This window comes from Dermochelys coriacea, chromosome 8 (genome assembly GCF_009764565.3).
Source record: "Dermochelys coriacea isolate rDerCor1 chromosome 8, rDerCor1.pri.v4, whole genome shotgun sequence".
Classification (NCBI taxonomy): domain Eukaryota; kingdom Metazoa; phylum Chordata; order Testudines; family Dermochelyidae; genus Dermochelys; species Dermochelys coriacea.
Window position 1 is genome coordinate 6,069,802 of NC_050075.1, and position 71,438 is coordinate 6,141,239.

General features: G+C 48.9%; 1 protein-coding gene across 4 annotated transcripts; it reads left to right on the top strand.

The window, feature by feature from the left end:
* Nucleotides 1–10,787: 10,787 nt before the first annotated feature.
* Nucleotides 10,788–36,983, top strand: SPARC (secreted protein acidic and cysteine rich). Of its 4 annotated transcripts, none has more exons than XM_043491395.1 (10): nt 10,788–11,155; nt 23,818–23,887; nt 27,825–27,875; nt 28,621–28,705; nt 28,839–28,960; nt 29,266–29,386; nt 32,234–32,367; nt 32,773–32,921; nt 34,043–34,191; nt 35,745–36,983. In XM_043491395.1, exons 2-10 carry the CDS (start codon nt 23,831–23,833, stop codon nt 35,771–35,773), a joined length of 897 nt encoding a protein of 298 aa, XP_043347330.1. In that variant the 5' UTR covers nt 10,788–11,155; nt 23,818–23,830; the 3' UTR covers nt 35,774–36,983. The 4 variants fall into 4 exon arrangements, with proteins under 4 accessions (XP_043347330.1, XP_038270471.1, XP_043347331.1 ...); XM_038414543.2 differs by having other exon boundaries at nt 10,811–11,155; nt 23,809–23,887; XM_043491396.1 differs by having other exon boundaries at nt 10,965–11,155; nt 27,828–27,875.
* Nucleotides 36,984–71,438: the final 34,455 nt, after the last annotated feature.

Consider the following 71,438-nt stretch of genomic DNA (forward strand, 5'->3'; position numbering starts at 1 on the left):
TAGTCTCTTGGTTGATTATTCCATGCATGGAATAAAATATTTATGCATGGTCATAAATATCTGGGAGGCCGAAGACAAGGCAGGTGAGGTAATGTCAAGATTGTCTCTCTCGCCAACAGAAATTGGTCCAGTAAAATATATTATCTCTCACCTTGCCTTTCTAATATCCTGGGGCGGACACCACTACAACTACACTGCATACAACAATGGATTGCCAAAGGCATAAGAACTCTTATGCACATCAAATTCTTCGCCCTCTTCTCTCCCCACTAGAAAGTCTACGTTAATCACTGGCCTAGCCAGAGATTTTATCATGGCTCATAACAGTATTGAGAAGAGTCTGAGAGAGCTTGAAGATACATGTGACAGGGACGCTGGGGCTTTCCTGCTTACTCTATTGGTTTTTGGTCTGTTCCTGAGAGATACTGAGCATTCGCAATTCGATTGCAGCAATGAATATGCAACAGCTCTCTGCATCAACCCTATTGCTTTATGCCTGAGAGAAAACACTCAGTCAGGGGCTGATGGCTTTCCAAGGATGCCTGGGGTCCTTTTTAACCATTCCCCAGGATCAGCTTGTGCTGTGTTTACAATGTTCAGTCTCTTTCTTCTAAACAGGGATGCGGGGCCCTGCAACATATGCTGAGCTTGTTTGACCAAAATCAATCAGTTGCTGTCCACTTGTGGAGCCATTTAAGTTTGGAAGCAGGATGTTTTGCTCTGTACGTCTCATGTTTTTTTTCAGCACTTTTAAGTGGCCAAAGATGTTGGTGTGACAGCCCTAAAGATGGAAATTCTGCCTAGCCACAGAGAGGGTTAAGCACGTACTTGCCCAAACCGGTAACATAAGCAACACAAATGCTACTCACATAATGCACAGATATAAACACATTCTGCCAGTGTGCCTGTGGTATGTCTTGAAAAAACACACACACACACACGCCCAAATCTGTGTACCATGCTGCAGAGCCTGTGTCTGGGGATGAGCCAACGTTATTGCTCATGCACAGACTAGTTACCCTTCCACGCGCGAACTAATAACAGCTTGACTGTGAGTGATGCCAGTGGGGACGTGGCCTCCTGTGATCCCTTAAACTGTATCTCCCAACGTACACAACCACGTCTGCAGAACCACGCCCCTTGGGCAGAATATGGACATGCACCGTCCCCAGCTGCAGGGCAGCCATTTTGTACAGCTGGCAAACACAGGAAGGAGGGAGGATGGGGGACAATTCACACAGGAGACACACAGTGCAGTCCAGTCATTAAACTACTTACAGGCTGAGGCAAGAGCATTTAACAAGCGTTCACTGAAGCTGAGTGTTATTAAAAGGACAATAAAATCCCATCTTCCAGCCACCACAAGGGAATTATTATATTTTCCAGGCTTCTGTTTCATTTTCATGTAAAATCACACGCCCAACATCCCCCAAACAGCTGCCTCTAGTCTCATTTGTCTTCAGCAATGCACGGGCCCGAACACAGGTTTTTTCACTGTTCTGGTTCAAAGCAGCAAACTTCTCCATTAGCACCTCAAGAAACCAGAACTTCCAAGTCTAGGCCAAGATTTCCAAAAGTCTTGAGTGATTTGGGGTTGCTGCTGGTTTTCTGGGAGGTGGGTGGGTGGGTTTTTGTTTGTTTGTTTTGGGGGGGGCATACTGAGAGGCCTTAAATAGAGCCTGATCTTCAGTAAGTGCAGAGCACCTGCCCTCTGAGCATCAGGCCCCTTTAAGGGCTCTCAAGTGGCAGCCCCCAAAATGGAGGCACCCAAGCGTAACAGAAACTTTGGCAAATCTTGGCCTTTGGCTGTAAAGGTCACTGTGGAGTCTGCAACATGGAGACCTAAGTGAATCAAAGGGGGGTCGGTGTCATGGGCCCAGCCAACAGCCTTTGTCTGGAGGCCTTTGCTCTTTCACCAGCTCCTTCCTAAGCAGCTACATCCCTCGCTTCAGGACACTGCCCTCCCGGCAGGAGAGTTCACACAGGCACTTTTGGCCCCGTTCTTGTGATTAGCTGGACTCCTAAGGGGAAGCAACAAGAGGCCAACACATGTGCGGTGGCTCCCATAGGGACCAGTCCTGCAAGGTGCAGAGCAACCTCAGCTTCCATTGACTTCAATGGGAACTGAGAGCTCAGCACCACCTGGGAGCAGCATCTTTCAGAAGCAGGTACATACTGCGCCTTCTCTCCTGGGCTGGTCTTTTCAGATACTCGCCCTTCCCGACACAAAATTTGCAAGGTCCCAAAGCCGTTGGCTTGATTGTTTCTCCTGGACACCTCTCTCTCATCACCTCAACATTGCCCACCTTTCTCCCCATCCCGCAGGGCATCTCCTCTCATTACAGGCGGCACCTGCCATTTCTCACCCGTGAGGACTGGTCACAGCACACACCCGCTGTCCCTAGGACAAGCAATTAACTGTCAGGCACATGCCTGCCCAGCACATAAACAAGAGACCCTGTCACTCTGTAGCTTAAACTGTTCCTACTTGTTATTCCTGCCGCTTTGGCCTGCAGAGGCCGGGTGGCCAATGTTTGGCTGTTATGAGGATGCATGGCCCCCACCCTGGTGTGTACATCAACTCTCCCTTTTAGAAGGGCCAGGTCCTATTTATCCAGGCAGAGCAGCTATCATTATCCCCTCTCCATCCAGACACCTCTCCTAGTCCAATGCACAAGGGTGTTCGATGAGTATCCTGTTTATCTCCTCCAAGTCACAGCTTTCAAATGCTGGCCGTACGGTACGTGCTTCCACAGAGGAGCCTGGAAGGGCTCTCAGGCCAATCTGGGCCAGGTGAAGGGGCTGCCCAGGCATTGCCCTGTTTGTTGGGTCCCTCACATTGAGCCTTCATCACCCATTTTAAAGGCCAGCAGCGTGGAGGGGAGAGAGCGGAGCTAGCACAGCATCTGATCAGGGTTTTGCTCTGAGCAGGGAGTAGCAGCTGGTTGCGCGGCTCTGGGAGCATGCCAGGAAGCAGACTGTGACTCCCAGTTCCTGTCTCGGCTGGGATATGCCCTCCCCCAGCCCTATGCGTGGCTCAGCATGTATCTGTTGGCGCATCAGCACAGCTGCACTAGACAGTACATGGTGGGAGGGGGTGGAAACAGAATCAAGACTTCACCCGTTCCCTGCCTGAAGCATAGTTGGGGGGGGAGACTATAAAAATCCTCCCAGAGATGCTCCCCCCACCCCACACAAGGGTCTACAGTATGGCTAGCCTGTGCAGATGAATCAGGGGGCAGCACACAGCCATGATGTGGGCACTCAGGTCTATAGGCTGCACAGAAGAGTTTAGGGGTTTACAGTACATTTGCCTACCAGGAACAGGACCTGCGAAAGGCCTACAGGCCTGACTGCCCGCTGGGTGACTCCAGTGAAATAGTGGAGTTATGTCAGCAGACAGCTAGGTCCGTAACTGCCTGAAAAGGGAGGCTGATACCTCAGTCTCTACCCAATGGCACGGAGGTGTTTAATGGCTGGACGCTGGCTATACTTGAGACCCGGCTCTGGATGAAGCTGAGAGGAAGTTAGAGCTGAACATGTGGGCGCAGAGCGGGTCTTATGCCAGCGTCGCTCTGAGATCTGCTGTGTTCCAGAGGACATGGGTCCAACTTCCCCTCAAACTGCTGCTCCACAAAACTCCCAGCTGGGAGAGGAGGTGCAGTTGAAGGAGATGGTGGAGAAGGTGTGTGTGTGTGTTTGAGAGAGAGAGAAGAGACAGCCTTCTCATTCAAACATGTCCACGTTTCATGTCTGTGAGGAGAGGACAGGGGAAATGAGAGATCTGACCTGCTACAGGGTAGAATGCATAGCGAGGAATGTGGGCTGTGACTCTCCCCCCATGGAAAAAGTGAACTATCCCGCAGTAATGAGGAGCTGGTCTGAGCAGCAGAAACAAGTCTCTCCAAAGATCATGATTCACCACACAGTCATGCACCGCTGGATTCCTCCCTCCCATCTCCCAAGCCCCGGCACGCTGCTGGAAAATCTACAGTGTTGCAGTAACATCTGCTCATCTTGCTGCATCGCTCGCTATCCATGTTCTGATTAGAATTTAAAACCTAATGCTTGGCATGCCATCCCAAAGCTATTTGCAGAGAAATGGTTTCTCTCAGGCACTCACTAGACTGGACCGAGCACTAGAAAATATCTTGAAGTGGTAGCTGGATGGACTAAGTGGATTAGTAGCTCTGTTCCACCCCTTAATTTAATTGCTGTGATTATGCTGCAGTGCCTAGAGTGGCAGTTGCCCTTGTACCAGCCATACTAGGATCCAGCTGACTGGCTAGCATGGGTTCATCCGTCCCCATGATGACAGCTCATGCAATCGTGTGATATGAGCATTGGGCAGCCATGTGCTTTAACACAAGTCCAGCCAATCTCCTTGCCCAGCCCACTAAGTTTCTTATAAATGAGGCGAAGGGGGAAAAAAACCCGCAGCCAGGAGCTAATGACACACTCTTGCTGTGCAAAGATGCCTGGGCTGTGCAAACATTCCCTGGGATAAGCAAGAGTCCTGTCTGTTCTGCATTTACTATTTCTGGTCTCTTTCTTATCTACAGGATTATGGGTCCTCATCAGACAAGCATAAATCATTCTGAGCAGTGATGATTTACTCTGGGACAGTTGCATGGTGTATGAAAGACATCTAGTGTTCAGACTCATATCAATCAGAGGCTGATATATCCAATGACATTCCTAAAGTGGTCCCTAAGTGTTGTATTTATTTATATATGCCCTGCCTTATATACTGCCCACTCAAGCGCTGCCGAGTGAGACAGTCACTCCATTTGCTCTTGAACTAAGTCGCTAGGGAAATTCTTCCAAAGCTGAATGAAGGAAGCGCTCCTTGTACTAATGGATTTGTGAATGGGAGAGTCCGTCCTTTTTATTCTCTGTCCCGTGGCCCTTCCCACAATTGCCTCATGCACAGGACTGCGAGGTATCACTGCTGCTCTGAAGAACTGCAATGGGGCTGTGACGGAGAGGCCCACAGCCCCATAGGTGCTGGAACAATTTGTGCTGAAAGCCACTGAACAAAACTGTAAATCCTGTATATGATGGAAACCACTTCAAACCAGGGGGTGCTGCCACACCCCCAGCACCTCTAGTTCCAGCACCTATGGGCAGCCCTCTAAGGGTACATGGCAAGGATCCGACTGTCAGCTGGGTGAGTCGGCACAGCTTCATTGACCTTTATGGAGATAAACCAGTTTACATTGGCAAAGAATCTGCTCATGGGTTCCTCTGCATACAGGGGATCAATAGAAATTGTCTGTCAACAAGGCAAAAACATTTGTGGTCAAACCACAGACTGTTTCGCATGTTACAGATGGTGATTTATTGCCAGTGTTGTATGGCCTCATGGAGGGCTCCGAGCCAGCCCTTCAGACTGGAAGGATCCACAGCCTGACAGAGATCTTTCAGAATAACATAAGCTTTGAAAAGTCAAGGGCTGGCTGTATATTTCAGTCTGGTATCTGGATAGAAGAGGGATAGTAGGGGAAGTGAAGTCAGTAGCCAAGCCCTCTTTGATTGGATTGCTAGTGAAGCAGTAGTGAGTGGTGTAATCACCACGCTCAGGACTTATCCTCACCATCCATGTAAAGACAGAGCCATGTTATGCCATAGAGCTGGAGGTGTGATAATGCTGTGGGTTACTGTCATGTTTGGAGGCCTGAGTTCAAATCCTGACTCAGGTTATGAGTGAAAATGAGTTTAGATGAGTCTTCCATCTTAACCCCTAGCAGATATTTGGCCCGATCATGAATGTCTCAAAATGATTATCAGCCTGTGCACTGTCAAATGATTGACAGTCTCTGATCAGGAGAAACTGGGGCTATGACAGCAAGGAGTGATGCAAGTCAGGACTGAGGTACATTCAAACAGCTGTGTAGGGATCCAGGAGAGGAATAGCAGGGGGTGCTGCAGATTAAAAATGAAATGCATTGACAGTGCTGTTTGTAGGGGCTCAAGCCTGGAGCAGCAGAGAGTATTACACAGCAGAATGTGTTGCACTGTCAGAGATGTAGGAGGTCCAAAGATTGATATAATCCCTTCCTTTCTTCCTATGCCATTGAAGAATGCTTCTCAGCTTTATCCATTTCTTCCATCTTGTTCTCTGAGTGTTCGATCACCTTCTCATAAGATGCAACTTCTACCACATAGAAGATCTAATCTTTCTTCAGTGAGCCAGACACATCTTTCCAACATCTAAAATATTATTTTATGGCCTCAGGAAGCCTTACAATACCCATGAGAAGTTTCCATAGGAATGCTTTGCTAGTTCTGAGTTGTTCACAGATCTTCATAAAGCTGGTGAGCTTGGAGGGTTTAGCCAGTTCTGCCAGCTTCTCACTTCCTGGGCAAGGCAATCCCCCTCACCCAATACAATAAAATAAATCCAGGACTATCAATGTGCCTGTCAAGCATTATATCTGCTGGTTATCCTAAACTCTGCTCCTGCAATTTACACAGAGGATGGAGCTTCTTTCCTGCATTAGACAACCCCGACCAGATGGAAAGGGGCATGTGTGCTAAGACTCTGACTGCAAACATTGTGACATTATAGCCATGAGCCCATGTCATGTTTTCTGATGAAATGCATAGTCAGGGCAAGTTGATTTTTGCTTTTGTGCATGATCAGCATTTAGCCGCCACGTATATGAAGAAATCTCTATTATAATTATCTCACTGCCTCTGTCATTTGGTTCTCCTTAGAGGAGGTTTTAGCTTTAGGCCAGAGTACAGCGCACTGAGCAGTTGCCACGTTGTCAGAACGAAGAGGGGGTGGTGCCTTTCTTTCTTCTCTTTTTTCTTTGGTAAATTTTTTTCCAGATGTTTTTTATCTTAACAGGACAAGTATGAACAGCTGCATGATTTCAATGCTCGCTCATTGAGAGGCATGACCAATCCAGTGCAGAGAAGATTCAACTCTGCAGGGATAAAGATAATGAAGTGCAGGCTCAGAAAAAATGACTTCTAGAGCCAGCATGAAATCTCCTCATGGTATCTCACTCCCAGCTCCCCTTGTGAGTTGTCCACATTAATGGGCTGAGGCAAAAGACATTCAGCATTCTGAGGGCGTGGTTGGCCATGCTAGCTTGGCCCCCTTGGATGGTAGTAAATATCCGGACGATCCCCTCCTCACAAACCTTAAAATGTCGGTCTGGTTTGCCCTGCCAGTGGTGCTGGCTGCTACTAACATCTGCATGTCAGCACAAAGGGCCGGATTCTCAAAGGTACTTAGGTGTCTAAAGATGCAGAGATGTGCCTAGTGCAGATTTCAATGGGAATTAGACACCTCGAAGCTTCGAAAATTTCATTAGGCCCTTCTCTGCATCTTTAGGCACCTAAATACCTTCCAAAATCTGGCCCTACACTCCTAATATTCACCTCTTCAAGGGGAGTCCCTAGATGAATCTCATCCCTCTCTGATTGTCCCATTGTTTCAAATGAAGTCCTTGGGGGCCAGGGCTCCCATCCTCAGTGATGGGTTCCAGTATTAAACCTTCTGCCACACTGGAGTTCTTGCCTTTCTGATTTTGAGATGTTATTGAAGCTTTGTTGCGACACCATTCCCTGCCCTCCCCCAGCACGGTTAATGCTTATTCACCCGTCTGCGCCTTCCATTTGTTGCAAAGTGCTGCAAGAAAGGATGTCGGAGCCAAGCTAATGAAAGATCACAGCCTCCTGGGCACCATAGATAGAAAAAGACACTAGAGTCCATTGAGTCACGGTGTCCATTCCATCCAAACGTGGTCTATAGTCCCCTATTAGGTACTAAATTGATACTATGATTGACCAGGAAGCTACGTACCATTGTGTTGTATTGTCCAAATTAGGTTCCTGGTACCCACTGTCTATTGTACCCATTTGTATTGTAGCCTCTTAGTACCCATTGACCTGATGGGCTACCGCTACCAAGTCCAACCCTAGCCACTAGAGTGGATGATATGAGCCATATTGATTCTCAAAGGTCCCTTGAAGAGTAATTGTATCTTTCTCTGGCTGTGTGTGTTATCCACAAGTGAGGGAGAGCCATTCAGAGTCACGGCATGGAGGCTTGGTGTTACAAACATATGGAGCTTCACATTCCAGTTGGTATTATTGAGGGATGTTAAATGAGCTGTACTATGTTGAAATGGGGTTCACTTGCTGCTGTGGCACTTCCAAAGAAATGTCCTTGTGGCTGGGGATCAGCTCTCATCTGGTCTAGCGTCCCTTTCTGTTGCTCGCTTGCCCTGCAGCTCCTCTCATCTCCAGGCCTCAGGGTGCTCTCGCTTCATGACCCAGCCCTCCCACCAGGTCACTACAGAGTTTTCTCCTTCTGGGGCATTGACATCTTCCTGTTCCATCTGTCCAGTTGCTGCTTTCTCCAATCCTGTGCCACTTCCCCAGTGGCTGGTAGGGGAACCTAGGCCTGCTTGCTACTCTGGGCTCCAGCCTGGGGACCCTATAATCATCAGCCAAGGCCCACAGAGCCTGAACCTGCACTGCGGTTTCCTGGCTTCTTCCTACTCTGCCTTCCACAGGCTTTCTTCCCCACTTCTCATCTGGATAAACCCTCCCTGCAAGGCTAGGATCCCAGGGCTTTTGCTCCTTCTGGATTTCCTTCTACCAACCTCTCTATGCCCAGACAGTGACTGCAGCCTCTCCCCCCCAGCGGCCTCTTTCCGCTGCAGACTTCCTCACTTCATAATCTCTCCCAGCTGGGCTTCATCAGCCATTAATATTTATAAATCCCCGGGGCCTCCAGTCAGGTGCAACCATGAAGGTTAATTGGCCCCTTCTGAGCCCCAGGGCTCGTGTAAAGTAAATACACCATCACATAGGACACACCATCAAGGGGAATGGATATATGTTCTATTCATTCCCTTTGGGGCACCTGGCATAGGCCACTGTCAGAAAACAGGATACTGGGATAGATTAGCATGACCAGATAGCAAGTGTAAAAAATCAGTATGGGGGTGGGGAGCAATAGGTGCCTATACAAGAAAAATCCCCCAAAATCGTGACTGTCCCTATAAAATTGGGACATCTGGTCACCCTAGGCTAGATGGACCTTTGATCTGACCCAGTACGGCCATTCTTATATTCTTATGTACATATGTCCAGCCTGGACTTCTGGTCTAAAGCTCTCGGGAAGGCCTTTATAAGGTTATAGTACTGTTAGGGACCAGTCCAATTCCACTTAGCTCCATTACCCTAACATCAATGCAGTGCCCCTTGACCATTACTTTCTCCCTATGATGCGACATAACTGACCAATAAGGCTGTGTTGTCCTGGGCTGCCATAAGCAGTGCTGGATCAAAGCATGGGGAAAGAGGAGCTGAACTAAGGAGTCTGCCCACACAAAGGGAAGCGCCAGTGGTCTGACATTGGGAGGGAGAAGCCACTCTTTATACTGGACATGAAGGAACCTCCTTTTGTCAGTTTACCCTTGCCTGTGAGTTACTGCTGGTGCTGAGTTATAATCTGAAGGGTCAAAATATGGAATGGAGCCTGGAGATGCCATAAAATTTAATTGCCTGTAATTTACAGGATACAAACCTGTGTGGTTTGTCCAGTAAACATGGGCTCATCTGATCCAATGGGAGGTGCCCAAGGAAGCCCAATGTCGAACATTGACATGTTAGGGGCTGCAGTTCCATATTAAGTATTTATCTAGTGGTACAAAGCATATGAGATGGCCAGGGATTACCCTGCAGGAGCTCTGGGATTAAGGGTATCACTCCCCTACCCCATAGACCTTTGGTAGTATTGATAACAGCAGAATTAATAAGAACGGCCATACTGTGTCAGACCAATGGTCCACCTAGCCCAGTGCCCTGTCTTCCAACAGTGGCCAGTGCCAGGTGCTTCAGGCAGAGTGAACAGAATGGGGCATTTATCATGTGATCCATCTCCTGTCCTCCAGTCCCAGCTTCTAGTAGTCAGAGATTTAGGGACACCCACAGCCTGTGGCTATGTTCCTGACTATCCTGGCTCAGAGCCATTGATGGACCAATCCCCCATGAACTTGTCTCATTCTTTTTTGAACCCAGTTATACTTTTGGTCTTCACAACATCCCCAGGCAACAAGTTCCACAGGTTCACTGAGTTGTGTGAATTAGTACTTCCTTATGTTTGTTTTAAACCTGCTGCCTATTAATGTCATTGAGTGACCCCTGGTTCCTGTGTTATATGAAGAGGTAAATAACACTCCCTTATTGACTTTCGCCACACCAGTCATTTATAGACTTCTATCATATCCCCTCTCAGTCGTCTCTTTTCCAAGTGGAACAGTCCCACTCTTTAATCTCTCCTCACATAGAAGCTGTTCCATCTCCCTATTTGTTTTTGTTGCCCTTCTCTGTACTTTTCTCAATTCTAAGATATCATTTTTGAGATGGGGTGACCAGAACTGCACGCGGTATTCAATGTGTGGATGTGCCCTGGATTTATATAGTAGCATTATGATATTTTCTTATTATCTATCCCTTTTCTAGTAGTTCCCAGCATGGTTAGCTTTTCTGACTGCCACTGCACATGGAGCAGATGTTTTCAGAGAACTGTCCACAAGAACAGACAACACCGTCCGAGCACTCAGAACGCTTATGCTCTATCCCATTAGGTATCCCAAAGATGGACTAAGCCATCAAACTGATCCAGACTGGAATGTTTTTCTAACGATATTTAATATTTGTATGGCGGTAGAATATATGGGCTGCAAGGGGCATAAGGGCCCCATTGTCCTGTGCATTACACAAACATAGGCATAGATACAGTGCCTGCCCTAGAGAACTGGCAAACTCATTGCAGCACTGCAGGCAATAGCTCAGCTAAAAATGGGGCAATGGGCATCCCTGGGAATCCTCTAACAGCCCCATTTTCCTCTGATTGCTCTGGTTTTATCATTTGAATTTAGGCTGTGGACTCAGAATACATTTTGGGAGGAAGCAGGGGAGAGGGGGAGTAAGGACAGCCCACCCGAGAGAAAGTGAAGCAAAGCAAGAGACAGATTTGGAAAACATAGAGGAGGAGGAGAAAGGGAGACCGAAACCCTGCCCAGTGCACTGAACGGTTTCCTCTTGCCTGGTTCTAAAATCTTCAGATTCCTTCAGACCTTCAGAGAGCCTGAAGTTTTCTCATCTCTACTGCCCTGTCTGTGAGGTATGGCACAAAACCCTTCTCCCTGTCCTTTCTCTATTTCAATTATTTCTCATCACTTCATTATTGCTAATTTGATCAATTCCTGCAAAGCATCTAATTACAGGAGTCTGAACTGTTAGCTGTACAGAAAGTTCTACCCATTATTCCTAGATAGAGGGGGCATGCGTGGTTCTGTTGATAAACCAATGCTTTATCTATCTTTCTATCTATCTTTCTCCTCCAGAGCTGAAAACCTTATTACCTTTCAGTTGCAGATTAACAGTGTTAACTGTTATGTGATCAGAAATACTATATATGAGTTTGCAGTCTTTTCTGAGCTGGTTCAGTTTATCCTTGTTCCTTTCTTTTGTTTTTCGGTTGCTACAAATAGATATCTGTTTATTTATTTGTTTAGAGAGAGGTGAAGTACCAGCTTGCAGGCACGTCACATTTACTGCACTGAGAATCAGATTTAGTTATAAATCAGCCCTGATTAATTAAATCCTGGGGCAGCATACTGTCATTTGATATCTTGGTGTCCCATGCTTTTGAAAAAACAAAGTTTTGCAGATTTTGTTCTCCTGAACCTTTTACCACATTCACTTCTTTTTTCTTTTTCATTTCTTTTCTTTTTCCTTCAAAGAAAGATATTCTATTCATTCTTTTTCTTCCAAACAGTTTTTGAAATTATGTCAGGTTCTTCTTATCCCTCTAATTGTTTCTTTTAATTCTAGCTAAATTGTAAACGACAGGGATTGCAGAAGAGAAAACAGATTTCTTTATTAAAGCCCAGTTGAGAGGCATTAAAAATAAGGATCAGACACTCCCGTTATTTATGTTTGTCCAGAAGAACAAACCACTTGTTTCCTTTAAAGGCAGCAGCTGCCTTAGCAGTCCAACTGCCTCCCCCACAACCCAGAAGAAAAACTTTGTTTCAGAAGCATGGACACATTATTACCCCCAAAGGAAAGAAAATTCAGCTGGCTGGTGGCTAAATTCCCATTCAGACTGAAGGGCAGGATCTTCCAGTGAATTTGAATTTGAGTACTTTGTCTTTATCAAGTTAAAACACCCGGAAAAAAAAACCAAAACAAACCTAAAGGAACAAACTGGAAACTGCAACAGATTGTTCTCCTGGAAGGGTGGAAGAGACGGGAGGGGGGGGGGAGAAATAGCTTTAAATGGAAATAAATGGCTGCAGTGTTCTGTGAAACAGTTAAAACAAAGCATTGTTTGCCACATAGGCAGAGTCAGGAGATGGGGAGGGAGGAAAGCGGGGGAAAGAGGAGGACCAACTTTTCAAACTTTTTTGCAAGCCCCACCTCCTGCAAAAACCTCTCCTCTGACATGACTCACCCCCACTGGAATGCTGGCTCCCATGGAAACCCTTGCAGGGTCCTCTGCTGGAGCCAGGATGTAGAGCCTTTATAGCTCAGACAAGCTGCTGAAGGCGGGGAGGGGATGTTCAGAGGGACCTTGGGGGAACGTTCTGCTGAGCCTTTGCAACCTGTCTAGAAGCTGCAAAGTCCAAGTGTGTCTCTGTGCAGCATCCAAAAGGCTTTAACAGGCCGTCTCTTTGTCTCTCCCCTTCCTCTTTTCTAGTCTTCTCCTGGCTTTCCCCCTGCAAGTGTGCGTAAGCTGGTTCAGAGGAGACGTCTCATTCTAACAGCTAAGAAAGCAACAGGGCCTGGGTATTTTTGCAATAGGCACTGAAATATCCTTATTCTGAAGTGAATGACACCACCACCCTAGGAATGCTGCATTTGGTGTGAATGAGGACAGGAGTCCACCCCAAGTGAATGAGAGTATTTTCTGCCTCATCACAGGGACCGTGTCCCAAGCAGAGGGCAGTAATTCACTGGGAAGGATTCAACTTTACTTTGGTTCCTTATACCGGGTAGCTTAGTCCAAGAAATGGATCAGAAAACAGATAGAGCCAAATTCTGCCCCCTGACTCAGGTTGGGTAGTGCCCAGCTCTACAGGGAGTCCCGCTGAAATGAACGGTGGAGTAAAGTACTGCTCATGGTGAGTAGGGGGTGAAGGAACCCAGCCCACCGAAATGTGTTAGCGCTAAATGTTTGCAATTCACCACAATGCCTCTCTTCTCCCTTTGAAGTTGGCTCCACCTCTCCCAAGCTAAACCCATCCATCTAGCCCTAGCAGTCTCAGAGCTTGACAGACAGATTGCACCTACCTCCTGAAGCAACCAAGTCAGAGAGGTTGCTCACAGTGGGCTTGATCCTGCATGATGTTGTGAGCCTCCTGAGAGCACTCTACAGACTGCCAAGGTCCATGGAAAGTCCTCTCTGACCTGGTCTGCTTTCAAACCTGCTCTTCAATTGCGTTCCAAGAGAAATTAACAAGTCACTGTTCCATGTGGCAGCGACACTATTGGCTCATTTACCACTTAAGAGCCAGGGCTAAACCGAGTGGGTATTAATTCTGCCTGACTGATAGCCTAGGCCTGGTTTACGCAGATTTGGGATCAATTTAACTATTCCCACAAGGGGGTGCAATTTTCTCCTGAACTAGTTAAGTCGGCACAACCCCTAGTGTGGACAAAATTACATCAGGATAAAGGTGCTTGTACTGTTATACCTTATTCCTGTAAGGAAAGAGGAAAGAGCTATGCCTTTTTAAGCACCATTATCCCAGTATTCCTACAGCCACACTCGAGGGTTTGTACTGCTTTAACTATTCTGGTATCCCTATAGCAATACAATTTTTTGTTTATGGACAAGCCATTTGTCAATCTTAATCTAAGGATGTGGCTGCCGCCTTTCCACCTGGCTCTAAGTATAGTGCAGGTGTGGGTGTGCTGGTGAGGTGAAGCGAGTTTCTGCTGGTGTAGGAAACCATCCAGGCTTCTATCCAACCCCAAATTCCTGCTTCTTCTCTCCTGAGATTTGGTACTGAATGCTGACAGCCCCCCATGAAACAGCTGGGCTAGCTGGCACGGAATCTGAACAGGGACCTGACCAAAAATACTGTCAAACCAGAGACCGTTCAACATGAACTTCACATTTATTACAACAAACAACTTAGTCTAAAACCTGGTTTTACCCCAGCACCGATTTGTTAAATCAAATTGAAAAGAGCCTTGTTTGCATGACTCAGGCTTTGCAACCACAGTGGGTTCACAGTGCTCCCGTTATGTTTATGTAATGGTTGTTTTCCTCCTGTATCTTGACATGCTTGGTATATGGCTATACTTCTATACGCTGGCCTTTTTTCACTGATATCTTCATCCCCTTTTATTTGATCTGAGGAGCTGCAATTTATTATAGACGCTGCAGAGCCTTTGATCACTAATAAATACGAAGGCAATATTAGTAACACACAATCAGTGATATCTTGCACCTTTCATATGTTGACCCTCAAGAGCTTGAGAAGGGGAGGCGAGTATTATTATCACCATTTTACAGAGGGGAAACTGAGGCAGAGACCAGTTAACATGTGATTTTGCCCAAAGTCACAAAACTAATCTGGAGCAGAGTCAGAAATGAAACCCATATCGCGTAACTAACTTACCCTGCTCTAACCACTAAACCACACCCTCTGCTCTTAGCCACAACAGCAGTCTTTGCTATAATAGCAATAGGTTCTGCCTAGACTCCTTAAGGACATCACTAGCAGAGAGTGGAGATATAGATCTTTACATTCATCTGTTTCTTAGCTGTTTCAGCAGATGAAATTGAACTGCAGTTACTTCTAAAATGTATCGATCATCCAGTTTGCAAAAAATGGCACCATCAAGCCATACATTAACCAACAGCTTTCCTAGTCCCTAGCAGCTTTATATGAGCTGTGAGATCATCTGGGATCCCAAGCTATCAGCTGCAGACTGCTGCCCACAGATGGCAATGCTGTTTCTGTAACCCCAGCCTGCACTCAGACTCTTCTGTGTTATGTGAGTGGAGGGGGGGGGGGTGCCCCAGGTCTTGCTGATTAGGCTCAAAAGGAAAAGCAACAAAGGATCATTTTAGACTTTCTAAAAAACCCAAAATACTTTGTCAAGGAACCCGGCCAGATAATCATTTCCAGGCTCACCAAATGCCAACTCCAGCTACCACTGAGTTCCATGGCAAAACTTCCATGGACTGTAAATGGAGCAGGAGCAGGCACTGAGAGATTTTATTCAAAGCACTAAACTGGTGCATCACATAGAGGAACTGATTCAGGCTGGAGGAGGGTTGGGCTTTTCTGTCCTGTCTGCATACCTTGAACTGGGCTACAGGGGGAGTCCCCTTATAGGCTGAGCAGCACCGTTCTCCTCCCCTCACCCAGAACAAAACGTGGCATCCTAGGAGACTTACGTAACCTTGGCCTAGGGCGTCTGCCACATGGACTACGTCATAGCTTCCAAATGACTCCCCTCTGGAAAGGCTGTCCAGCTGTCCCGCCCCCAGATGTTCCTTCTCATCCTCCAGGAGAACCTCCAGAGAGAGGAGAGGCAGAGGGGGGCAAGGCATTTGGGTTCTGTCTCCTCAGAGTCACTTGCTTCTGAAGAGAACTCAGTGCAAAATTAGTTTGTCCGAAAACAGAAAAACAACATAAAATAAATGCAGTGTAGAATGTACCCCGTATTTCAGGATATAATTGGGTGGGGGGGAAGCTTTTTGATTATTTAAAAATCAACAAACCAACAAAACTACAACATAACGTAGAATTAAAAAAGTGAGCAGCTTCAAAGCAGTAAAGGAGTTGCCATTTTGAGCCTGATTTGAAGTGATATGTGGATTTGTTTTTGTTCCTGCCCATGAGACTATTCTTCCATCAGCAAATCTCTTTTGCTGGCCCAGTGCCTACAGATGTCCGAGGCCTCCAGTTTGAGGGTCTGTTATACAGAACAGACGATAAAGAGCATGACAACTTCTCTGCTAGCATCTGCTATGAGCTAACACAAACCCGCCAACAAGGCAGAGGCCAGCCTCCGAAGAGTTGTCTCATCTGGCTGTGAATTCGGTGACTTCACACCAAGACAAAGTTGACTTAGTGGAAGCCTTGTCCATCTCAACTCTTGTGCTCTTCTAAGTTTATTTTCAGTATGCGTATATTTCAGTGGTGAAAGGTGATTGGTTCAGGAGGGAGCTAAGCTAATGATGATTGTATCTTTATGTGGTGACTCCTATCCAAATGGGTATTCTCAAAGGGTTTAAGTGGGAGCCAAGTGTTGCCTAGGCCTTATGTTAGAGAGGGGTAAATTTGACCCAAAGTGCTTTATACATGTAACGACCTGATTTTATGCATTGCATCTATTGGAATCACTCTGCCAACCAGCAAAGTGCAGCCACCTCAGGAGTGAAACGTGGCAGCTGTGTTTAATAGCCAGTGGGAGGTTCAGTGTTAGGAAAGGTGAGGAGACAGGCTCATGGCTAGTCCTGATGAGTTATGTTATAGGTTTGGTTGAGCGGATACAGAGCAGTCAGCATTTCCTGAGTTTATCAGAGCAAGTCCTGATGCCCTTATGTTCCTAAAGTAACATCCCCAGGGAGGAATATAGGAGTGTCTTTTTAGATGAACAAGTGGGATCTCGGCCTAGTTCCTCACTAATGTAAGATGTCCTAGGGTAAGAGCTAGGAGTCATATGCAAGGTTTAACAGTGATGATATTTCACTAGCAAAATCCTGGTTTATGCACAACTCTTGCTGGTAAAATAAAACCCTCATAATAAAAAAAAAGATCCGCTATCAATGATACAAGTGAATTATCCTTTATATTATGATAACTGAGAGCAAGGACCCCATTTTACTAGGCATTATGCAAACACTAAATAAAAACAGTCTGCTTCACAGAGCATAGGGTGGGAGGGGAAATTGAGGCACAGCATGGTGAAGTGACTTGCCCAAGGTCACACAGTAGTTCAATGGCAGGGCTAGGAACAGCAGGCAGGTCTCTTGGGTCCCAGTCTAGTGTCCTATCCCCTCGACCACACTGCCTTTCTCTAAACAAAGAAGGGAAGTATCTGGAATGTGCAGCCTCCTGGGGCCAGGATTGTGGCAAATGGATGGCGAAGTTCAAGCATGTAGGAGAATAATAAAGTCTAGGGAGCAGTGGCAGCAGCAAAGAGGGGTGGTGAGGGTCAGGAGAACAGCAGGATACCTTAGAGATGAGGATGAGGGGAGGTGCTAGTCCTCGAGAGGCCAAATGGGGCCACCTGAGGAGAGAAAGAACTAAACCAGGTCAAGGGGGGAGACAACACAGAGCGCTGCAATATTATAATGCAGAGCAGCTAGATATTATAGCAATAGCCACTTGAGAAAGGCAGACAAGCAAACGACAAACATTTCTGATCCCCAACACAAAGGCAACAGTAAATTCGTGAACAATTTGAAAGACAATGGGGCAGATTCTGCCCCTTCCCTGGTTCCCCCCAACCTTTCTGCCAGGGGATCTGAACTGCAGGGGAGTCCCCCCCAGCACAGGGGCAGCATAAGGCCAAAAAAGGTAGCCATGCTGTGCAGCTCCCATAAGGAGCATGGCCAGGGATGAGAGGACCCTGGAAAGTGGGAGCATGTCCAGAGCTTGGCTATTCTGAGCCGCAAAGCAGATTATAGGCCGCCGGGCATGGTGGTTGCTGTGAATTAGAATAGCCCTGGCTGGATCCAGGAGCAGCCCAGCACAAGGGAGGTGCAAACGCAGCATTTGGCCCTCAGTGCCCACCCTCTCTCCCCCCACCACTCCCAGGCTGCACCTCCTGAGAGGCAGAGCACAGAATCAGGTTCCTGGAATCTCAGCTGGGCTGGGTTTGAACTGTGCCCAGCACAGCGTGGCCTGGGTCTCAGTTCGCCATAATAAACACCGTAAATGGTAACAACAAAACACAGGTTTGTGAAAAGCTTCAGGGGATAAATTAATCCAGGGGCTCCTGCCATTTTTAGCATTGGCTGCCCCAACACCTTGTCAATTAGCCACAGAGTCGGGCTTGTTTATACCCAGACTTCAGTGATATTCAGGAAGGGTGCTAGCTGTTCTGGATAAGCAACTCTCAGCAAGTCATGACGACGGCTACCAGGAAGCCAGCCTTGTTCATGAGCATCAGAGGCCTGGTGATCCTGGATAAGCGCTGTATGTCGGTCAGCCACTGAAATCCATAGGAGGTGCTACCATCTTCTTCCCAGACCCACCTGGAGTTCAGCAGCCATGCTGGGGAGAGAGGAGGGGTCCTGGTTGTCAGTGTTCTCCCCTGAAGCTGTGGTACAGGACATTGTCAGAAAGAGGATACTGGGCTAGACAGACACTGATACGGGACACTGTCAGAGAGCGGATACTGTACTAGACAGACCATTGGTCTGACCCAGGCTGTTCCTATGTGTGATGCTGTTGGGTCAGCTTCATTTTCCTCATTTGTTCCTTGTGGGCTGGGCAGGAACGGAGCCTTCGATGTGCTAGATCTCAGCACCAGCCCTGTTTTATCCCCCCCAAAGTAACCCTATGCTGCATCCCTTCACCTTTGCCTCTAATGCCCGGTCCTAAAGGCTGAGGAGAGCCATGTGCAAGTGCAGAGCCCAGCAATGCCAATTCCAAATACTTCAGAGAGGTGAATGCTGAGCCCTGTGAGACTCTCTCTTTCTCTTCTGGTTCAAGGCACTTCCAACCACGGCTTGGTCAGAGGCAGGGGTTCCCAGGCAGAGGTACTAAGTCTCTCATGGTAGCCCAGCTCACTGAGCTCCTGGGATGTCCCATGGGCTTTTTCAGAAATTCCTCTTTCATCTCATGAGGGCTCTCAAGTTCTTCACCTTGACCTGCCCTCAGAGTCTGATCACAGTCTCTGTCCATTGCACCAACTTGCAAGATGTAGTATTGGGAGGGCATTAGGTATTCAGTGGAAACCTGAACAAGCCATTGCAGTTCCCCAAGCATTGCCCAAGCATCACCATCTGCTGAAACGCAGGGCGGAACTTACTGGAGACAGGAACATGCATTGGACGTGGTGGGATGAACAGATACCCTGAGAGCCTGCAAAGAAGATTGTACTGCCCCATCCTCTCCATGGTAGGTAGAGAACTGGGAAAGTATCCTCTGTGACTCCCACCATGGTGGAAAACGTTTTGGTACAGCACTAGCACCGTGGAGCTATTGCCGAGGGCTATATTACCACATAAGAACGGCCATACTGGGTCTCCCAAAGGTCCATCTAGCCCAGTCTGACAGTGACCAGTGCCAGGTGCTTCAGAGACAATGAACAGAACAGGTAATCATCAAGTGATCCATCCACCTCATCATTTAGGAAGGGCCATTCATCGCATTGCTAAGCGGCACAGGTCTTCCAGACCCTGAAAAGTCCTCAGTGCAATGTCTCAGTGCAGCTCCTCTCGAAGGCTGGGGGTTTATGAGAGTTTATTTTAATTTTGTTTTTTAAATAAACTTGTTTTCCTGCCTCTGGCGTGAGACATCTATGCAGTGCTTGTTTGCCTGGAGAGTTTATTCAAGTCCCCCCTTCCTCCAAACACAACAGTGGGACCTCAGAGCGTCTCCTGGCTTCTAGTGAGCATCCGATTCAGAGACCCCGGCTCAGCACAATCCCCTGATGTTGGATGGGTTTAGAGATGGGGACATGATCTACATGCAATCTAGGTTGGTTGGGGGGGCTGCACTTTTTCAACGCAAGCCCATTCTCTCCATTCAACTCCCCCTTCCTCTGTGCTCAGCACGGTGAAGTTTCCATGCCTTGGACAGAATGGAGCAAAAGGCAACTTCCAAGCCAAACAACCCCTGTTAAGAGACACACAAGAGAAGCCCTCACAAGCCAGGGGACGGCGGCGGTGGAGGAAACAGCCAGAATCGGCTGTACTTTTCCACCCAAAATGCCCATCAAAAGGGGAAGAACTAGTGACCTCAGCTTCAGGTCTTGGCAGCGACCAGGAAAGCTTTCAGCAGCCTCCAGAGCAAATAAAGGAGAGAGGAAGGGACTTGGTGTACGGAACAGGAGGATGGGGGCGGAGGGAGGACCCTGTATGCACTAAGCAGCAGCCAAACCGCAGGAAATAGATTTCCCCTTCACCCCCATCCCCTGCTTCACAGCACAAGAGCCTCTGATACCGAAATGTCAGCTGCTGCTCTATAGCCATTGGCTACCCTGCAGACCCACCGAAATCCACGTTACCACTGCTCTCTCACATCCCGGCGGGGAGTATATCCATACATCTGTCACGTCTGTGTAAAATATGTCACGGTCTGTAAATTGTGAAATATTACATGCTCAGCCACTCTTCCCACTTATGCTACAGGCCCGCATGCTATTTTAAATAGATTTCAATGTACCTGTAGCTAAAACGCCCTGCATTTTAAAAAGCATGAAAACAGGCCGCTCTGTGGATAAGTGAGATATCATTTTGTGTATAGGGAATTTATAGGGTATTTTCATTTGGCCAATGCAATCGGGAAGTGATCCCGGCTGGAGTAATTGGTGAATTAAATAGTCACGCAGCTACATTTAGCTAAGCAATGAGCCATAGCAGGCAGTGCCTTTCTGGGCACAGCTCAGTGTAATTCTGTGCGCTCCCATCTCCTTTTTCTTATGAAAGGTAGATGCTCCAACTTTGTTTTAGGCAAGAAGAGAGCAATAGAATCTATCTGAGTTAAGCCAGCCTTGCTTAGATGATCTTCGGCCGTTAGCTTTTTGGCAGGGCAGGGCTATGCAGGAGCCGTCATCCTCGAGCTGCTAAAAGACAGACAGACATTGAGAAGGACTCTTGATTGTCCCCTCCTAAAACACAAGACTTGTTCACCTCTCACTAACCTTGGGGATTAGCTCCAGTTACCACTGGTATAGACACACCAGTCCAACCCCCCAGTGTAAACAAGCAAAGCTTCTCTCAGCCGGGATTTGCACTGGTGCAGTGTATCCCTGTTGCAGGCAGGGTTAGGTTGCAGCAGTGCAAATGGGGAGTTCTAGCGGATTTGCCGAAGAGATGGTGGTTCCCAACCAGCTTGGGAAAATTTATTCTGAGTAATTCTCTGCCCCTTACCAGGGGGGAGCTCTCTTTCAGAGCATCACAGCCTAGACAGCTGCCAGCAGAGACAGGCGGATGGAAAAGCGATTTGGAAGGCGTGGGACAAACACTGGAGTTTTTTTGCTTTCCCGAGAGGGAGGCGGCGGCGAGACCTTCCACTCACACCGTTGCTCCGTCCCGCCGTCAGATGCAAGGCCTCTGCCTGCATATTCAGCACCCAGCCTAGGTCTTTCCACCCTCTCCTTTCCACACTCAGAGGGGTTTGATCCCTCCACACAGGAAGCAGCAGGGGGAAACAAGGATTGATTGATTTCCCCAGCTGCCACTCTCGCTTTGGATGGATTTAAAACAAGATTCACTGCAGCTGGCACTAACTGGCCCCCTATTGGCAGGCCCTGCAGAGAAGCCAAGCACTGAATGGGCCTGAGACCCTGATCTCCCCTCTCAGCCCTAGGGAGAAGGGTGAGGATTCTGCCTCCTCTTCCCGCCCCTGTGCTCCGTTCCAGCGGTGGACAGGGGCTGCAAAGCGCCTGCAAGCAGCCTGGGGAGACTTCCCCCAGTGCAAGCATTACATAGGGTCACCATGGGCAGCCTTGCATTGTCCCCCGTGCAAGCCCCAGTGACAAAATGGGCTGGGGGCGGAGGAGTGACCGGAGGAGGGGGCAGGACCATAGCATGGAACACTATGGACATTCTGGGCGGCGTGAAGGCCCATCGCCAGACCAGGCTGCTCCAACTTACACCACTCTGGTACCTGGAGCAGCCCAGTCTCTGCAGGGTGCAAAGCTGGTGTCAAGCCCCCCCGGCCCAGGACACAACCCAGAGTTCTCTCAAAGTCTCTCTGAGTCAGTTTTGAGGCCCATTGGCAGGGCAGCGTGGGGCGGGTAGAGCCTGCACTGCTGCAGTCCCTGCTCTACCAGTCTGTGGATCAACAGAGGGCAGCGGTATCCTGGGTTTCCCTCAGTTTGTCTGTCTAAGGCCTGGGACACTACTCAGCCGGGGAAGGCCAGGCAGGTTGCAGGCCTGAATGCAACAGCAGGAGGTAAAAAGTTAAGAGCGGCAACAAAGATCTCAGCCCTCTGGGAATGCAGGGACTGGGTGAGCTGCCTCCGCTCACACACCGGCAGCCATGCTCGGCAAACACCAAGACCCTGTATACAAAAAGAAAATGATCTGGGCAATGCCCCAGCCCCTTTGACCAGGGTCCTTTCAAACGGGGTGGAGATGATTTGGATACTAATGTAGACAGGTCCAGAGCAGAGAATGCCCTGCCATTGTCCTCAGCAGCTGAATTCCAGCCCTGCTCTGGGCCCAGCTTCTCCTGTTGATAACGCAGGGGACTTGCACAGGCAGGATATTGGAGTCCCTGCATTTTTGGCTATCAGTTCATTCTGGGGGTCAGTTTGTGCTGGTGCCTGGAGAGCAGAAAGTGCCTCGGGAGCCCACTGAGGGGACTAAGGGCTTGTATATACGGGGGGGAAAGCCTGCAGTAGCTGGTGTGCACTAGCTACTCCACATTGACTCCCTGTGTGGACACTCCTACTGTGCACTACAAGCGTCTTTGTGCGTATTAGCTTAATGCTTTTTGGAAGTGTAGTAAGCTAACCCATCTGAGGGTGCGCTAGTGTGCAGTGAGAGCACCCATACTGGGAGTACAGAGCAGCTAGTGCGCTTCAAATTCACCCTAGGTCACTGAGCACTAACATCACTGCGTAGACAAGCCCTGAGAGTGAGCAATGGTACTGGAAAATAAGTGGGAGCCTTCATGAACTTATCTGAGATACACGCACAAAGTCCACTGAGCCCTCCTAGAAGACAGATGCAGATACTGTAGATCCTCCAATACATTTTATAGGCGAAAGGTTGGACATTGGTTTGCCTACATTGCATCATGCAGGGAGTCCAGATTGATTAGTTTGACTTTTAAAATAAAGTGTACTACTGCAATCTTGAAGGTAGACATCTTCAGGGTAAGTTTGAGGCCTAATGACTTGTAGAGAGAGAGAAGAACTTAGAGAATTCTGGGACTTCTTGAAACTTCTAAAATGTCTGGAAAAGTTGTATAGGGTTCACAAGAGATTAGAGCTTCATTCTGGAGTGTTCTTTCTTCCTCTCTCATCCTGTCTCACTCTGACTTATTCTTTCTCTTTTGTTCCCCAATTTCTCTTCTCTGAATGGAACGACATATGATGCTGTATGAAGTTTAATATGCTATACCTAGATCTGGTCTAATCTTTTTCAATGAAAAACAACTGTTTGCCCCAAGTAAACATTTTTGCTGAAGATTTTCATTCTGATTGCAATTTTCTGAGGTTTCAAGGGAAAAAATGAAAACCAAAAACCCAGCCACGTTTTTTCCATAAAATTTTCAACGTTCAAAAACCTTTTTTTCCCCCCACTGAAGACAGTTTTCGATTTCAGTTTTGTACCCAAAAGCCAACTTTTTTTTTTTGCAGGAATATTTAAAAGAATGTAATTGGCCATTGTATAATTATAAAGTGCTTTGAGATTCTTAGATTAAAAACGCTGCAGACATAAGTTCATGGTTATTAGCTGGACTGCTAGTTCATGAAGGCCTTTTCCACTTTCTATCCAAGCTCTCTCCAGACCCAGCCTGGGGAATCAGTGACCCAGATGTCCTCATGCAGTGAATTCTGCAGGTGATAAAGCTTCACTCGGTAATGCTAATGTCCAACCCGTGTTCTTTTTCTCTCCAGTTTATCCAGGCTTCATTGAAAGATGCGGGCGTGGATCTTCTTCCTTCTCTGCCTAGCTGGCACGGCACTGGCAACACCTGTAAGTATTGTGCCTGACAATCCTACCACCTTCCCTTCCCAGAATAGGCAGTCCCTGTGTCAGGGCTCTCACTGGGGCACTGCCACCAGTAGAAGGTTGTTAACTTGCACCCAGTGGTGAGCTGGAGCCGGTTCGCACCACTTCGCGCGAACAGGTTGTTACATTTTGAAGCAGTTTTAGAACCGGTTGTTCACCCGCTTCCCTGCAGGGGGCGCTGAGGCTTTCATGGGCTCTGGCCGGGAAGTGATGTAATTCCTCTGCCGGCCTCCGGGGGCGCTGCGCTGTGCTGCGGGAGCCACGTGGGCTGCCGCCGGGCCCCGCTGCTGCTGCTGCTCCCCTGGCGCTGGGGCTCCCGCGCTGCCTGGTGGGTCCCCGGCTGCGTCCTGCTGCTGCTCTCCCCGTGAGCACCCAGCACCCTGCCCGCAGCCAGCCCCTGTTTCCAGCCACCCCTGCACCCCCTGCCTGCAGCCAGCCCATCTCCAGCCACCCCTGCACCCCCTGCCCTGCCTCCGGCCACCCCCTGCCTGCAGCCAGCCCATCTCCAGCTACCCCTGCACCGCCTCCAGCCACCCCCTGCCTGCAGCCAGTCCCCCTGCCCTGCCTCCGGCCACCCCTGCACCCCATGCCCGCAGCCAGCCCCTGCCTATAGCCCCTGCCGCACCCCCTGCCTGCAGCCAGCCCCTGCCTCCAGCCCCCCCGCACCCTCTGCCTGCAGCCAGCCCCTGCCTCCAGCCCCCCCGCACCCTCTGCCTGCAGCCAGCCCATCTCCAGCCACCCCTGCACCCCCTGCCCTGCCTCCGGCCACCCCTGCACCCCATGCCCGCAGCCAGCCCCTGCCTATAGCCATTGCCGCACCCCCTGCCTGCAGCGAGCCCCTGATGCACCCCCTGCCTGCAGCCAGCTCCTGCCTCCAGCCTCCCCACACTCCCTGCCTGCAGCCAGCCTCCCCTCCAGCCACCCTCTGCACCCCCTGCCTCCAGCCCCCCCCACTCCCTGCCTGCAGCCAGCCCCTGCCTCCACCCACCCCTGCCCTGCCTCTAGCCAGCCCCTGTTTCCAGCCACCCCCGCACTCCCTGCCTGCAGCCAGCCCATCTCCAGCCATCCCTGCACCCCCTGCCCTGCCTCCGGCCACCCCGCCGCACCCCCTGCCTGCAGCCAGCCCCTGATGCACCCCCTGCCTGCAGCCAGCCCCTGCCTCCAGCCCCCCCACACTCCCTGCCTGCAGCCAGCCCCGCCTCCAGCCACCCCCTGCACCCGCTGCCTGCAACCAGCCCCTGCACCCCCTGCCCTGTCTCCAGCCACCCCCGCATCACCTACCTGCAGCCAGCCTCTGCTGCACCCCCTGCCATGCCTCCAGCCACCCCCGCATGCTCTGCCCACAGCCAGCCCCTGCCACACCCCCGCCCTGCCCGCAGCCAGCCCCGCACCCCCTTGCCTCCAGGTAGCCCTGCCCCACGCCCCTGTCTGCAGCTGGCCCCATGTCCATTGGTGCCCTGCATTCCCAGGGCAGTAACCCTGCATACCTGCTTCATTGAGGGGGGCAGGTAGCAGCTGGAACCCACACATGTGCACACCCTAGGGTGACCAGACAGCAAGTGTGAAAAATCAGGATGGGGGTTGGGGGTAACAGGAGCCTATATAAGAAAAAGACCCCAAAATCGGAACATCTGGTCACCCTAGCACACCCCCAGGAGTGGCAGGGACCCACACATGTGAATCGGAGCTCATTTCTAGTTCAGGCCTATCTTTTTAAAAAAGAACTTTAGGCAGGGTTAACACATACCCGTATTTTTCCGGACAGGTCAGGCTTTTTGGTTCTTAAATCACCGTCCAGGAGGAATTTAAAAATTCCTCCCGGGAAAATACAGACATATGGTCACCCTGATGGTACAAAAAATACATACTGGGGCATGTCCCTTACATCAGAACTTTTTATAGGGAACCGGTTGTTAAGATTTTGGCAGTTCATCACTGCTTACACCTCCCCAGTAAATGCCTAGGAAAATCCTGTATTGGGTGGGGGTTTTTATATAGCCCCCTCTTCCATCTCCTGCATCGTGGCACTGACTTGACCCTAACTGTAACAGCCCCATTGTGATTCCCCTTTTCGCAGCTGGTGAAGCTAATGTGAACCTCATGGCCCATTTTCCCATCAGTTTGGGACCCTAACTCATCTTCAACCATCACCCACATCCTTGTGGTGCTATGGTCACTGCCCGATTTCTATCTGCTGGTTCCTATGAAATGCTTCTCTGTCTCCCAGTAAACCCTTGCAGAGGGGAGGAAGCCATGGAGCCATTTTGCAGGAGGTTTAGAATAAAACCATGAACAAGTGCCCATGGGGGAACAGAACAGCATCCCACGGGAATGGCGCACTTACTGATTATGTGTCTTCAAAGCCCCTGCAAAAACTCACACCACAGGGCAAGGAGATTTCACAGGGGGTGCAGCCCAAATCAGGGCCTAGGCCAAAAAGGTAGGACTGCATAGCCATTAACCCTTTTGATTCTGAATGAAATAACCAGGCATAGCTGGGAAGAGAGAGAAAATGCTCCTCCTGGATAGCCAGGAATGGCTATGGGCCATCTGACATCTGGTGAAGGGGTTAAAAGGGACCAGGAGACCAGCACGCATTCCATCAGGAGCTGCTCCAAACAGTACCACTTGGGATCCCAGTAGCCACATGGTAGGGAGAGTAATTTAGCAATCAGACGCCTGACACCTGAAATTCCAATACAGTCGGACTGTGAGTCAAAGGAGCTGGAACGTCCTCAGCCAGGCTTAACTCCTAAGACAATAGTTCAGATTCAGTAACCCAGTCCACTGGGGCATCTAGCCCAAGTGGTGCTCCAAGAGTTTATCCTTGGAGAAACCTGATGCCCCTTGTGAAGTCAGAGGTAGGGAAGATCTTAAGAGGGTCTCCACTAATAAAGCAAAGATCCAAGAGAAGCTGCCCACGGAGGTGCCTCTCTCTCCTCTGCACATTGGGAGTCATGAATGTTGTTAGCCCATTGGCCTGCAAGTGCAGGCTCTCTGCGAGCTGCCACCCTGCCACTGGGTGAGGGGGAATGCATGCAGTGAGGCATTGCCAGCAGGGAGTTGCTGCCAGAGAATTGAGTGAGAGGAAGTGAAGAGCAAGCTGAGATTGCAAGCTCTGTGGGGCAGGGACCCTCTTTCTGATCATTTGTTCAGCGCCTAGCACAATGGGATCCTGCTCCGTGACCAGGGCTCTTATTGCAATGCAAGGAATGAATACATAATAACAGTAATTAATAATTGTGTGGGAGGGGACTCGGCCTCACTGACACCCCCAAATGCCTCTTCCCAGGCAGGGGCCCTTGGGATGAGTACCTTGTTCTGTGTTGAAGAGTGGAGCTGGAGCTGCTCGGAGGGCAGCAGATGGGGAAGGCTTTTCTTCGAGCCAAACTCTTATCTGGCACAGCTCTGACATAGACCCCCACTCATCCTCTGCCCACCGGGCATCACGTGTCCCTACCAGACTCCACACAACATTTTTATTATGCTGACCAAGAGCTCAAGAATTCCCGCAGCTCAGCAAGGGGTGAGATACGGCTGCGTCCCATGTCAACGATGTGAAAATGGCTACCTCTCTCCATCAGGAGAGGTCCCACTTGGCTCTGGTGACCCTGTGCATTGACGTAGCGAACAAGGACCAGGCACAGCTCTGAGTATCAAACGGCGGCCCTCTCTGCATACAGGCAGAGTGTGTAGAAGTGCAAAGGTGCAGGAAATATAGACAAAAGGCATCAGGTTTCATGGCTTCCCCAGCCGGCAGAGTTCCCCTTCTTGAGGATGCTGACCTGTCCACACGAGGATCTGGGCTCAGCTGTGCAAAGGGGGCCGTGGGGCAGGAGATGTGAGACGTGGGGGAGGTTACGTTTCTGACTGCACTTTCCCCTTTCTTCCTCCTTTCCAGCAGGAAGCCTTGCCAGATGAGATTGAAGTAGTGGAGGATCCTACAACCGTGGTATGAAATGACACAGCATTGCCTCTCTCGTACACTTTGGGGGCGATGCTTGGGGTGGGGGCAGCATGCAGCGTGCAGCCCCCTGGCTGCCCCTACGTGTAGGAGCTGGAGGGGAGCCATGTCGCTGCTTCTGGGAGCCACGTGGAGCTCACCCACACTCTGGAAAGCTCCACACCCATCTCCCCAGTGGGAGCTCAAGGGCCAGATTAAAATGACTGGTGGGCTGGATCCAGCCCACAGGCCGTAGTTTGCCCACCCTGATTTAAAGATTTCAAGTTACAGAGAATCCACAATTTACACTAGTTTAAACCTGCAAGGACCCCTGCCCCATGCTGCAGAGAAAGCGAAAAACCACCAGGATCTTTGCCAATCTGACCCAGGGTACAATTTCTTCCAGACCCCAAATCTGGCAATCAGATAGACCCTGAGCATGTGGGCAAGACCCACCAGCCAGACACCTGGGAAAGAGTTCTCTGTAGTGTCTCAGAGCCCTCCCCATTGAGTGTCCCATCACTGGCCGTAAATTATCTGTCCAAGCTTTGGCTTCTGTGTGGAACCCCTCCCACCCTCTTTCAGTGGGACCTGTTAAATGGCACATGGTCAGATTTCCCAGTGAGCTCAGCACCCAGCACTGCAAATCTGGCCACTCCCTGGGGGCCGAGTTCTCGTGCTAATTCTGGTCATAGTGATCATGCACTGTATCCCACTGGCCAATCTGTGGCTGAGCCAGTCTCCTTCCTTCCAGGAGCCTGTCGGAGTCAATCCCGTCCAGGTGGAGGTTGGGGAGTTCGAGGAGCCTACCGAGGACATGGAGGAGATTGTCACTGAGAGTAAGTGACTCCCCACCTGCCCACTCCCCGCCCTGCTCTACAGCATCCCAGCCCAGGGACCAGAGACATCTGTCCCTTCCTCCTGATGGGGGATTGGGATCGGATCCAACTTTGCTTTCCTGCCCCCTTTCAGATCCCTGCCAGAACCATCACTGCAAGCATGGCAAAATCTGCGAGGTGGACGACAACAACACCCCCATGTGCGTGTGCCAAGACCCCTCCACCTGCCCTCCCAGCGTTGGCCTATTCGAGAAGGTGAGCCCAGAAATGAAGCGCTATTAAGGAGAACAAGGATGGGAGAAGCCAAGCTGCTGCCTGTACGTCACATGGCAACTAGTCCGCGGCCCTGAATGGCTTAGGAGACTGATCATAGGAGATGGAGTCTTCCCCCGGGGTCACAGGTTTGAATCTGGCCCTAGTCACTAATTCCTCAATTTGGTAGTCCATCTGAAATAAGTTCGTTGCCTTGCTCTCGTTCCTGTAGGGAAGTCGTCAGGGCCAAGAGTTCACCAGGCTGACTCGCTGTGAGTCTCTCTAATGTTCAGTCCCCTTTCCCACAGGTATGTGGCACTGACAACAAGACCTATGACTCCTCCTGCCACTTCTTTGCCACCAAGTGCACCCTGGAGGGCACCAAGAAGGGACACAAGCTCCACCTGGACTACATTGGGCCCTGCAAATGTGAGTTTGCACCTTCACAGGGGCAAGGAGGCTAACCGGCCCCCACATAGCTCCTAACAGGTGTCTTTGGCACATCTACTCACTACTCAACAACCAGTTATCTCCAATGCCTGGCTTGCAACCCTGCAGCTCGTCCATAGTGCTGGAGTATAGACTCCCGGTGTCGGGCACACACAAGCCAAGGATCAGCTGCCGCCTTCTAACCAAATCCTGAACGGGCAAAGGGGCTGCAGGAAAGACTTCCCCTTTCCTCCACTAGAATCCATGAGCTGGGAGAGGAGGTAACCATTTAAGGGGAGTGGTCCCACAGTCAGGGCTGACAGGGGCCGATCATCTGTTTGTGCCAGGGGTTCCTGATCCTGCTTTTTAATAAGATAGCACCTTCCCCACCCAGCACCTTCTGGGCACTCCTGCATGGGAGATAGGAAGAGCATGCTGGGACTCTCTTTGTCCCTCAGCCCCCCTGGGCACCCACCCTGGACCCAGGTAGAATGCCGCCAGCCTGTGGCACTCCCTGGCCCCAAGGCGCAGCACCAGCCAGGCTGGGGATGTGACCAGGGCTCTGCTACTCATTTATGAAGCAGCAGTAAGTGTAACTGGACTGGGCCCCCTGAGCTGGCTGCCTGCCTCTGCCCAGCACAGGCACAAGTGCTTGAGGTACCTTTGTGTGGCCACTACAGCCTGGCGCCAGCATTCCTCCCAGGGAAACGGCCAGAATTTGGCCTTAAGGGTCGTGCTTTTCCCTACCGCTGATCTACCCTTGGGAAGGCCACCGGGCAGCACCGTTTCTCCCCAGCCTCTGATCTCATAAGCACATGCAACAGGCGCTGACAACGGCGCAACGTGCCCTGTGGGCTGGTGCTCTTCATTTGGTCCCACCGTCCAAGCCTGGCCCGTGACCGGTCCACGTGCCCAAACCCCACAACCGGTGCAGCCAGCTCTAGGGTCTCTGCCAGCTTATGTAATGCAAAGGGAAGGCGGCCTGCAGACTCATTGGAGCTGCCAGGGCAGAGGGAATTGCAATCACTAGACAAACCCCACCGCTAAGCGTTTTGCTGGCTCAGCACTTCTGAAAGGCGGGAGGCCTGAAAGGAGCAGATTATTTCATCCTGGAATGCCCATTTCAAATGCAAAGCCGGGCTCTGTCCAGACCTGCCCACCTCCCCCGAGCTCTCCCTTGCATAATAGCCTTATTGTGGTCAGGGTTTCTCTGCTAGACAGCACCTAGCAGGGGATAGGAGGACGCTCAGAAGTATGATTCAGCAGAGAACTCCAGGTGACAATGAGGCCTCTGTATTTTATCCAGCACTTCTCTCTTAAGTCACATGCTGCTGGATTTCTTGCAGCTGGTGTTATTCAGGGGGCAGGGGTGGGAAGGCTTGTAGACAGCAGCTTATCACACAATGCTCCATGCAGAGTCTTCATGTACAGGGCTGTATGGGAAAGCACCATGATTTGCATTTGCTGGGGTTTCTAGGAGCAGCACCAGCCACCTGCTGATAGCGGGAGTTTCAAAGTGATGATCTGGTGCCCAAAGAACCAGCTGCCCACACAGGCTGCATGTAGGGACCTGCCGTTTTACACAGGAGCCAGGTGCTAAACTCACAGCATTTAAGGACAATGTAATGTAAACCACGTAGGGCCGTTGACACCTGGTGGAGGGATGTTGAATCTCTTCAGCAACAAACCCAGATGTCAGATGATCAATTCTCTACATATATCTGCATGTTCTTTAGCCACAAGGGACCACTGCAGGAAAATGGAATCTGTATACCATCAGATTTTCATCTGCTCCTGCTGCTTATTCCCTACTCGATCATCCTTAATCCTCTGTGGGCGACGGAATAATTTCCACAGCAATCAATTGGCAGGGAACAGACTGAGGGTTTGGACTCCGGGTGAGAAATAGGTGGCAGGAGCTGGCAGGCCCCTCAAGCAGGAGAAGACATTCAGCAAGAGATCCCTGGTAGCAGGGGGCTGATCAAGAAGAACCGCTGAATTGTTTCTAAATATAAAGAGTTTTCCTGCACCTCTCCCATTCCCCCGAGCCGAGGTGTCTGCAGCTCGCCAATAAATCGGTGGTTTGCTCTTTCCAAAACAAGCTTGATCAGCACAGCGGCTGGTGTGTTTTGCTTCCCGCAGTGTCCTCGTCCCGTGCATGCAACAGATTCCTTCACAGCGTCTCATAGTAGCGGCAGCAGAAAGCTCAAGTGATTAAACCAAAGCCCCAGGCAACTTTTCTGGTGGCAGGATGGGAAGCAAGAGGGGATGGGATGGGATGGGGTTAGCCTGGCGACAGCAAACAGAATGCAGGCTCACACTAGCTTGACTGTGGGAGACAACAGCACAGAGCCACCAGGTTTATGGATTCCTAAGTTAAGGCCAGAGAGGACGGCTATGATCATCTAGTCTGACCTCCAGCAATAGGATTTCCACCTGGTGGTTTTTGCACTGAGCCCAGAGATTCATGGTGGAATTAGAGGAGACTTCCCCTTCCGCCACCGCGGCTAGATCGTTCATGGGCCCCCACCAGGGGGCTGCATGGAAGGGTTGGTCCCAGCAGCCCCGAGGGAGGTAGGGATGTCCCCAGGACAGCGTGTGCTGCTCCAGAGGGAAGAAATCCAACCATGAACCCAGCAGAAAAATGCCTGGATACATAAACTGTAGCAGGCCGCAGCAAACAGCAGAGCCGAGGTGAAGCCCCTCCCAGCGGCTCAAGGGTGGAGGAGGCGACATTGTCTTGAATGGGGTGTGCTGTTCCGGTCCCACTAGGGAAGCTGGACAGCGCCCCACAGGGGAGAGGCCCGGGTCGGGCACCGCGCTGATGGCTCTGTGCTTGGGTTCCAGACATTCCTCCCTGCCTGGACACGGAGCTGACCGAGTTCCCCCTGCGCATGCGCGACTGGCTCAAGAATGTGCTGGTCACCCTGTACGAGCGCGACGAGGATAACAACCTGCTGACGGAGAAGCAGAAGCTCAAGGTGAGTGGACGCAGTGTCCGGGCGTTTGGGGAACCCGCCCCGGTGCCCGCCGTGACCCAATCCCATGTGCCCTGGGGCCTGCAGGGAGCCCCGCTCTGCACACACACAGCCCAGTTCTGCACACGCTAGTGCCAAGGTGGATTCCAGCCAGCACACAGTGGTGCGCCCCTGAATCCCAGCCTAATTGCAGGCTAGTGTATGCACCCTAGTGAGCAACTCAGAATGCCCCCGTTCACACATGCGCCAGTAATACTCTTGCTCGTTAGCACTCCATCGTCCTAGAGCAACCCTCTGCCCAGCCAGCCTCTTTGTCCCCCTTTGACAGTGACCCCTCAGCAGCTCTGTCCAGGAGGCAGGCTCCCAGCCGCAGTCACAGGCAGCTTCACGAGGTCTCTGCTTTAACAGGTGAAAAAGATCCACGAGAACGAGAAGCGCCTGGAAGCCGGCGAGCACACTGTGGAGCTGCTGGCCCGCGACTTCGAGAAGAACTACAACATGTACATCTTCCCCGTGCACTGGCAATTCGGGCAGCTGGACCAGCATCCCATTGATGGGTACGGAACTCCCCTCCCAGCCGGGACCAGGGGCTGATTCCCTGGCCTTTCTCTGCCGGTTTGCTGGGCTCACACTCAGATCAGGTCACAAGTGCAATGAGTTTCTCGGTCTTATCCCAGCCCCTGAGTGTCTGTGCACATTGCAGAACCACTGCACATGGTTGCAGGTGTTCTGTTCTCCAGCGAAGCCCCGGAGCGGGAAGGACATCGGTAGGTTAAGGTTGCTGTGCACTGGCAAAGCAGCGGGGTGGGGATCAGCACTGGCATGGCAGGAGGTGATGCAGGGGAGGATTGCAGTGAACTCAGCAAGCCGGGCATGGGGCTCGGGACTGGCATGGCTGAGGTATTCAAGGCTCAATTAGCAGAGCTTTGCCTGGGAGAGGCCTGCACTTTGCCTGGCTCAGATCCAGATGGCAATGGATCACAGCATGGGCAGGCTAGCAGGAAGGAACGGGCTGTGCAAGGAAAAGGATGCTGAGCCCCGCCGTGAAGATGAGGATGACAAGACAGCTATAAATACATGCAGCAGAGGGGGAGCTTTGTGAGCCAGCATTAACCCTCTGTGCTCCATGCCTGCCTTTACTGGGTTGTGACGGGATAAACACCCATGTGTCTGAGCTGCTGTCGGGACAGCACTGGACGGCTCAGGTGGCCAGAGAGTGGTCAAGGGAATGAGGTCACTGACCACCGGGTGGACGGTTTCCAAGGGAAGGCATTGCTCTTAGCTGGACCCCATGTCAGCCGCATGACCTGCTGCCCAGGCCTGGCCCAGTGCAGACTGAAGCCAATGGACTCCATTAACTCCATTGGGCCCTGGAACTGGTCCAGAAAGCGTTCTCGGGTGGGAGGACATGGAGTTGGGCCAGAGGAGGACAGGGGATGTGGGAAGAGAGAGAAGCAGTCTGAGCAGAGACAGCAGCCCCATGGGATGGCCCCTGTGAAGACTGCTTGCCCCCTTCCACTCACCCCGCCCCAGCAGTCCCACTGTACCAGAAGCCACACACAGGGGGTGGGGAAGGAGGGTGCAGCGACGCTCCCCGCCCCATCAGCAGAGCGAGGCTGTGGTGCATTGTTGGGGGGACTCTGGCCCGGGGCTCAGACCATCTCGGCTCTCCTGGCAGGTACCTGTCTCATACCGAGCTGGCCCCACTCCGAGCGCCTCTCATCCCCATGGAGCACTGCACCACCCGCTTCTTTGAAGAGTGTGACCTGGACAACGACAAGTACATCGCCCTGGAGGAATGGGGCAGCTGCTTTGGCATCAAGGAGAGTAAGTAGCTGCTGTCCCCGCCCTGGTGGCAGCTGGGGACAGTAGAGGAAGGGGCAGGCAGAATGCAGGGAAGGGTGGGACTGGTCTGAAGACAGCTCTCAAAGATCCTAGTTGACCAAGGGCTAAAGAGAAGATAGCAGCAAAGGCAGGGGGTGATTTGTGCATCATTTACAAAGCCTGGTCCTTATCTGTGAGAGGCATCTTTCCCTGTCTGCCCGGAAAGCGACAGGCACCCTTTGGCCACTAAATAAATAACAGCACGAATAGAATTAATGCCTTTGCTTGTCAAAACACTCTCCTACTTGGGGTGACCTCTGCCCCGGCCACAAACAGGGCTGAGAAAATCCTAGAAGCTTAGGCAATGGGGGGAGGGGGAAAAAATCTATTGGTTCCTCCGCGGTGGGATTTTCAAAAGTGCTCAGTGTTGGCCCAGCTCTGCCCCTTCTGGCGTTAGGGCTTTTGTCTACATGGCCCTGTTGTTCGGACTACAGGGGAGGGAACCACAGCCCGCAGTACTGCGCTGCATTGTAACTACCCCACGTGAATGCTGCGGGTGCAAACTGAAAGGGATCTAGTTCATATTCCCGCTAGTCCTATTTAATAAGGATGGCGTATCTCCTGAACCACGCAGGATTCATCAGGCTGATGAGCCCCAGCACAACAAACTCCCATGCCTTCAACCAAGGCCTGGTTTATTATGATTTAACATTTCTACTGTGGTAGCACCTTAAGGCCGGACCCAGTTGTGCGAGGTGCTGTACAAATACATAGCAAATAACAGGCCCTGCCCCAAAGAATGCGTGTGCTAGTGAAGAATATCAGAATAGATGGCAGTGCTTTGGAGGCAATAAACACGACGGTTGCTATTTCAGAGAGCACCTGAGTGACCCCCCCTTAACCTTGCCTAGATGTCATTGTTGCTGAGCAAATATCTGCCTGTTAACCTCCCACATACATGGGAGTCATTGCTTAGCTTTGCCAAAACCCAACAGATCACTGCATCCACCAGAAAACAACTGGGTGTGGAATGACTCCCGATGGGGTCATCTGCCGTGGAGACTGAACCTGGGAATCCCTGGGAACTTTAGGTCTAAAAGGAGGAGCTTTTACCACATGAGCTAAAAGCACCAACCTGAGAGCGTTCAGCAGCACAGAACTCACACCTCAGGAGGAGAAGGCTGCTGAAGTGGCTTTAAATTAAGCATGTGCTATATGCTGTGATCCCTCCCACAACATGCCCCTTCCATGACCAGCTCTGCCCCCTGGCACGCTTGTGCCAGAGCTTTCAAAGGGCATCTTGCACAATGACTGTGCCAGGGGAATCTTCCTCCTCCTTTAGAGCCCCTCCATGCCTTTCCAGCCTTTTTATTGAACATGAAAGGAGTCAGAAGAGGGGTGAGTCTGATAGCTTGAAGGCAGTAGTAGTCATTAACGTCTCTGTGCGATGTAACTAGAGGGGGACAAAGACCCACACGGCATTAGCCTGGGTAATATATAGCATAGTCAGAATGCTAGTGAAGACTTTAACTTCTTCTCTCTCTCTCCTTTTGCAGAGGACATTGACAAGGACCTCGTGATCTAAGCCAGCAGCTTCCTTCTCTGTTGCCTCCTTTTTTCTTTTCTTTTCTTTTTTTTACCTCCTGTTTCCTTTTATTTTTAAACCTTTTTTGTTTTGTTTTTTCCCCTGGGGACAAGGTGCTAATATAGATCTAAACGTATATTAACGGTGCTAAAAGAGACAACAACTTATCGTTAGTAGCCTAATGAATACCACTAGAATACTTCGCTCACTCATCCATTTCGGTGTGTTCTTCTCTGCTCTCTGATTCGACAACGACGTTACAATAACCAGCCCTGTTCCTGTGCTAAATAGCTACTCCCTCTTCTTATCCACTCTTGGATTTTTTTTCAAACTCCTTACTAACATGTTCTTCAGATCTTTCAATGTAAAGGAAAGCCATCCCAGAGGATTAACTCCCTGATTTCCAGACAGCAAGTGAGGGAAGATGTATCCAGAGGATGTTAGAAGATTGGGCTTTCCAAAGTTTAGCAAGCAATTGGTGGTGAAAATTTGGGGTGCTGGATTTTAGTTCCTGATAGGGAGGATGGAGAAGGGAGTGGGATAGACACTGAAGATCCAGAATGGCAAAATTTAAATTCCCAGGGCTTGAATTTATTAATAATTGGGCACAAATAGTTTTTAAAAAACGCACAAATTAATTAAAACCCATCATGTAAAATCCCCTCTAAAAATAAAGGTTTGAAAATGCTACGTGCTTTATTATTACTCGGTGATTGTATTGTTCTTGTGTTTTCCATGCTTTAAAGTTAGCTTTTGGTGCTGACGTGTTTGGTGGTGGTATTTTTATTTGACCTTGCTGTTGAGATTCCACTGGAGCCAAGACAATGGTCTGCGTGGCTTTCGCAACGTTTCACGTCCCCCGCATGTCTCTTCCCATCACTGCCTCTGCCACTCTTAAATTCCAGCCCTGTTCCACCAGGGAAGCTCTGTTCAATGTGGAGGCGAAGCTCCTGCTCAGAAAGATGTGTGTGACGTAGACAAGCGTTTGCTTTTTTTGAAGCTGTTGTGGTGTTTCGATTTTGTTTTGTTTTAGTTGGGGTTTTTAATGGAGTGGGTCTGTACAGACTCACAGGAGATGGTTAGATCTCGCAGGCTGAGAACTCTTTTTACCTCTGAATGTTCCCCAGTGCCTTTTATTATTAAATTCTTGCCACAGTGTGAGCAATCTGACGAGTCTCTCGTAATAAAAGATAATTATTTGAAACCATGACACTAAACGAGCTGACACTATTTCCAGTCTCCCTGTCTGTTTCTTGTCATCCTCATTTGGAGGTCAAAGCGGAACACCCAGGTCAACTTCTAGGAGTTGAAGGTCATGCCAGGTGCCATTTGAAAGCTAATTCCCCCATGAACTGCAGTCACAAACCTTGGACCTTAATGTTCCCGCTGCATGATGAGCCTCACTGAATAACACTACGTTCTTGGAACAAAGAAACCATTTCTCTACAGAACAGGTAGAATTTTAAAGAGCCCAGGCTGTGGGTCACACCTCTGGCTGGGGCCTAATCGCAGTACCATGAAGCAATGGGTCTCCTCACCTGCTTAAAGCATTTTGCTGAATCAGAGCCTGAGTGCTCAGCATGTGCCAGGATCAGTCCCCTTCCCTGTGTGATTTGGGCGTTCTGAGTGCATGAAGCTCTAATGTGGGCTTCCCTGACCACTTGGTTGTTGGAAGGTTGTGCTGCTCTTTGTTATTCAAAAGTTATTTGCCATAGATTTGGAATCAAGTCTTGGTTTAGACGTCTGTGACCCGATGTCACAAAGTATTAATGATCTCCATTAGTACTACTGCTCCCCAGGGGTTCACTACAACCGAACTCTGTTAGTAACGTACCATGATCATCATAGTGTTATCTCCAGAGTGATATTAATGTTAACATTTGTTAGGATTCTATGAAGGTACAAGAATAAACCCAGTTAACAGAATTAATTAATTTCTAAATTGTAAGCAATTTATTCCAAAACCCCTCCTCCACCCGCCCATTCTTTCTTCTGCATATCTTCTGCATTTATTTCTTTTCCAAAGCCCTCTAGCCCGTGCTATTCTGCCACATCCTTTATTTAGAGCAGGGACCAGCTGACGTTGTGGGATGAAACTGGTTCTCTCACACACCCCAAAAACACACATGGGTTTCATGAACACACACACACAGACCCCAGAGTTGAATTGAAGAGTTCCTGTGAATTCTGTTTTCTTATGGACATGTTGTTGGCCTTGTCATTGGCGGACTTATTTTGACGGGAGGGCTAGATGGCTGGCAATATTTCTTATTGGTTTTAGTGGTTGGGTTCCCCCTCCCCTTGCCCTTTATAAATTATTTTTAGAACAAGAGAACAATGAAGACTTTGATGTGAAATGTTTTAACTGAGAGTGACCTAAGCCAAGTTCTTCTCACTAGATCACTGATTCTGGGTGTCTTTCTATATTGGATGCCTAGCTCAAGACTGTCAAGGGACCTGATTTTCATGGCAAAGGTATGGGGGAGACAAAGCCACTCACCTCTCTTGAAAATCTTGGCCATGGACTTTACCAACCAATGCAAGGGGAAAAAGACATGGAAGGTCAAATTCTGGTCCCTACCAAACATGACGGTTGGATTGGTTGAGATGGAAGTAAGACAAAAGTGATGCTATAGCTTTGTCTAGTGCTGTGTGTATTATCCACAGAGAGGATGCATGTGCAGAGAGCTGGTAGGAACTAGGAAATCACTGACACTAGTTACCAGTAAGGACTCATTTAATCAGTGCAGAGATTATCTATGCAAGATTGACAGAACTAAAGGAAAGTTACAGCATAATCACTTCTGTGCTATCTGGACAGCTGCAGAGTGTACCAGCAGTAGATGTCCCATGGGAATAAAGCTAGGCAGTAGCTGTGTTAAAGATCATGCTTAAACTTTTAGGGCTGATACATGCTGTACTGTATCTAGCAGCAGGATAAGATCTAGGTAATCCTAAAGTAAATACATAGCACCGCCCCACCATATGCACACACACAGTATATTTGCTATCAGTTTCATGATAACATGGACAGATGCACATGCGAGCAGATCTGAACATAAATGTGAGCCCGTGTTTGCTAAATAAATACAAGCAAACCTTCCTTCCATACCAGGGTCCCGATCTAGTTTCAGTCACAAGTTAAAATAGTCCCAGTCTCAGCCTAATCCAAACCACAGCAGAGAGCAACATGATGGATATTCACTGCCTGACAAAAGTCATGCAGGTCAGGTCAGAGGTGCCCTGGTAAAGCTGCATGTGTGTGTGAAGCTTGCACAGAACCTACCTGGTTGCAGATCTAAGCCCCTCACCTTCATGAACCTTCAAATTCACAGAGCGCTGTTATAAAAATAAACACGGCCAAAAATATCTGAGTCGTTGAGTGGTAGCTGGGGACTCCGTTGGCCTGGGTAAATGATTACATCACCCACAGTTAGTCAGGAGAGAAAGCTGTCGGAGCTCCCTTCCTTTCGACTACAGAAAGCTGCCCTGAAATGTTCTGCACACATGCTGGCTGGTGTCTCCCAGGATAGGCAGCGTTCTGTAGGCCTATGCCATCAAAGCTGGGTCATTCACTGAGTCCGGAGCTGCAAATAACCAAGGATTTTTTAAAAAAGGAACCAAGCCTCCAGGCTTTCGGCTCAAAGCTTTGAGAGAACTCCTCCATACCCAGCCATGTGCCTGGGGTACAATGCCACCTGCAAGGTTTATTCCTTAGAAGGTAGGGATGGGGGAAAGGAGTCATATCCCCGGGCTCATGTTTTCCCCACTGGATTGCAGTTGTAGCCCATTCCCCTCCAGAGCAGATGTGCCTGTAGGCAGCAGTTGCACACTGCAGGGTGTGACTGGGAAAGTTTGCATGAGTTGAGTGTCTCCAAAGGACAGGGACACTGTCGACCCGTTTAAGCCAAAAATGTTACTTTCTTCAGACAGCATCCCTGGATAACACTAGCCCTGTGCACTTCTGCAGCGACTTCCCTTGGAGGATCTCAAAGCACCTTGAAAAGATGAAAGAATTTAGGCTCACAATGACCCGTTAGGGTCCTTTCTGCCATGGAGCAAACTGAGACCCAGTGAGGTTCCATGATGTACAGAGGCAGGGCTAGAAAACATGCAGAAGTGGGGCTCCGTTCCCAGTTAAGTTCCATAATCATCAGACCATCTGCCTTCCCTCTCTGGCAATTCTGGGAGCTAAATAGGTCAACAGCCAGAGTCCATGTGAGCTGGACGTGGAAAATCTGCCCTAAGAGGGAAAGAACAAGAATCAGAAGGGGACAGAGCCACGATGGGAGAATTCAGGTAAGAACAGCCACAGTCAATCCCACCTCAGGGGAGCAATCCTCAAATGAAACAGCACAGGCTTCGCTAGAACGAACCCACCTGCCTCTGGCCTGGGATAGGGACTTGGATCACACCAGTGGAGGATTCCTAGGCTTCCAATCATCGGGTGCAAGGAAGAGTCCAAAGTGCTTATCACACCGGAATCACTTCTCCCGCTGCCCCTCGGACAGAGCACTCAGCACCCAACCCCTCACTCCACAGTTTTACAGCAGAAAATGAATCTTGTGCATTTGAACCTGAAGGGGGGAAATTCTAAGTAGGCAGACTGGAGTAACTCATGGTTTGGGAATGGGGCCAGGCTGCCAGGGAAAGCCCCTTCCCTTTTTGAAAAGCACAGTGGGATTTCACTGACCATGGATGGTCAACATGTCGGTTTTACATCTAATCTGAGCGACAGCACTTCCAGAAACAGGGTGTCCCCGAGCACCAGGACGCTGGCTCGCTCCTGACTCAGAGTGACTTACTATATCAAGATGGCTTTGCATGCAGCAAGTTCCCGGTTTTCAAGCTTAGAACTCCCATCGGTGTTTCCATCTTTGGCAATGACCCACAAGGAGATGTGTGAAGTGTGGAGGAGGTGTGTTCGTTTCTGGGGGACTGATGGCGTGGACACCCATTGGTTCATCTAGTTTGTCCCCAGGTATGTTACAGGCTTTCAAAGGACATCAGTGGCAGGCTCCTGGATTGCTGCCATTCCTGAATTAAGAAAGAAAACTCCCAAATTTCCTTTGGCAGGCTGCATCTACAATGCTATAGGAAGCTCCCAAGGCAACTGGCAACATCTGGTGTTCTTGGCTGTGTTGAGGGTGAATATAAATACAATTTTACCCATTTATTCGAAGACAAGCGTGTGTGTTTGGGGAGTGGGGGCCGGGGTAGAGTCTACACTGGTCATTAGAAAGGGGAGAATACCTGATCTATGATTGTAATAATAATAATAATAATCTCTAGCTTTTATAGAGCGCATCTCATCAGAAGATCTCACAGCAAGAAGTGCAGTATTATCCCCCTTACCCAGATGGGAAACTGAGGCACAGAGAAACCCAGCCAGCCAATGGCAAAGCTGCGAATACAGCACTGGTCTCCCGCATGCCAGTCCAGTGCTCTAGCCGGTAAGCCACACTGACTCCATGAGCAATTACGTGTCGCTGATTTCCCCACACTTAAGAGCTGCCCTTGCCCCTACCCTCCCTACAGCTTGCCATTTTCATTCACCACGTCTGGATGAGGCACCTTGCACGTCCCGGTGGACTGAGATGGCACAACTGGTCCAAGATTCCTTTGGGGGAGTGGCCTCTGCCCCCTTCCCCATGGGATTCGGCCAGCAGATAGAGTTCTGCTCCTTTCCAAGAGGTCCAGCCAGCTCCAACACCCCACAAAGATGCACAAAATTAGCTGGGATAACAAAGCTCCAGGCCCCCGCAGTGGCTGGGAACCAGGCTACCCTCTCACTCACTATCCCTGAGCAATATTTGCTAGGATTCTGGGTAAGGGACAAACAGAGAGATGGACGGATGACAGCACAGAGTGATTGCTCTGAGAACCTGCTTTCCAGTCGCTCCCTCGTAGCCAGAAAAGCCAGGCCTGGATCAGCAGCCAAAACAAGGGGAGAATTCCTTCCAAGGGTGCGCTGTTTGCTTTATCCAGCCCAGCCAATAACAAGAATCCGCACACTAGCCATTCAAGGGAAAGCTTTCAAGGGCTGAGATGGATGTGAGTCCACCCCGCTTGCTTTGACCCAAGGCACTGGGATGTGCTGGGAAGCTAGAGGGCTCCACCTTGTGGGATTTCCGTGAGAACTGCCAAGCTTTCCATTGCCAGGGGCAAGGGCGGCCTGGCTAGGCCTGTATGCAGTGGTGGTGTAGCTGTGTTGGCTAGGGCTATGCATTTTGTTCTGCATGTCTGTCATTGGAATCAGCCCTTATCTGACAGTAGCAATGTATGCATGACGTTGGCCTAATATGACACAACGGGGTCAAATTCAGACGTGGTGTAAGCATGTACATCTGCACTGGTTTCAAAATCGCTTTACACCAGATCTGAATTTGGTCTGAACACTAAACACAAGAATCACAGCAAGATATATCAGGGCAAAAGGCATGTGAATTTCATTACCATTATGGGATTACAGTCAATGCCACAGTTCAAGTTACATTGAGACTTTCATTATAAGCCCCTAGTTTTCAATTGCTTACAACTTTCCGAAAAAAAGTCACCTTTATGGCTGGCCTTGCACCAAAGATGATTATTGATTTTTTTTTTCAGACAGGCGAGGGTTTACAAGAATATTGTTTTTCTTATTATAATGAAAACAAAGCCTTTTGTACATGCACAAGAAGAAAACAATGGCTGAACTTTATAAACTGAAAAAAAATATAAAAACAACCAATATTTACATCTGGGAAATGTCAGTTTGGCAAACACATGCAGCATGAAATTTTCTCTGACGTCAAAATTATGTTACTAGTTACAGGACAATACATTAACACACACAGTTAAAGTTGTCCATAGTTGCACTGGGGCAGTTTTGAGTTGCTATTTCATTGGGAATGATCATAACTGCATAAGATTTTTACTATGTACCTTTGGAATTAGAGCAAACTAAATACAGATATTAAAATGCTAATCTCCTCTTTCTTTTTCCCTTATAAAACATGAAAATTTAGGACAAATCTGATGTGAATGCAACATTAAGTTTACATTTTAAACCATCAAAATTCAGGTAATGAAAAAGTTAAGGAGCCGAGACCACCCCTGTTACTGCAATTTTATGCTAACACAACTCTATTGACTTCAAGGTCCAAGATTCTCAGGTGTGATTTCAAATCAGTTGAGTTAAACCAATGGCAAAAGGATATTGTGGACACTCTTAAGATGATATAAACCTGGTTTACATCAATTTATCTTAAAACAAGTCTACATAGGAAAGTCACACCAGTTTAACATAATGTGTCATTTTAAAGGGATTTAATTAAGCCTGGTGCAAAAGGCTGTATGAACACTTATTTTGGTTTAAACCAGGCTGATTTTGGTTAGGAACAAATTTAAACTAAACCAAAACAAGCCACACACTTGAACAGAAATAAGTGTCCATATTGGGTTTTGTACCAGTGAAAAAAATGATTTGTTTACCCAGGACAACTTCTGTGTGTTGAGAAGACTTCAGAGTAACGTTAACTGATACACAAGTGGCCCATAATGTGTAAGTCATCCTAGCTCAATTGAAATAAATTGGAACTGGGACAATTTAGATGAGCTGAGGATCTAGTCCTTCATATATGGGGCCAAATTCTGCTCTCAGAAACACTTATGCAAATGTGGAGTAAACCTCACTTCTATCTTGCTCAGAGCCCTTCGTATCTCTGAGAGAGGGGGAAAGACGGGTGGTCCTTAAAGGAACAATGAATAAGAATAAAATCTATGGCTGGTTTTGATCAAGGTCCATGTGCAGTACCATGACGAAGCTAGGTTCTCTGTTGATAGAACAGAGACGCAGGAGCATTGTCCATAAACAATCTGTCAAATAACTAGAACATAAGCAAAGTGGCCACTTTGTTAGGACCCCAGAAGATCCAGGAGAGCAACAAGGGAGCAGAGGAAACATGCACAGGGCCAGCCATGCTGGGTGAACTGAACTATCACTCAGGACCTGGGGAGCCACAAGGTGTCAGTAGACAGCAAGGAATGCGTGTCCGGCTGCTGCAGAGAGAAAGCATGTGTAAGCGGGGGGATAGTCCCGCTCTTGTGGGGAACCTACCTGGCTTCTGCACGACCCTGGTGAAGTGGGCTAGCGAAAGGATCTGAGTCCTCGCTCCCACTTCCTTTACCCAGTGGCCTCCCTGCCCTTGAGGACTCCCCTTCCACTCTCCTGTCTGGCAGAGTCCTCGTAACCCCAACAAGGCTGGGCCCAGGATTCCTGGGGGGGCTCGACCCCCAACCCTGCTGTGATCACCTAGGACAGGGGCTAGGGTGTCCCCACTCTGGGGGACTCTCTCTGCACTGGGCACTTCTCTGACCCACTGACCATTACATACAAGTTAAAGGAAATGCGAGTTATTTAATCAACAATTAATTTTAAAAAGAATAAGGAATAATGGGAAAGGTTAAAGGAAACACATCACCCCGCTCTGTGGCAGGGAACATCACAAACAGCGTCTCTGGAACGTCAGGGCAGTTCACAGTCTGCTCCTTGTAAGCCCCAGGCCTTCTTCTCCGGCCCTGGCCGTGCTGCAGGGATGCTGTGGGTTGGACACTCGCTCTGGTGGTGGCCACATGCTCTCAGGCTCTAAGTGGTAGGACCCTTCTTCCCAGTGTCGCCCCCGCCCTGTCGGGGTTACGATCCACGCCTGGCCTGCAGAGCCTCTTGGCTGAGGTGCCTCCCTGTGCTGGGCCTGCTGCCCAGGATCCCCCTTGGCCTCCCCAGCTGCTCACCGCTCCCAGCTCCGGACTGCTCCAGCCCCAGCTGCGCCACTCGGTCTCTGCACTGCTGCTGCTGCTCTGCCTCCAGCTCCCTGGGCTGCGTCTCTGGCCCCTCTGGCTCTGGTTGCTGCAGCTCTGCTCCCAGGGCAAGTCTGCTCTCCCTGGGCTGTGCCTCTGGCTTTGGGGCTGCAGCTCTGCTCCCAGGACAGGGTCTGCTCTCTCGGGGCTGCTTTTCTGGTCCTTCTGGATCTGGCCCAGCTCTGCTCCCCAGCTCAGCTTGGGCCCCTGCTTTCTCCTTAGCTTGGCCCCAGTCTGTCTGACCCAGGCAAATCCAGCTCACACAGAGGACAGGACCTCCCTGGCCTCCTGACTCCCTGATTAGCCTGCCCTCTCTGTCATTCAGGCTGACCTGGAGCACTGGCCTCTCCCCATTGTTCCTGGGGACTGGCAGTCTCAGGGTCCTGGTTTCCCATACACCCTTCCCCCTTTTTAGTACTGGGAGCTAGAAAACCAAAACACGCCCACTGAATGTTAGTAAGGGGGCAACAGTCCCCTTACACAAGCACTGGAAGGCCCATCCTCTGGCTGGCACCGGACTATGATACCTGCTGTCAGGCCGGGTCCTGAAAACTGTTTCAGGACAGGATAATATCCCCTGGGAGACAGACCTAAAGCAGGGCAAAGAGCTGCACCCATAACGCACTGCAGGACATTTGCCAGCCTGTAACTATGGGGTCTTCAGAAGCATGGTGCTTAATATCACATCTGATAGCGAGGAGGGCAGGGAGCGTAGCAATGGATTTATCCACCTCCAGCACTAGGCCCAGAGGAAGGCAGAGCCATGTCACCTTGTGCAGCTGTTAGGCTCCCAGAAGCCCATGTGCTTGGCCTGTGCCTAGGACCCGGTGCCTTCTGGGCCTGAACAGAGACCCAGTTCAGATTCTTTTAGTGCCAGGAAGTGTACCAAGACTGTGCAGAAACCCAGCCAGCTCTGGTTTCTCCTCTTCAGTTTACATGAATGCATAGACCAGGGTAGTTCCATCCTCATCTGACTCCAGCATGGGCTCTGTCATACAAACAGGGACCTTACACGAGGAAAGGACAAGTGGGGGGCCAGAGTGGACAAGTGACCAATACTGATCAATTTTGCCCAAAGCGAGAGATGGTCCCTCCTAAACAGGGACATTTACCATGTGTGCAGTTCTCTCCCTTGAGACTTGTACAGATAATTCCTGACTAGATTCTTTCCACCCCACCCCGGATCCCAAGGACCAAAATCTTCAGGTTAACACAGTAGCGTCCAGCCCAGGACTTTGGTGCCAGCTGGATCGTTAGCAGATTTGGCTGACGATTTGTGCGCTGTTGCTCCTCCAGGGGTGCTTTGGGCCGGTTGGCATAATGAGCAGCCTCCTTTCTGTACTTTTTTCCATAGAAGTTTCTTTACCACGTGCTGCTTCATGGCCAGAACTGTGGAGAGCTGGGGAAGACACTATGTTTTCACAAAGAAAATAAATCACCGGGGAAAAAAGAAAGGAAGGAAGGAAAAGATACAATATAAGCAAAAGAAACCTCAAAAACTATTCAGATAAGGAATCAAACCTAGGCTGTAGAAGGAAAACGTAGAGAGAGTTGGTCAAGCTAGGGCCCAGCTCCTGGGGAAGGCTTCAGAAAGGAGCAGCGTGACCCCCCGACTCTAAGGGGTGTGTGATGAAGGAGTAGTCAGGGAGGGCTGAAATCCTGTGTTTAGCTGGGGACAATTGAAGCCAGAGCTCAGAGAAGAAAGACTGTGACTGAAGCCGCAAAAGAGACAGAGCTCCAAAAAGAGGGCCTGTGCCCCGCGGGAGAGAGACTGTGTTTGAAGTTCTTGTACATTACTAAACTAGTCCCCAGGAAGCGATGTGATTCAGGCCTCAGTAGATTTACTGAGGAGCTCCTGGGGGAAGGGAAACTGAGGTGGGTGCAGCAGAAACACTCAAGTCCAGAAGGGGGCAATGCAGAATAGTGGCACCTGTGTTTGTGGGTGGTGATGAGGGGACTCCCTCAAGGGAGCTGGCCCGGTAGTTTGTTTTAAATAGATATAATTTATTTTTATTACAGTAAAACCTCAGATCCATGCCTGGACTCCATAGTGCTAGGCTCCGTATGGACCCAGAACAGGCTGATTTCTGCCCCTAAAAGTGTACACGTCTTCCTGTGGGTTGTATGTATCTAACAGCACTTTGCATTTGATGTAGCACCTGAGGATCTAAGAAGCTCAAAGAGCTTTACACGCAGCCCTTCCCATGCTTCGTCTGCTACGTATGACATAGCAGTACTGGTAAAGGTAAAGGTAATATATCTTGAACTACCCCTGGGTCCCTCTCACAGACACCTAACGCTGGTGTAGCACACCAAATGCAATGCCGGTTAATTTTAGAATTAAATGCCGTATTTATAGATCATCATGCCTTTCATTCTAGAGCCACAATCTTTCCCAAGCATTCATTAACCCACACCACTCCCCTGTGAGGTAGGTAATTATTTAGCTCCATGTCATAGATAGAGAAATTGAGCTGCAAAGAGGTAAAGTGGCTTCTCCATTGCAAGGGCTGCTAGCTACAAAGCCAGTGGCGGTTCCCCAGGTTAGAACCAGCGTGACAGAAGCATCAGGTTTGGCCAAGACTTTCAGTGACTGTTGGGAAGGTTACTAGCCTTAGGTGACATTATTTATGTGCATTCTCCATGTGTTTTCTTAATTGCATAGTCTCTCTAATTGATGTTTCAGTTAGACTCTGGAGAGTTCATGGGTCTCTTGTTATTTCTTTTCCAGATTTTCCCAACAGATAATCGATCACTTTTTCTAGTGCCTGGATTTTAGATTCTGTTCTGCTGATGCCTACAGGAATGGAATTCTCCTTCCAAGAGCTAAATGCAACGTCTCGAGATTTTACTTTCAAATGATGGAGGTTGTGTGTGACCTACACTAGTAGAGTGGGGCGTTTTGTCCCCTCTAGTGGTTGGTATGCCTTATGAGGCTGCTATTGCTCCTGGCTAATGGACTTATATCTAGATTCTCAAAGGTATTTAGACACCTAACCCTATTGAACTCAATGGAAGCTAGGAGCCTAAATACCTTTGACGATCTTGGCCCCAGTGTTTTAGCTCAAGTGGTAGAGGCTCATGCTTTTAGCATTGAAGGGTCAGGTTCAAACCTGGCTGACAGCCGGGGGAGGTCAATTACAGTGACCCCTTGTTCTGCTCTGAAATGGGCAACTTCCTTTCTCTTACCACCTGCTCAGAGCATGGGCTGAGCAGGGCTTTTTAAATTAGCTATGTTCTTCTGCACCCCTTCCCAGCCCTGTCTGTTGACCGATGCTTGACTGCTTGGTATATGTGGCAGGAGGATACCCTACAGTAATCACAGGGTAATCCAGAGCCTTTCAGCTCTGTACCTCCCTTGGGGCAAGGGGCCTGTTTCAGTGTGTTGACCATAGCGCAGGCCCTGGAATTCACAGATTTACTCCAGCCTCGAAGCTGGCCTCCCAAAACACTGTGGTACAAATAGAGTATAAAGAGCATACAGTGATACAGCACAGTCAAGGCAGGAGAAACCTGCATTCCTCCCCTGAGCTGCTTTTCTGCCTGACCACAGACAGCTCCTGTATCTGACATTCCACAACTGTCTCGTGGGCAAGATTAAAACAGCTGGAGCCACACCATGCCCGGATGAGCGGCCATGGGAGCAGCTACTCATATTCCACAGAATAAAACGTTTGCAGGTGCAAACCCCGACTCTGATGCCTGCGGCAGGAGTGGGTGCACCCAATACATCCTCTCTTGGATATCGGATTCAGAGCAGTGCCTCCCACTCAGCCGTTTCCTCAGCTTTTCAGGCCGACCTGCAAGCCCGTGAAGTGCAATGGCTTCATTCCCTTGTTTGAACACCAAGCACATTAAAAGCCCCTTCACATACAGCAGGAGCAATTGCTACACCAGGGCCATGATCCTTTGCAAAATGAAACGCATACCCTTGGTTGCACGCTCAGCCTGAGCAATGCCTGCTCCAGTCTGAAAAGTTACGTGTTGTGGGCACTGAAATAGCAAAGCAAAGCAGACCCCCGGGTGCACACATCTCAGGACCCAGAATACCCTGCCAGATGATACCTATTTCACAGTACTGCTAGAATCTGAGCTCTAAGCTTGGGTTGTGCTTATGGTTGCACTGGGTCCTTCTCTGTGCAATTTGCAAGCAAGAACTGTGGCTGGCTCTCCTGCTTTTTGCCTCTGGCAGTACCTTCAACATGTGTGGGCAAAAGCAGGCTGCTCAATGCCATGCGGCTGCAGGCAAAGGAGACGATGCAGGTTCCATCTGGGAGGGAAGGAGCAGATGAACTGCAGGATAAGACCGTTGGGAGGAGCTGGGCAGGGCACAGTTTTCTGGCCTAGCCCCCTTCTAATAAACATTCATAAAAGAAAAATCAGGAGGAGCCAACAGTCCAGTAAGAAATCAATCCTAACAGGTGGGCAAGGGAGCAACAGACATTGGGGGGTATGGCGGGGGGAGCAGCTTGAGCAATTTCTGCTTCTAAAAGCTCATTCGCAAGGAGCATCAGGTACGGCCAGCAATTGAGCCTGCAGAAGGTGACTGCAAGATGGAATAAAACACCCTGGGTGTCCTTTGTACTGGGGCTCTTCTAAAACCGCTTCCTCTTGTTTTCTGTGAAATGTAACAGCAAACATTCTTTTCTCCGACTGTTTGTGCCCTGCCACGGCCAATCCGTCACACACACACGGAGCTCACCACGTTCCCCGACAAGTCTCCTCTTGTTTATTTACTTACATGGTTGCACATTCTCTCCCTCGCTCTCTCTGGCATTTCTCATGAACTGGTTTCAAGTATTCGGTTTAATTCTGGCCCGGTGCAGCTCCCTTCACTCCCGTGGAGTTACCCCTGGGCTGCTGTAACCCAGCACGAGATGCCTTCAGCTCTGTGCGCTGGACTCTCCTGTTGACCAATGTGCAGTGAAAGCCTCTCTGTGCCGGCTCCACAGAGGCTGGGAGGCAGCCACAGAGCCTGGCTCTTTAGCTTCAGCTGTGTGATTTGGGTTTTTAGTGCAGGAGGGCCCCGGTTTAAGCCCTGATAGTTATCATCACATGTAACTCTTGCTACCACAAGTGCTGCTCCTGCTCACCCATCTGTTTTCCCTCCTTTAACTCAACTCTCTCACTCTGCCTTTCTCTTTCCCACTCTTTCCCCCCCTTCTTTCTTAGTCTCGCCAACCTTCTTTCTCAGCTGCGGGTGAACCCTTTGCATTGCATTGGGCTGATATTAAAATCAAAGGCAGCCATGCTCGCAGTAGAAAGAGGAGATAGCCAAGGCTGTGCAGAAGGGTCCCCCAGCCAGCCCTGCAGGCTCCAGCCCCGCTCACTTAAGGTGGGCGATCTTTTTTTCTCACAGATCCTTGGATCTGTAGGTTTGGGAGGCCCTGCCCCCTGCCAGATCCACAGTGTGCTTCCCCACACACACACACACCCCCCAAGCCCTTGGGGGGATATTTCCCAGGATGCACTGCAAGGGAAGCCTGATGGCATTTCCCAGCGTGAGAGTTTTTTGGCATGGATGTGCGTAGCAGGGGGTGATCAGGCCCCCCTGTCTCTGGCTCTCGATCCCAGTAACCAGAGCCCTGCATAGTGGGCATGAGGGAGCACATGACCTTTATGCAACCCTTTATGCAATCTCAGCAATACATTCCCTCTCATCCCTGCTGACCATTGCTCCTCGTACACTGCTGCCCTGTAGGTAACCAGGGCACCGTACTTCCCACTGCTTGGCTGTTCCTGAATTCGCCTGCGTGTTCATTACAGTGTTGAGTGCCACTTCCCCTCCAGTCCCCCAGACCCCCTTGTAGTTCAGCCGTTGGCACTGTCTGGACAGGCTCCCTTCTCTATGGCTTTACCAACGACAGCCTTTCTGTGTCCTCTCTCAGCCTCCGGCTGGCAGGATGTCTAATGTCTGGGTGGAAAGTGTGTGTCTGAGACCGTGACTGCAGCTTTAAAGGATCTCAGCTGCCTAAATCCATGCACATGTGGGCTCCTGTATGTCAGGTTTGGGATTAGCTGTGGGATTAGAGCTTTCATCCAGGTATCTTTAGCTTGATCCTGATGTGCTAGGTTGGGCTTTAAGACAAAAAGTGGCAGGATTTGTTGCAGAGAACTTACAGGGATCGGAGACGGGCTGACACCAGAACCAGAACCAGAACCATTTATTATCAGTGGAACCTAGATTCCAACAACACTCCGGTTTGGATTTGGCAAAATACTAATCTAACCGATGGGGACTTGCAGAAATCAAAATCTCCCTCTGGTTTTGCCTTATTTCCAATTTCTTGACATTCTCCTGACCTTGGGGAAGAAAGCTGCCCATGCATCCTCATGCCTCCATTTACCTTCCCAGCCATCCACGATGATGAGCAGCCGTACTTACCATTGATAAGGGGCAAATTACACTCTCTAAAATATCAGCCTCTTGGCATTCTTGGGAAATCATCAGTAGCAATAACCAGCACAGATGTCCTCAGCAGGTGGAACTGAATGTAGGAGGGAGCGCTGTGTGATTGGGGGAGCTCCAATAAATGACCTAATGACAATACAGAAGCCAGAAAGCAGCGTGTTTCCTTGTCCAAGCATGGTATTCACAGGGCTGCCAGGTACTATGACAGCTCCATATCCACTTGGCGGGACCATACTGGTAACTGTCCATCTTAGGTACTTTTATGTCTCCTGTTACCACAATATCTGAGCACCTCATGATCTTTAATGCACTTATCCTCACACATCCATGTCAAGCAGGGCAATGCTTGTACACCACTGTACAGATGGGAAACTGAGGCACAGAGACACATGGGGAGGGATAGCTCAATGGTTTGAGCATTGGCCTGTTAAACCGAGGGTTGTAAGTTCAATCCTCAAGGGGGCCATTTAGGGATCTGGGCAAAAATTGGGGATTGGCCCTGCTTTGAGCAGGGGGTTGGACTAGATGATCTCCTGAGGTCCCTTCCAACCCTGATATTCTATGATCTATGATCTATGATCTAAGTGACTTGCCCGAGGTAACACAGGGCATCTGTAACAGAGCATGGGACTGAACCCAGGTCTCCCAAATCCAGTGTTGGTTCTCTAATCACCTGATCAGCCTTCCTCAACTGCAATTCCTCTAAAAGGTCTGGCCCAGCAGCTTCCCTGTCTTTGCATTCTCGAGGTCTGATTTCTTGCTAGGGGGTTCAGGAACTTTCTTGTGTATTTTCATTTTTTTAAGTCACCACTGACATGGCTGTTCTTCTGCCAGATTTGTGAAGCTGCTGCCTTCACTACAAGAAAGCATCTCAAAACCATGGGCTTAGGACAAAAGCAACTGTTTTGTAGACCCCTGACCTGATTCGGTACAGGCCTGAGAAGCAAAGAAATTGAGGCTGGCATCGCTCTTTTCATAACTTGTATTCCTTTGCCAGAAGCTCGAGAGAGGTTCTCCAGCCTGTACCGTGCAGAAGATCAGTCTGGATGATTGCGACCATCCCTTCTGACCTTCGAAATCTACAAACAAGCATTGCTGCTTTTTGCCCAGCCATCAGCACCACAAAGATGCAGGCTTGATGGGTGCTAATTTCTCTTGTAAAAATCTCCTAGTGGCTCCACTTCGGAGGGAGCCAGCCATGCAACATCTGGCTCTTCGTGTCAGTACACACTCATGTCCCCCTTTTAAATGTTTGCCATATAAAACGCCAAACTCCTCTTTCTGACCACACCAGGCCTTGTCCCCTGGGCCTGGCCTACCAAACACCCTGTTTCAGCATGGTATGATATTTAGAAATTGCCGAGGCAAGAGCTTAACATGGCTTCTCAGCCTCCATCTCATTGCAGCCACGTCTTCTGCAGGTTTGGTTAGTTTCTCAGCCATCTGCTTGCTGCTGCTTGGTCACCTGCCCTGCCCTGCCAAGCCCCGAGCACACGTTAGCCAAAGGATCCTGCTGGAGGGATGGTGTCAGAGCACGCTGGCAGGGTCACGTGCAGGCTAGAGAATATAGGTGTCTCCCGCAATTCCGAATAGGCCCCTTTACTGCCAGGAGGAGCTTAGCAGGCAGGGGCTTTGTGCGGGCAATTCATTCCTCAAACTCACTCCCAGATCTGTGGTCAGGACTGGTGCCCTTGAGAGCACCACAGAGCAGAAGTTTCTTGGCTGCAGCAAACAACAGTGGCTACAGGTGCACTGGTTTTGGCTTGTTCTCATAGTTAGACAATAGGTCCATTCCTGCTCCTTCCTCCCATTTCCTTGTTCATCCTCCTGCACAGATTTCTTCCTCTACCCTCTGCTTCCTTGCCACCTTCTCTTCTTCATTCCACCCTTTCCCTTTCTTCTCCCTGTCCCTAGCTCTCCCATCAAGACTCAGGTCTGCTTTCTCCATCTTTATTCCTCCTCCCTTTGCTTTTTTACCCCCTTTCCCCCACACTCCAATTTTTACCCCCATTCTGCTACCTCTTTCTGCTTCACTTCTCTGCCCCCTTCACACAGCTTCCACCTCTGATCCCATTTCTCTCCCCCTCCATCTTTGTTTCTTTGCAGCTGTGCAGAAGGTTAGATGTGCCTGTGTTTCTCCATCCCCAGAATGGGGTAATACCACCTACTTCAAAGGGATGGGGCTTAACTCATTTCTAGTTATCAAGTGCTTTGAGATCCTTGTATGAAAAGGACTTTATAAGCAGAAAGTAACATATTATTATCTCTCCCTACCAGCCTTTCTTTAGCTGGGGGCCTAAGACAACCTGCATCTAGAGCTGTGTGGCATCATCTCTTTGTTCCTATGCAGATTTGTTCACTCATTCTTGACACCCACATTAGCCACAAATTGCCAACTGCTTAAAGATTTTTCAGACTAGTATAAAACCGAGACCAATACCATCCAAACAGAATTCTAATTATTACCCCAAAGACATTAAACATCTATAAAAAACCTCAACAAACCAGGACTTGGGTTGAACAGCTCTCTGGGGATGTGATTCTCTATTTGTGTGTTTATATGGCTCTCCACACCTGCAGCCGTTTGTCCCTGTACCTGGGTTTGTCTCCAAAGACATGTTTACAAGAGTGTATAATCACACATATCCTTACTCATGTGTGTTAGCATGAACACATCCTTAGTCATGTTCATACTGTCATGATAGGTGTCTTTATGCACATATAGATAATTGCAAAAACCTATATTTATTCCCTCATGAGCATTATATGAAGCCAGCTTGACACATACCTATTATATATGTACACAAATACACAAACACACAAACACACACACACCTTCCCTTTCTTCCAACACCAGTGTCACCCCTCTGCTGAGTGGCAGCAAATGTCAGCGTCCTAGTGGAGGAGAAATCAGGATGCAGAGCCTAAGGGCGATTGGCTTTATTACACACACTACCCCAATCCTGAAATGAGATGGTCAAACAGCATGCAGGGCAATGCCTTCTTCCAGGAATCTCAGCCCAATTCCAGTGCCCAGTTCCCAGGGATTCACTCTGCCTCACGAATCGACTCCAATCAGAGCCCATGGCAGAGAGCAAACTCTCCTGCTGCTCCCTCTCTCCTGAAGCTACCGCTGCATCAAACCTTTGCATAACCCTAAACTAACAGCAACACACCATGTCTTCCTAAGAGTCAAAACTTGCTCGCATGAGAAGAAAAAGAATGTAGCCGTTTGTGTGTAATAGCACCACCTGGTGGTGCTGTGCCATTACAATATTTTTATGGTAACAGTCACGTGCATAAACATGCATGAGAAACAAGTCATTTTATGTATGAACATTTGGGTAAACCTGTTTGAGTATGAACATGCATGCCGGTGCTCATGGGATTTTTGTCAGTCATACCGACATTCTTGCATGCCCATGTTCTGAATGACATGAGTATGTCTCAGCCTGTTACCGTCCATGTGAGAGTGAGCTTTGTTGTCCTCTGTTGTTTATGTGTTCTCCACGAGACTTTTGTGGTTTCTGTTGTGAACGAGAAGTGAAATACCTTGGAATTTACAAACACAAAGGTAATATAGAGGGCCCTTTCACTGCAGCTGGCAATCAGATAGGCTTTTTTCCTCTCCTGAATGATCTCAGGCATTTGGAGGACAGAGATCAATTAGATCTAGCGGAGCTTGCTAGAATATCCACACTCTCCCATTCTGACAAAAAATAAAAAGGAACCAGAATTCCAAAACTTTGAAGCTGCAGCTGCATTGCAAATATTTCTGTTCTGTGCTTTGGGAACTCTCTGTGTGTGTGGTTTGCATGTACACGCATCCAACAGAAAATTAACAAGTTCAGCCAAAATCTGAGCATTTTCCTCCCATTTTGTGCAATTTAACTCACCAGCATGGTAACCACTATAAAGGACCTTGCTGTGCTTTAGCTGTGGCCCACTTGGTCTGGCCGCTCCATTAACAACGCAGGCCCTGTCTCTATCGTGAATTTATTTAGGAGCTGGGGCCTGATGCTCACTTTGTCCTTTCCTTGCAGCAGTGGTGGTGGGAGGAAGGGGGCTTTAAGTGACCTTTGTGTTCCCTGTATTCTGGACCCATGCCTCAAAGCTGCTCTAATTCTGCTTCCCATAATTCCCTGTGGGGTCTTGGGAAGAAGATAGTAGTCATAGCTCAGTGTACTTTGGACGGGTCCCTTGTTCATCCCTTATACTGCGAATTGGGCCCTTACACCAAGTCTATATTGGCAACAGAGGCCCCCTATGCAGTGGATAATCTCAGGAGGCTATTTCCATCCACTTTAGGCCCTTTGATGTTTCCATAATGGCTTAAAGGGCCCTTAGCATAACTGAGATGCAGGCCCCTGATGTGTAATTGCATTCCAAAATATATTCCATGTTTATAGCTCCTCCCATGCCGTGGGGTTCCTTTCCCAGTCCATTACACAGCATCCAGTTCTCCCTAGATTCAAGAAGCCATGAAGGTCAGTGTCTGAGTGATGCTTTGATTTTAAAGCACAAGGATCATTTGGAGAGAAACTCTTCAGGTTTTTATAGCTTCATAATAGGTCTTCTTATCTGGTGCTAGGGTTTATCCTGTACCTACATGTTACTGTGTATAAGGCGCACAAGAAAAAGTCTAACTCCTATTATATTTAGGCCTACCTGTCAGATGGCATTTTATAGCAAAACTGCTCTTGTTCCTAATCCCTTTATAATTTGTCCCATTAAGATATAGCTTTGTTCTTGCAGAAGAAAATCCTTAGAACTGCTGACGGTCTGCAAAGTTTTGCCTCATACTTTCCTACTTGGTCAAGGATACCATACATTGTTTTCTCACAAAAGCTTATGCTCAAATAAATTTGTTAGTCTCTAAGGTGCCACAAGTACTCCTTTTCTTTTATTGTTAACATTGTGACTTTATTTATTGTACACCAGAGACTGTTGGATGAGCATACAGTAACTTCTAAAATAAATTCTATTACTTAGTTATCAAGTAATAAGATCAATATTAGTAATGTGAGCACTGTGTATAGGCCTGTTTAAGGACCAGTCATCACTTGACCCATAAGGGAAGCCAGACGAAAATGATATATTAAGTAGAAAGTTCCAAAACACAGGGCTTACTATTAAAGTTCTATATAATAAGCTAATGAAAGACAGGATATTGTAGGGCCTGGTACCCAGATCCAGCCAAGTTGGGCTCACTGCAGGATCCCAAGGTTGGGGTGTGAGGGAGGGAGTGGTTCTTAGACTCATCTGAGTTCCCCCAAGCAGGGAGCCAGTAAGGGGACAAACTGGCCCTCAGCATATCATAGAGAAGCCTATGGGTAGCTCTAAATTATGCTGACAAGACTGATCCCCTAGGGACCATTTGACCAGCTGGAGATTGCATGAGTGCAGCATGCCACACACATGCCTCCGCCTGCCTCATGTCCACCCCAAGTGCTCCCTACCTTGGAGTCAGGAGGAAGAGGGAGCAGGGGGTACAGAGGCAGCTACACCAGCTTTAGTCCACCCAGGATGTCCCCTGCATGGAGGGAATCTCCAGTTGCCCTGTGAAGGCACCTCTCTGTCTCCTTTTTGCCATCAGAGCAGTGCAAAGGGGACAGGGCCCAGAGTCAGTCCCCTGATGTCTAGAAGCTAAGAACATGAACTGGAAATGAAAGCTTCTGGTCAAGGCAGCGCTCTGTGGTGTGTCACACAGAATTGGGCTGGAGTGGGATCCTTAGTGACTGATGTGTATATGTATAGTTACTTTACTCCGTTGCACAATTCTCTGCACACTGCTTGTGTCTGATCTGCATGATGGCTGTTTGATTATTTCACAACAATATCTGAACCATAGGTAAATCTCTGTGTCTACTTTCGCTGACACCTGTTATCAGATAACAGACATCTAGCTAGGTACCCACATGACCCCCATCAAAGGCCAATCAGAATGCAGAGCTTCCTATAATCACTCAATGATAATTTCTCAGTCACTCTACTATGAATATTCAGATTCCTTCACTCTGATTGACTCTGGGACTCGGAATATCCAAGTAGTTTGCCAGCAACAAGACCATCTCCTCAGCTGAAGCAAAAACTACTCCCCTAGGTAGGTGAAAGAAAGAAGGGTTTAAAAGGGATGTGAATGGTACCTAGACCTTGTGCTGTCTCTCTGCATGGGTGAATCTCACCCCAAGGGGTGCCATCTGCAGAGTGAAGCACAGACCTTGGCCTGTCTTATCTGCTCACACAGACGATCCCAATTTTTAGTCTTTTTGCAGAACCAATTTGCTTTGCATTTTTTAAAAATTACACATTTGTGAGGAAATGGCCCCCGAGGCATCATGGGATATTCCATCAGAAGGCAAGCTAACCTCCCCAACCAGCCAATTACGGTTGCTTAGCGGTGACACGGTTATCAAAATACCCCTACTCAGAACCTCTTGGAATCCTCCACATTAACTTCTTGTGAAAAGTCACCTGATTTATTATATCCTATATTAAATCTGTTATTAATAAATCCACATACTTAGGCTCACTAGGACAGTTAGTACATGTTATTATTTTTATGGCTATTCTTACTGATTTGCATGGAGGTAATGCTTTGGAGTAGGTCTGTCTACACAGCATTTAGGACCGAGCAGGAGCGAGGGCCCCCCCCCCATTGACCAACTTGACCTACTCAGGATCTCTAAAAATAACTGTGTAGACAGTGCTTTCAAACCACAGCTCAGACTGGAGCTCAGGCTCTGAAGCCTGGGGAGGGGAGGGGCATCATGCCAACCAGAGACAGGTAGCTGAAGTAATTTGTACGGGGCTGGGAATGCATGAGGACTTTATCATTGCTGAATAAGAGGGCGTATATACACCTCAACATACAGGAATTGCCCTTTGCGTCTGAGGCTCTGCCCTGGAATACCCAGAGGGCTAGCAAAATCTTTCCTCTTCAGATTCAGAGGCCCCGGCTCCTTCCCTGGCACGTGCATAAGGGCATGAGACCTCAGGTGGAATGGGACCCCGAAATTGTTAAAAGACAGAGAAGGGGAAACTGGGGACCTCACTGCTGCACAGCATTCCTCAGACAAGTCTTTAGACATCTGAGAAACAAGATGCTGCACTCTGGTGGCAACCGCATAAGCAACCTCCTTTGGAGGAGCTCCTAAGGAGGAGTGTATATATCAGAATCCAGGGGCCAGGCCCCTAGGTCCCCTATGGTTCTTTTAACAACCTCTCCCCCAACTTGCACTGGTATTAAATTAAAAATAATCTTGCAAATGATTCCTGTGTTCTTGATCACCATTAGAGGGAGACAGGAGGGGAAAAGCCAGGTGCCAGCGACAGGCCCTGCCTGCCCATGTCGGGTGGACCAGTCATTCAATGCAGCCCTCACCCACTCATGTTTCCTGCCCTTTCCCGCTCCCCCATATGGACGAGTCCTGGTTTGTCCTGAGGTTTGCTCTGCCTGTCTCATTTTGCAAGTGTTAATTTTGTGTGTGGTAAGGGCAGAACTGTAGTAACATGCCCAGGCTCCCCCCCGCCCCCAGCAAGAAACATGAAGCCAGGCTGTGCATCAGAGCAGCAGCCGCCAACTGAACACTGGGACTTTCATTCCCCTGAGCTTGTGTGTCAGTCATTGTAGGTCAGTTCAGTGAATCTGGAGCACACATGAAGAGGAGGGACCGAGATCACGGACTCAGAGCAGACCACTGATATCTTGGCTCCCCAAACACAGCTCCAGGGATGCATCCCCACTCTAATGGGCAGCCCTGGTTGGGGCTACCTCTGACTTCACTTTATACTGCAGCATGGCATCTAAGGATTTCACTGAAGACCAGCGTGCTCACATGGCTCATATCTGACGCCACACATTTTGAGTCCAGTGCTCCAGAAGCACAAGAGCATTGCATGAAACCACCCGATTTCTTCCTCTCACTCTCCAGCAAGACTTTTCTTTCCATGGCCTTATAATTAATGAGCAAGATCCCACTCAAAATATAAGAAGTTATTAGATGTACTGTTTGTAAATCAACACTTTTCATGAAATTACCCTCTTAGGTCTGTTGGTTTCTGTGCCAGGGGGGTTGAATTTTACATCAGCTGCATTTTTATGAGGAATCCTGAAGCCCTTGTGCCAAAAATACCCTCCCAAGATGAACGGCAAATCTCTGCCTTAACCCCAGAGATAATGATCTTAGACCCAGTCCTGCATCTTCACCTCTTGAGCTAGTCCTTGAACACCAATGGACCCAATTATCAAATGTAGGTGAGACAGCTTGGCCTCAGTGCTGATTTTGGTGTCCAGCCAGGAGACCTGGGGACAGTATTTAGGTGCTCACATTTGAGTCTCTGAGCCAATTTCAAACATGTTGTCAGTGGATGCGACTCAAAGGAATTTGGACCTGCCGGGTTTAGAGCACTCGCTACTGCAGTGTTGTAGCTGGGATGTATATAAAAGGTTGTTACATGGAGGAGGGAGAAGAAATGTTCTCCTTAACCTCTGAGGATTGGACAAGAAGCAATGGGCTTAAATTGCACCAAGGAGGTTTAGGCTGGACATTAGGAAAAGCTTCCTATCTGTCAGGGTAGTTAAGCACTGGAATAAATTGCCTAGGGAGGTTGTGGAATCTCCATCACTGGAGCTTTTTTAAGAGCAGGTTGGACAAACACCTGTCAGGGATGGTCTAGATAATACCTAGTCCTGCCACGAGTGCAGGGGACTGGACTAGATGACCTCTCAAGGTCTCTGCCAGTCCTATGATTCTATGCTAGTTTTTTGCATTTCATAACATCTGAATATGTGCACCTGGCCTCTCTCTGTTGATTGCTTTTGCATTCCAACTTCCAGGGCTGCTAGTCCTGCCCTGAGTCTCACCTGTACTGTTCACGTGAGGATACCAATCCAAAAATGGAAAGAAATACATGTAACACATATGGCAAAAAGTCAGTGAGAACGCCGCACCTCCCATGACAGTGGGAAACAAAAGGTGCCAACAGCTTGTTCTTCACAGGAACGGCTAAACCAAACTTTTATTAACACATTGCAGAAAAATGAAAAAATGCCAAATGTAGGTTCCATGTTGTTGTAGTCGTGTTGGTCCCAGGATATTAGAGAGACAAGGTGGGTGAGGTCCTGCAGCTGCCTTTCCCTGTCTCCAGCTCCAACCTAAATTATCCTCCAGACTTATTGGCACCCTATCAAGGTTGCTATGCTTACGCTACTGGCCTTCTTGACATTTACCCCATAAGTAAGAATGCAGCAGCATTCTGTCTTACCTTCAAATTCTTCTTTCCTTTAGCAGGGATATAATTGCCACCACATGTAGTTATTACGGAGGTTCAGAAAAGGAGGCATCCGGCTCCATTTCAGGGCCCGTTTACAGCAAATTACAACCACCATATACTAGAGAACACAACCGAAGAAAGCTGGCTTAGAATGGAATGCCCTACCCCGAGGATACATGCAAGGCCACCTCCTCATCCACTTCACAAGAAGCAGCCTGAGGAGGTAGATGAGACCAGGCTGCAAGGCCTGAGATCAACAAACTCCAGTTTTGTCAGACAAGTGAAAGAGATGAATCTTAAATCTGAGCTCCTCTGAAAACGTCATGCTTCTAGCTGTGAGTTCAGTTCAGGGGACTATTCGGGAGAGCATCCCAGCTGTCCAGGTGGAGCCCAGAGAGATGATCTCACAGAGGGAGAGTCTCCAAACCATATGGAGCTTTAGAGAGCCAAATTGATACCTGAAGACCAACTAGCAGCCAGCGCAGTCTAGTGAGCACAGATGTTCTGTGTTCCATACACAGGTTGCTACCAGGAAAGGGCTGAGGTGGCCAAGGGATGTACAGGAGGTAGTCTCCTGGAGATCTTTACTGGTTGTTTTAAATAAACCAGCAAGTGCCTGGAGGGCTGTGTATTCCATTGAAAAATGAGCCGGTGCCTTAGCACCATGGGAAGGGCCTCTTCCCCCACTCTCTCGCCCCGTCATTGTGAACGGGGTTTTCCACCCCAGCCGAGATGCTCATCCAGCATCCAAATTCCTCTTCTTCTTGCACCCTGCATCCATCCTGCTTCCCTCAGGCAGGAACAGTTGAGCCACTCCTGAGTGATTCATTCCCCACTGGGCAGAAATTCTTTCTTGGATGCATACGGTTGGGCCCAGGAAAGAGTCGGAAGGCCTGTGATCTGGGATGACTCACTGAGCCCCAGGAGAGCTGCTGCATGTAGGGAGACAGCTCAGACAGCGGTCAAGGCAAGGGTAACATTGCAACAAAGAGAGATGTGATTCATAACCATGAGATTTCACAAGAGGATCAGGAGCACTGCTCTTCGCAAAGACTGAGAATGGAACCGACCTGCAAGGACAGAAAGCGGAGACACAAGACATGAAAGGACCAGGGATTGACTCAGTGTGAACAGGAAAGCAAACATCCCATGCCGATCAGCAAGGCGTCTACATCACTCACGCCTACATTCGGAAACACTGCTGTAATTCCCACCCCAGCCAATCAGTTCGGGCTCTTCTGATTGGATGCACTGGCTAGCGTACATGTGCACTACTGCCCACTACAGGATGGGATCAGCGCTAACTAGCTGCGTGTCAGACCTAACTGAGATTCTCCTTTAATTCAAACAGCAGACACCTGTGCTTTGGAGAGCAGGAGGATGTGGGCTCTATCCAAATGATGGTGGTCTGCCACACAGTGAAGTTCCACGGTGGCTGGGAAGTTGTTAACATATTTTGAGTATGATGAAAGGCTGGAGAGGGTAGTACAGGCTGTTTGCTAAACCTCCTTGCTGCCAGGGATGGATGAGGTAGCTCAGATGAAGGGCCAGATCCAGTGGCCAATCTGTGCATGGAACTCCTGAGTGGAAGGATGCCTCCAAGCCAGCACCATTGGTGCTGCCAAGCTCCCAAGAGAGGGTGAGTGTACAGTGCATCCAGATGGCTGGCAGTGGTGTATTAATGGAGAGAGAATGTATGGGCTAAAGGTGTCAACATAACCCAGTCATTGCCTGACATTAAACAGTGTTAAACAAGATCCAGGGTTTGGGATACCCAGACCTCAGCCTGCTTGGTACCATGGCAAACACACCATTAACAATCCTTTTAACCTTTTATTAAAGATAAGGAAAAAGAGTGACAACCTTTGAAATGTAAACTATTAAGTCATGCTTTCATTGTAAAAACATCCCTTGTTCCCTTGCCCTTTAGTTGGAGAGAGTTTTTAGAAGGAAAGCCCCTTGTCTGACAGTCTCTTAGGTGGTATCAAAGATGGTGATAGCTGTGCTTTGGGGGAAGAGAGATGAAGTTAGCTGAGATGGGCTGGACCTGTTACTACTGCCTTGTTGTTAAAGTATGATTCGGTTTTATCCCAGGTGGTGTCTGAAACTCAGCTGGGGCCAATAGAGGTGGCAATGGCACTTGGGTTCCGCTTTCTAGCCTGGTCTGGTCCAGACATCTCTCAGGATTAGGACAAAGAAGGTTGAGGATCCCAGGTGACGGTGGGGGTGGCAACCATGACCAAAGCTCACTCCAGTAGCCAATTTTTCTCCCCAAAGTCTCTTTCTTTAAGGACCCACAAAGGGAGTGATGGATAGAATAGCCCATCCCCTCATTATTTTGTCCACCAATTAGACCTAATATCCAACACACTAATTTTGGTTCATGAATTCCAGGTCCCACATTCTCTTGTTTACCAAGCATGATCACAACACAGTCTTTTGAGTGAAATCACTAGGCCTTTTTGTTCCAACTAATTCAGTCTGTCTCCCTCTCATACCTTTTCCCATCAACATTTGTTATTATAGGTCATTGTGACATCATGTGAACTTTCACATACTTTTTACAGTGGAGCTCACGATTCGGGTAGATTTCTAGGCCCAATTATTGCAACAGTGTCATTGAATCTGTGAGCATCCCACTCTGGGAGATGTTCCCTCACTGCTTCCTGGAGGGGTAGCACAGCGCCATCCCATCCAAAAAGCTCTCTTGTACTGGGACATTTTAGCCCAAAAACATTTTTTCCCAGATAAATAACGTGTAGAGAAAACCAAGATGATGGAGGAATCCTACATCACAGGGCCAGATTCACGAGGGATCTATGGTAGATTATGCCGGTATTAATCTTGGCAAACTTCCTTGATGTGAGAACACCTGCTGTGTGTGGGATCAGGCTGTGGCTTCACAAAGCATCCACCTTCTTAGTTATCTGGAGAAGGCAAGCCCGAAGGGGATGTTGCCACACTATAAATGGGCTGTGCTGGCCAGAAATGGGGTATGGTCAGTGTAGATGGAGAGCCCACTGGTTCTGCATCTCTGGCCATTCTCCTGCCAATGGAGCTTTTATGAATTATTATGGATTCTATATGATTATTAGTGTTTCTACTATGGGATCCCCAGGCCTGGGTCTGGACCCCATTGTACTGGCAGCTGTGCAAACACAGAACCACCCATGAACTGAGTGGGAATAAAAACCCCTGTTATTGCCATTTCAGATGCAAAGCAGTTCTCCCTAAAGAACAGCTGAGCAGAATTACTAAATAGATTAATGAGATGAACGGAGCCTGCAAGGTGGGAGGGCTCGCCCCTCCCAGAGAAGCTAGTGGAGTCAGTGGGAATCGAGGATGCTCAGTGCTTGCTAGGGAGCAGGAACGCTAAGCTTTAGGGTTTTTTTTTAATGTTAAATAAAATTTGACAGGATCAGGCCCTTAAAGTGGAATTACAGCGTGCTGTGTGCCTCTAAGAGCACCCTCATTAAGTCCCAAGGTGATCTCCAGCCTCTCAGTGCTGCTAGGAAGTGCAGGAGTGTTATTTTGTAAAACACCAAGCAGCAGCCATGGAGAAGAAGGCAGCCAGAGAAGGGAGAAGCAGGACTGGAGGAATGATCTCTGGTTTGGAGATAGATGTGAATATGGGTGGGTGGGATTGGGGGGCAATTCCATCCCAGGGTCTGTGGCTCAAGATCTGAGGGCACAACCCCTGCATTGATAAAACAGGCAGCATCTGGAGGCCACAGTTGCTGTAAGCCTGATGGGGTTGCTTTGATCTCCTCTTTGGCTCCATCCCATTGGCTTTAAAACCATCACCCCGCAGGGTCTGGCAGAAGCAGTTCTAAGTAAACTCCCCTCTCTGTTTTAATCACAGCAGTCAGATGACTCTCGGAGACAGGAATCAAAGCAGCCAGCCCAGGCACTGCAAACCAAGAAAGAGCAAGCATTACAGACCCCTCCCCCTGCTGTCCTTTGGTGGTTTTGGGTGGGAAATTGCTGGTGCTCCCTCATGAAAGATAGATAGGCCCAAGGCTTACTGGGTATGTGTATGAGCATGTGTGCAAGGATGGCGGGAAGTGGGTAACTTTCTGCCATTAACCATTTTTCATTTGTGACCTAGTTTTTAAAAAGAGGATTGTTCCCAACACCTCTGATCTCTCTCAGGTCCATGCGCCATTACAGTGGGTCTCCTTCAATCTTCCCATTCAGATCTTGTCCAGAAAAAGGGGGTCAGGAGTGGAAAGGAATGTAACCCAGGAGGGAGGTCTCTCCCTTAATTCCCCTGCCCACCATCCCCACCCGCACTTTGCTAATCTCTGGTCATTTCAGGGGATTATGGAAAGTGCAGGGCAAAGATATAAAGGAGCCCTAACACAAAAGCTGTTTTATACCATACCACCACATAGCATATTCTCCAATGTGACTCTGGGACGCTGTTAGAGAGATCTCTGTTGTAATAGGAAGTTCACAATTACAGCACAAGTTATTACTGGAAAACAAAATTCTCTGGCATGCTGCAAACAAATCTGAATTCCTGAGGCTGGTGCACAAAAAAGAAAGCAAATAAACCCAGCATGTGCATTCCAAGACCCACCAGAAACAGAGGGAATAAGACAATATGAAGGTGGAGGGAGATAAGGTTGGTGGGATAAAGCAATTCCAAGGAGGTATTTCAGACAATGAATATTAAATTAAAGCAATGGAAGTTTTTCTTGAAGGAACCCCCTCCCGCCCCAAAATGAATTTTAGTGATTGACTGAGAATCCCTGAGACTGAAGCTTTGTACCGACCAGCCATAATATGAACAATGGCATTGCAAACAGTCCCAGACTGCATCATCAGAGGACCCTTTCCATGCCCTAGGAGTGACAGGACTATTCAATCTCTACACCCATCCAGTCTACCTCTGTACTGAGACAGCCAGCTAGTGTAATCACTGTGATGGTATTTGCCATGACCCAGCCACGAGACTGAAGCAACTGGTTTATTTCACGTACTCTTAACTACTGGTTCTACGTTTTGGTCACTCTTTAAGTAGGCTACATATGAACTAGCCATCTTTACGGAAAAGGTCTATAACAAACCATCAATCTGTGCCACCCTCTGCGTCACTGTCAGAGGACTCAGTGCTACAAAGCCAAGTGTAATCCATTGCTCACCGTGTATTAGACCTCTCCCCTGCCCCCTCCACCCCATGGCCAATCTATAATGAATTTGAGTCTACTACAGACTGGGGTTTTGGCTCAAGCTGTAGCAACTAATGATCTGAGCTTTGGATGTCAGTGTTTCAATCCCCAATATCAGCCCAGGAGGATGGCCTACACAAGAATGTGACCCAACCCTTTTCCTTCCTCTTACAGATACTGCTAGCTGTCTTTCAAAGTGAACATTTGTTGCACACTCAAGATTTCTTTTTAAAGAAAAGCAATGGCCCATCAGAGCAGAGGGTTTCACTCACACGTCGCTCACCTGGGGATTCTGAGCCTATCCTGTATCATTCCACAGCTAAGCCCTGACGGTGTCTCAATCTGAGACAATTTTCTTAGGGAGGAGAGAGACTTGACATAACTGGGTTGCACAGTGCTGCTGCCAGGGGTCTCAGTGAAAAGTGTCCTGACTATTCCTGCCAGGAATCTGAGTGGATCGTCTGAACAGAAACATTGCTTTGAGGATGATGCGCTATTTTCTGATTCTGGAACTTAATCAAGCCCTTTCCGGAGGTATCTGCTCCAGCCCTCACTTCACAGTAAGTCAGGAAGAGGGACAGGAGAAAGAAGTTAACAAAATACAAAGGGGCCTAAGAAACCTGGGCTGGTTTTCAGAGATGTGGAGCACCTATAGCTCCCACCTGACTTCAGTACGAGTTGAGGGTGCCTCGTACCTCTAAAAGTCAGTCATCAGATTCATGCGTGGATTCAGATGCCTAGTATTCCATATCCAGGTTTGTGCATGTTGGCTGTAGGGCCCAGTCCTGCTATTGATGTCGGGGAGTACTGTCATTGAGTTCAGTGGGAGGTGCTGAACTCCTATTGGAAGCCAACGGAAGGCTTGACTCCATTAGGGGTGTTTCATGTCCTGGGGAATACCATGAAAGGACTCCCTGCTTGTGAAACTAAACTGGCTCTTCATTAAGGGAACTTATTCACAGAGAAGCTGCAACTGCACATGGCATTCAAGCCACCTGTGTACGAGTCCCTCATGCCTCCTGCAAACTCTTCCTTTCTGCAATCTGTGCTTCTCCTCATCAGTTCCATGCAGGTTGCTACAAGGTGCTTTGGAAAATTCCTCTGTTAGCATTGCAGGGACCGGCTTACAATACCTTCCCTCTGCCCCAGCGTGGTTTAATCTTGTGGCAGACCTGCCCATGGGAAACAAGCTATGTTGTAATTCTGACTCCAGATTCTACAACAGTCTTGGACTTTGCAGGACTATACCAGCTTGATTTGGGCACCTGGCCTATTCCTGAATGCACTGCAAGTCCAAGCCATATTTTAACATGGTCAGAAGACCATCATTTTGTAACTGGGTTCCACACCAAGGAAGGTTTTGCCTGGGGGAAAAAGAGCCCAAGCGGTCACAGAGTTTTAGAGTGACCAGGGCCTATCAATGTTTCCATAAACTTCAGGTGGCAAGATGCAATCAGGGCCAGGTCCTTAATTTTCAAAGTCCAAGTCAATTGTTTAGTGAAGTAACAGAGCTATACAGTTCAGCCCCCACCTCCAGCAGTCACACTAGAGTGTCTGCTGATCCCAGATACTTTCCTAATGTATGAATACAGCCTCCCTATCAACACATGTTCAACACTTACAGTATTTATAAAAAGCAACAGCTTCAGGCCATTATATATATATATATATATATATATATATATATATATATATACACGCACATACACTCACTCACACTCACACTCTGAGGCTGCAAAGCTTGTATTTAAACATAGAGGCTGGCTGACAGTTCTCAGGACAGATGGCTCCCTTGCCATGCAATTAGGTTCCCAGTTCCTCTCATTTGGGGAAATGTTAGCACTTATCTATTACTGCAGGTAGCTGGCTTCTTCACTGAGATTGCCCCTGTAAGTAACTGCTAGCTTCTCACCCCATTCCAAAGTTGCCCCTTCTACACCTGATTCCTTAACGCACAAAATACCTCCACCAAAAATACACAGGAACCCTCCTGCCTAAACCTTCATCCCTGACTTAGTTTCATTCAAAGCTCCTTCCCTCAAGGCTGATCCATTCCAAACCCACCTCCTCACTCCAACGGAGTAGCCCTCTCACCTCCCTTATATCAGGTTGTTAATGATCCAGCTGCACTAGTGATGGTATCACTTTCCTTAACCTTTTCTTAGCCAGTTCTCATTCTCTGCTAAGAGGGTGGGTATGGTAGGCAATATAGATCCATACTGAAACTACTTATATGAAATTTACCCCCAAACTTTGGAAGTTCAGATGAAAACAGGACTGTAATCCAAACTATCCCTCACAGCCAATCAACTCAAAATTAACCAAGGCAGTTTTGCAAAATCCAGAATCAAAATCATCCCTTTTATTTCATTTCTGTTTTTTAAAACAATGTCCCCTGGTTTTGCAGAACATCTTAAACATGTGTCGATCTTTAAAAAAAGGAAGAAGGAGAATCAGGGGAACTACAGGCCAGTCAGCCTCACCTTAGTCCCTGAAATAATCATGTAGCAGGTCCTCAAGGAATCCATTTTGAAGCACTTGGAGGAGAGGAAAGTGATCAGGAACAGTCAGCATGGATTCACCAAGGGCAAGTCATGCCTGACCAACCTGATTGCCTTCTATGATGAGATAACTGGCTCTGTAGATGAGGGGAAAGCAGTGGACATGATATACCTTGACTTTAGTAAAGCTTTTGATACGGTCTCCCACAGTATTCTTGCCAGCAAGATAAAGACGTATGGATTGGGTGAATGGACGATAAGGTGGATAGAAAACTGGCTAGATCGTCAGGCTCAATGGGGAGTGATCAATGGCTCCATGTCTAGTTGGCAGCCGGTATCAAGCGGAGTATCAAGCCTGGGGCCAGTTTTGTGCAACATCTTCATTAATGATCTGGAGGATGGGATGGATTGCACCCTCAGCCCTGGAATGGGTTCCCTAGGGAGGTGGTGGAATCTCCATCCTTAGAGGCTTTTAAAGCCCGGCTTGACACAACCCTGGCTGCAGGGCTGACTCCAGGTACCAGCGTTCCAAGCAGGTGCTTGGGGCAGCAGTTAGAAAGGGGCGGCAGAGTTTCCAGGGCAGTGGCAATTCGGCAGCAGCTCCTCAGTCCCACCGGCTGCGGCGGCAGTTCGGCGGGAGCTTCTCCCCTTTGCCGTCCACGGCAGCAGTTTTTTTCACTGCTTGGGGTGGCAAAAACTGTAGAGCTGGCTCTGCCTGGCTGGGATGATTTAGTTGGGGTTGGTCCTGCTTTGAGCAGGGGGTTGGACTAGATGACCTCCTGAGGTCCCTTCCAACCCTAATCTTCAATGATTCTATGATTCATTTGACAATTAATCTGCTAGGAATATATGGCACCCCTTACGCATCAAAGAAAGACATGCATGGAAACCAAGGCAGGTGTTTGCAGGTTTGGACTAAGCGGTCTTGGCAAAGCTGCACATGGAGGGCTCAGGGCTAGGAGAGCAGAAGTGCCAGAGCTCAGAGTTGAGCTGCATTTGCAAAGCAGAGTGAGCAATTCTGCATGGTGGCAGCCTGCACCACACCTGTCTTTGGCCATCTCTGTGAATTGCCCAGTATCACAAGCACAGAATTCACACACTCCTGTTGCATGAAAGCATGCTACAAAATACAGAGGGGGGGGAATCACATCCATTTTCTGCCCCATGTGTTCACTGATGGGTTGGAGGAGGACTGTGTGGGCTGCTTGGTGCCAGACCCATCCACATGACTTAGTTTTTCCTTCAGCCTTAATGATAAACCTTTAATGAACTAAATGGATCAGGAGATCAGGAGGTTCTGAGGGGAACAGGACTAGAACCTGGATCCACAGAATAGCTGATGCTTCTGCACTGCCACCCTGCAGCCATAGTAGGGCTGCAAGCATTACTACATAGACTCAAGAGATACATAACACAGGAAGTACTGCCTGCAAATACTGGACTGATAGTTTCCCTCATGACTCCTGATTGGTCCAGGCCCCCTATTTAAGCCCAGGAAGTGCCTGTGTAATGAAGTGGAAGGTTTTTTGTTTTTGTTTTTTTTTTAAGCTGTAGTGATAAACCTGCATCTTGGCTCACTCTTGGGTACCTGACTCCTGGTCCTACCCACTAGGCCAGACTATCAACATCCTGGTTGTGACAAAGAGTGCCACAACCCAGAGGCCTGCTCCAAAGCCATTGAAGTCAATGAAAAGATTCCCATTTGACTTCAGTGGGCTCTAGATCAGGTTCTAAGACAGCTCCTAGTCCAGGGACTGCCCTCACTGTGTGTAGGTCCTCTGCAGACGCCACTCGGGTCCATTGTGTTTTAGGGGTGCCTGCTCATCCACACGTGCCTCATGCACTGGCTGGTAGGGTGTGACGTTTTTGTGTCATTAGGAACCTCACATGTATACATCCGTTATCCAGCTCTGCTCCGAAAAGGGCTGAATGTTTTAGTCCATTGCTGGGACGAGGTCAGTGAGAGGTTCACAGCAAACCCCTAGGATGTGAGGATTGTATCTCTTTGCTAGCCAGGCACTTTATCTCCTTGGCAGCCTCGCACCTCAGCATACCTGCACTGCCTGATCAGCTACAGCCCCTAGCTAGCCCCTCACTGTAGCTCCCTCTATGTGCCCCTAGTCCCCTGCTCCATATCCTCCCTTCCTCTGCCCCCTCCTGTGCCCCCACTTTCCTTTCCCCACCTTTGGCATTAAATATTTCATACTTTATAGGAATCTCTTGGTGCCTCAGTTTCCCAATCTGTGAAATGGGAATGATTCTTCCCTACCTCAAAGGGTGCTGTGAGGATAAACTCATTAAGATGCGTGAGATGCTCATATCATCCCCATACCAGCACCTGAATAAGGACTGTGATGCTCTCTCCCACTCTTGTGACAAGCGATTGGGTCTCTGTGATTTACATGTCACCCAAAGGACGGTGAAGCCTAGTAAATGCCACAGCTGCACTCTGGAACAACTAGGGCTGCCAGAACCTGGTACAATAAGCACAGAATGAAACCACAGGAACTGTTCATTGAAAGTGGCTTAAGAGAAGCTGGTGTTTCGGGGCGGAGGAAATTCCCTTTCAAGTCTCCATGCATATTCTACAGGTAATTAGCAGCTAGAGCTCATTTGCTCACTGCCGGTGATGAGAGTAACAGAGCATCCATCATCTGGGAACCAGCCAATGGAACCTAAGGCCTTGTCTACTACATTGGGTTGATTTACAGCTTTCTCTCGCATTCTTCCTCTTTTCTGGGGGGAGGGGGGATTTTCATTTGGAAACTTTTCATCAAGAAATATATAAATATATAGTTACCAAAACTAATTTTTTTCACCAAAAAACGTCGTGGTTTTATTTGAAAATAGTTTTTCATCCAAATCCCCTTTTGCTGAAAATGTTTGGTGGGGGGCCCCTCCTGCCTGCTGCTGGAAGATGACAATCCTGTTCCGGCCATAGGGTTGCCAACTTTCTAATTTCTGAAAACTGGACACTACAGCAGGAGAGCTGGAACCTCCCCCGTCCCTACCTCTTCCCCGAGGCCACGCCCCTGCCCCGCCTCTTCTCCCAAGGCCCCATCCTTGCTCTCCCTCCTCCCCTTTGCTCAATCCTGTCCACCTCCCTCCCTCCCACCAGTTGGGCTCCCTCTGATCCGGGGTTCCCCTTCAACTGGTCTTTCTGGTTGAAAACTGGACACCTGGCAACCCCAGTTGCGGAGTGCAAGAGCTACTACAGTTGTATGCTTCCCACTGGGGAAAGGCAGGCTTGCTTGCACCCAGCAGAGCTGTCTGCTCAATGTAGGTGAATCACTCCCCCCTTCTGCAATGCAGTCAGCTGTTATATTGGTCTCTCCCTGCAGTGGGGCATAGCCATAGTTTAATGCCAGCAGGGGCACCAGATCATCTAGTCTGATCTCCCGTATTTCACAGGCCACCAGCCCCACCCAGCACCTGCACCCTAAACCCAACAACTGAAATTAGAC

Excerpts from the sequence above, each read along its gene's own strand:
- SPARC (XM_043491395.1), top strand. The coding sequence starts at position 23,831 with ATGCGGGCGTGGATCTTCTTCCTTCTCTGCCTAGCTGGCACGGCACTG. Across the intron at positions 32,922-34,042 it reads GACCAGCATCCCATTGATGG|GTACCTGTCTCATACCGAGC; the intron begins GTACGGAACTCC and ends CTCTCCTGGCAG. Across the intron at positions 34,192-35,744 it reads CTGCTTTGGCATCAAGGAGA|AGGACATTGACAAGGACCTC; the intron begins GTAAGTAGCTGC and ends CTCCTTTTGCAG.